We start from the raw sequence: 71,658 nt of genomic DNA on the forward strand, positions 1-71,658 counted from the left end.
ATATTTTAGTACTGCAGCTTCTGGAGTTGATGCCAACACAGTCATCGTGGCTGAGTGTGTTTCAGTGGAAAACATTCCGGATTAAGTGTTGGGCGTGGCTATTTCAATAGAGAAATATTTAAAGGAAAGTGTATTGTCGTGGTAAAAATAAGGTGGGGCATGGGAAAAAAAAAAAAAAAGGCAGGAGTTACATATTAATGGGAAAAGGTAAAAGTCACGTTTTGTAAATCTTGATTCCACTGTATTTTTCACGTAAGGCACTGCTTTGTCCAATGCTGCTCACACAGAACAGACAAAGTGGCTCAAAGCTGAGTCTGTGCTGACTTCCCCAGAGACCGTCTGGGATGATATTTGAGAGAATTCCCTGGTGTTTGTAATGGGGGTACTTATTTAAGAGAATTCCCTGGTGTTATGAACTGAGCCAGGCCATGAGTACTCTACCCTAGAGACACCAAGAGGTAATGGGAACACAGGGCTTCCACAGAGGATGGTGCTGACCTGCTGCATCAGTCCCAAGCTGAGGGCAAATCTTGGTGGGGAGCATCTCTGAAGTGTTTTTTGGAAAGACGTGGAGAAAATTCTAAGGAGGTAATTCCACATGTTTCTGTTCTCAGTTGAGAAGTCTTCCTGTTGATGGCAGAGGTTGTACAGCTATTGGACCTTCACACAGAGCCAGCGTGAGGCTGCAGATCCCTCAGATTTCTTCCATAAATTGGGGTCTCAAATCCCTTTGTAAACAGGCTTCATCCAGTGTAAAATGTGATTTCCTGGCTCAGTGAGAGCTCCTTCACATGCAGAACAAGTTATTCTGGAAGAAAGGTCACTATAAAATGGACAAAGGGCTCTGTTCACATGAGCTGTGAGTCCACAACGATTTATTTGGTGATGATACTGGCTTAAGTAATCCTGGCTTTTTTCTTCCCATTTCCCTTTCTTCTCACTTACGGTATGATGGAGTGCCATTCCCTGCACTGTGCCAGCAGAATTCTTTGTGTAGCAACATGGTCAACAAACAAGCAAACTGATCAACTACATCTAGGCAGAACAGAGAAATACTGTTTGTTTTCTTCACCCAGAATGTTGGCCTGTGTGATTCACTACACAACTACCCAGATTGCTCAGCAGCACAGAACAGGAAGGCAGGTGGAAGTAGAAATTAGCTGGATGGGCAGAGATAGGACTGTCTGAGCACCACTGTTATCTACTGTGGAACAACAGACGTGCACTTTGGCTTTCTTGTTGCTAACTCACATTGTTGCTGCTCTGTCATCATGGAAGCAGAGATGTTAAAGTAGTACAAATAGTCCTATACCTTGGGTCAAACTCTTTTACCTTTGAAGATAAAGCCACAAACTAGGGCACGTGGTGGGATTTCAGGAGACTGCTGATCTGTAGCTCATCACCAACATCAGGAGGTGATCTTGTGGTCATCAGAAAGTTTGCAGAAGTATGATCCTCATTAGCCAAGGAGATAATACCAAGTTGCTTTGTGCTTCATCAAATTTCTTTTGGGTTTGTGAGCTGAACTGGATCATCGATAGCCTTTGAAAAGCAGAGCCCAGGAAAGAGGAGTGGTGGAAAACCAGAAGTAGGAGAGAGATATCTTTCTTTTACCAGTGTTGAGCTGTTAGATCAATATAGCTGTCTCATCTTCTGATTCACATACACCTTCCACTTTCATGAAGGGTTTTAGCTGTAGCAGAGGAATAAAATATAGACTTTTATCCATGTCATCCTAAACTTCTGCAGGAAGATTTAAACGTGTGATCTCTTCCCTGCTTTCAGAGAATGAGTCAGCAAAATGTTTGACCCAGTAATCTTTCAAAAGCAAGAGGGGGAAAAACACTGCAGCCTTTTTTGGTTGTTGTGTTTCCATTATGCAGAAGTGATGCTATGGGTTTCTGTATCACTGGTTTTTCATTGGTTTCTACATATGCTGTTTTCAGAAGTCAAAACCTGGTATTAGCTGTCAGACTTAAAAACGCAACTGGTGTTTGAAAGTCCAGCTGTGTTTTCAGATTCTTAACAAAAAATACCATTAAAATGGCCCCTATAATCGGAGCTTAACTGACGGGGTTCTTGACAATATACGAAGTAGAACAGAATCCACCTCAGTTGCCATGGCTATATTTTTCCAGTGAGCTAATGAGATTAAAAATTTACCTTTGCCAGTTAATTCAGCAATTCTTACCGATATGCCCATGGAAAACAGTTAATATTAATAAGAAAGAACTCTTTATACAGCCGACGCTGTTATTGGGTAATTTAGAAGCAGAGCTCTCTCTGTACATATGTAAAACATCTTTTAACCAAGACAGAGTAAAAACAGTGGCAGCACAAGGCCAGGGTCCAATGTAAATAGCAGAGCAATTCACATCCACAGTGCAGCCCCTTCATCTTTGTGATAGCAAAATTCAGTATTAACTGTAGATAGCAGAGAAACTTTGAGATAGCTCTGCTCAGAAGGCTTGTCTTCTTAAAGCACAACAATTTCTTAGATATTCTCTTAAGTATCTTGCACAGCCTTCTCTTGGAGAAAATACTCGGCAACCTGGACCAAATAATTGTCAAAATTACCACGAAAAGGATTCAAGAGGTTGGAGATCCTTCTGTTTTATGTAGAGGATCTGAAGCATATCAAGGAAGAAAGATGCCAGGGGAAATGTCTTGCTGGACCCGTTACAAACAAGAACTGGTAAAAGATGTGAAGGCGCAGTCTTGGCTGCAGCAAACACAAAACTGTAAAGCTCAAAATCTTGAGAGAAATGATCAAGGCAATTAGTAGAAACACAACCATGGATTTCATGATAGCAGATACTGGGTTAGTTAGAAATCTTCTTGGCAGGATCCAAAGAGGGACTAATCTAGAAGATAAGGGGACCAGGGCAGCTGGTTGATCTTCAAAGACAACCTCTTCTAAGAAAAAGAACTGTCCACTCTGATGCACAGAGAATCAAGGAAGTGTGGAAGAAGGCCAGCATGGATGTATGAAAAAATTCCCAGCTGAGCTCCAGCATGAAAAAAAAAAAAACCACAGAAAGTGGAAGCACAGATGGAGAGCTCAGGAGGAATACGCAGACTTCGCTTGAGCTTGCAGGACTCACGTTAGCAAGCAAAAACTCAGCTTAAAAGTTGGAGCCAGACAGGAGGTGAAGGTGAACAAGAAAGGCTTCTGTAAGTATGCTGTTACCAAAGGGAAATATGGGCCAGTTTCTCAATAGAGATGATGATAAAGAATATGGAAAAGGCTGAAATACTCAATGTTTTTCTACCATGGTTTTCAGGTACATTCTGTGCTTATGCATTCCAGTTCCCCAAGCCAACTAGCAGAGTGTGTGGGAGTGAAGAGGTATCAAGCAAAAGGAAAACCAAAGCCAACTGATCATAAATAAATCAATGGCTTCTGGAGGAGTTGGTCGATGTCATTGCAAGGCCACTCTCTTACCATGCTTGAAAGGTTACCTTGATCTTGGGAGGTTCACAATGGGTGATGATGGTTACAGATCACATCTTTGCGTACAGCAAGAAGAAAGATCTGCAAAGCAAGAGGACAGTCTGAATGAGCAATCAAGCAGTACAAAGTTCAATTGGCAGCAGGCTACTAGTGGCATCTCTCAGGCACAAATACTGGGGACAGTATTGTTCAGTGTCTTTTACCAATGACCCGAATGACTGTTAGCTTCACCCCTAGAGAAGATCATGGAACAGATCCTCTTGGAAGCTATGTCAAAGCACATGAAAGAGAGGGATATGGGATATACAGCATGGCTTCACCAAGGTCAAGTTCTGCTTGACCAACTTTGTGGCTTTTTATGATGGTATAACTGTCAGTGGACAACAGAAGAGCCATTGATCTTCAGCAGGGCATTAGCTGTGGTCCCTAATAACATCCTTCTCTCCAAATTGGAAAGATATGGATTTGATGGGTGGGCTGTTCAATGGAGGGGAAGTAGTTATGAGATTGTACCCAGAGAGTGGTGATCAATACCTCAGTGTCCAGACAGAGATGGGTAACAAGGGTTTCCCTCAGGGATCAGTAATGAGACCAGTGCTCTTAACGTCTTCATCAGTGTCATCAACAATGGAATCAAGTGTACCCTCAACCACTTGCTACTGATACTGAGCTGAGTACTGTGGTCAACATACCTGAGGGACAGGATACAAACATACTTGTATTCAAGCAACCTTACCTAGCTGCAGATGGTCCTGTACATTGCAGGAGTTGGACTAAATGACCTTTATGCGTCCCTTCCAACTCAAATGATTCTGTGATTCTATGGGATGGAGAGCAATCACAGCAAATTTGCAAACAATATTAAAATGAGATGAAAAATTGATTAACTCGAGAACAGGACTTCAGTGCAGAGGATCCTGAACAAGGTGGAGAAATGGATTCACAAGAATCTCATATAGTTTTACAAAGATATACTGGTAAATTTCTGCATTGGGGATCAATAGTCTTATGCAACAATAAAGGTAGCAACAATAAAGGATCGTAGCAGGAAAAGACTTGGAGGTCATGATGGTCAGTAAGTGGCACATGGATTAGTAGAGCATTCTTGAAGTAAAGATTAGCTAAAAGTTGTTAATGACAGAAGTGTAGGCAGCAAGTTGAGGGAAGTGTTTCTTCCCCTCTTTGTGAGAAGACATCTCACATGTGTTCAGTTTTGAACTCCTCAGTATGAGAAAGATACTGACGTACTAAACTCACTCTGGAGAGTCACCAAGCTGTTTAGGGACTGGTGATCATGATGTATGAAGAGAACCTGTAAGAACTGGGCCTGTTAAGTCTGTGAAGAAACACACCTTGAAGAGAATGAATTCAAGGAGTGAGTCTCATTTACTTTCACCCACATATAAAAACATATTTCAGTGTCACCGTATGATCCAGAAATATTTTGCTATGTTGAAAAAAACAAAACAACCCATTCCATCTGCTGAAGATTTGATGGCTATATATATATATATATATATGTATATGTGTATATATGTATATATATATATATGTATGTATATATGTATATATATATATATTTAATATTTACTTTTGGAATTCTATGAGAACTCACATTTGGCTAAACACTCCTGTATATATCAAATCTAGTCCTTCAAAGTACATACTGTATGCTCATAAAATACCACCAAATCATCAGTAATTGAAACAATGTATATTTCTTTTTAATAGTATTGTTCTTCCATTTTCCTCTATATGCTCTGTAACTTCATAGCTTATGTATATTCATATAATGGTACCATACTAATTGAACAAATCAAAAACCATGTTATTCATATTTTCGTAATCATCTTCCCTGCCAGTATGCAGGAGACACTACTTTCACAACATTGCTGAGAAACTTTTGTACAGAAAATATCATAGGATTTTCAAATAGAACTTCATCAGAGTACAAACTGAAGCCAACCCTCTGAGCTTTCAAGCCAGCATTTAACCACAAACCAATTCTTTAAATAGAAGCTGGATGAAGTGTACTATGACTGTTGGAAACTCATCTTCCCTGGTGTACTGGCTCTTCATATCTTCTGAAATAGCAGGAAAGGCAAGTGGTTTGGACTAAGAACTAGACAGAGGGAGCATGAGGTCTGTCATGTTGTGAAAGAAGTCCTCCAGAAACAAGGGAAGGCAAAGACGAGTTTGGCCCAGCAAGTTGATGATGGAGACTGAAGGGTTTTACTGACTGATTCTGGTGTGGGTGGGAAGCCTTCCTGTGTGCAGGCCAAGAAGTACAGGCTGGCTGGGGCTCTCATTTTTGGGATGAGCTAGTGAAACGTGGCGGAGCTGAGTGTGTAGCTGGCCATCTGGAGGATGTCAGGTGACAGCTGCAAAATGAAGGGGAGCTGTCTTCTCTCCATTAGCTCAAGGTCACCCGTGATGAGAAGTTAAGAACACTCACTGCTGGAAAGTCCATGCCCGCCCTTCATTTCTAAATCACAGTCATGATTTAGTCTTAATTAAGATGCCAATCTAAAAATATCCCGTCATATTTTAAGAACAAGTCAGTTCATTCTTCGTGTATGTCCTCACAAAGGTGGAAAACACTTTTATCACAGCCTTGATCTTAGTGCACGAATCTGGGCAGCTGTGAGTTCCCAGAGCTATTATTAATTGTGATCTACAGCCTTTTGGTCTGTATTATACACTCCACCAGCGTAGCCTACAGTTCTGCAGCAGAGACTATTGCTAAAAACACTACAGTACACACACCAGCTTAAGCACCTCTCCTCCCCCTTATCTCTGAAGTTCACACCAGATTAAATTTTAGATACAAGGGCAAGGTTCACCTCTGTCACTGCCCTCCTAGAAATCACTTTGCAAGACTGGAATGCCTCCTCCAGGGAGGAAAGCCTTGGTTTCTCCTCTCAAAGAGAAGCAGATAAGGCACCGTGCCTGCGGGCAGATTACTTCCCTTATTTATCAGATAGATAGATATATATAGGTTTTTTTTTTTTTTTTTTTTTTTTTTTTTTTTTTTTTTTTTTTTTTTTTTCCACTGTTCATTATTGTTATGACTCTGGGACATGTGATTTTAGGAAAAATAAATAAATAAATAAATCATCATCTGGCAACTGCAGTATTTAATTTACAATCTGCAAGCGGTAGGAACTTGCCATGGGGCACTGAAACAGGCCATTTTTCTACTCTGCCAACAGCATTTTTTAGATGAAAGTAGTTTTTTTTTTTCCACTCTCATTCCAGCCCTGCCTGGGTGACAGGGCAGGGAACAGATGCCTCATTTCTCTGTAGAGCTCTTTGGAGACCAAGAGAACCAAAAACGACTTCACGGACGAGGAACTTTGTGGTCCTCACAGGACTCAGGCGCTGTGGTGACCAGGGCCGAGGGCTACTTTCTATCCTACGAACGTGCTCGAGAGTGCTGGTCCAGGCCACAGATAACAGTATATAGTGCCATTACGCTTTATTATTCTCATACATTCTATTATAAATAATAATAAGACTTATTAATGGTTGAGTCCACACCGATGGGCGTCATCGCCCCCTCAGCCTCCCAGCCCTCCTCCCGCCGCTGAGGGGCCGCGCGGCGCGGGAAGGCGGATTTTTCAGCAGTGTGGCAGCTGAGGGGCCGCGGGGCTCGGTGCTGCTTTACGGCAGAGCATTGCGACGCCCCCCGGCCGCGCTTTACGGCTGCGTGGCGGGGGCGGGGGGCGGGGAAGATGTCTGAGCGGGGAGAAACCCCGGCGGCGGCATCGGCGGGAGTAGGGGGTGAGATGCCGGCTAAGAAGCAAAAGCTGAGCAGCGATGAGAACAGCAACCCCGGGGACCTGTCTGGAGATGAGAACGTGAGGCTGAGTGGGGGGAAAGCGGGAAGGTGGGGGAGGCGGTGGCGAGCATGCGGCAGCTCTGTAGGAGAGGGGCCGCGCTTTCCCCGCGTGCGTGAGGGAGGATTGAAGGCCCTGAGGTGTGAGCGGTCCGCTCTGTCACTTCTTCAATGCTTTAGCGAAAAAACATCCGCGTTTCGTGTATCTCTGTGTCACTTTTCATCGCTGCCACGGTGCAGAGTATTAACGCGTTGCTCGGTATTAATTTGTGCATGCAACGCTTTGGGGATTGAAGGAATAGGGGGATAATCACAGAGTTGTAGGGGTTGGATGGGTCCTCTGGAAATCATCCAGTCCGACCCCTCTGCTAAAGCGGGTTCCTTGCAGTTGGTTGTGTGCTCGTAAGCTGCTGTCAGCGGGAATCGGCTGCAAGGGATGAGGGCTGTTAGTTCTCAACTGTACTGAATTAGAGTATTTAAACCGAAGGTCGTGAGATTGATCCCAAGTAACTTAACAGTTGAAAAGATCGTCTGAGCAATCTGGTAGTCGGTTTATGCAGCTGGTGAATTGGGGGAGTTAATGACATGGAGTTCTGCATGGTGGCTTTCTTGGTTAGAGCACTCAGTATGAAAGTGTGGCAGCTGGATCACATTGCCCATAACCTGTGCAAGTGCTGCTATTGAGGTGCTGTGTGCCACTGTTTCTGGGCCTTATTCACTGAGTATCAGTGCCAGGCAGCTGGACATGCAGACCACACGTTGGTCATTCAGCTTCTGCAGAATATTAAGCTCTTTAGAACGGATAGACAAGGAAGGAGGGGCTGTGTGGTAACTCTCTGTGTTAGGGATTGTTTCAGTGTTTGGCACAGGCTGCCCAGGGAGGTTGTGGAGTCACCGTCCCTCAAGGTTTACAAGAAGAGTAAATGTGGCACCAAGGGACGTGGTTAGTGGGCATGGTGGTGATGGGTCGATAGTTGAACTAGGTGATCTTAGATGATTTTTCTGACCTTAATGATTTGTGAATCTGGGTGTGATGTGGCGACAGACACTCTCAGGTTTGCTTTGGTGTCTGTTATAGGCTGCCTCAAAGGTGGAAAGTCTCTTTCCAAAACTTTTTTATGAGCTTTGCTGCTCCTGAAAGGCCTAGATTCTTCTTAAAGGTTGGTGTAACAGTGTTGATTTGCAGAAAGCCTGTTTTTTCATGGAATCATAGAGTGGCCTAGGTAGGAAGGGACCTCAAAATCATCTTGTTCCAACCCTTCTGCCATGGTCAGGTTTGCCAACCACTAAATCATGCTCTAGATCAGGCTGCCCAGGGCCCCATCCAGCCTTGCCTTGATCACCTCCAGGGGTGGGGCATCCACAGCTTCTCTGGGTAGCAGTGCCAACACCTCACCAGGTACTCCACAGGTATCCTGAAGGTGTGCTTGTTGGTCATGTTTTAGTTGTAGTTATGTGGTTGTATTTTATTATACCAAGTACTTGGTGTTCTTGTATTGACTGCATCTGATTAGTCCAGAGGAAGCTTCGGTTCTGTGAAGTATTATGACTCTTGACAGCAAGTGCTCTTAGGAGACCAGCATTTGGCAGGCTCTGAAATTGCTTAGGGTAAAGGAAAAGAAATAGCTAAATGTAAAGATTGCAAAACCTGGTTATGCTTATTAGGGGGAAGTTAGCTCCGCTAGGATGCGGTGTGAAGGAAATGACTGACCTTATTCCATATTCCTAGTGGAGTTTGTGATGCAGCTTCCTGTTATACTTGATGTCTTGCAATGACAGGCTGTTTTTTGTCTGCCTCTGTCTCCCCAAATTTGGGTCTTGTCATCGTGTGGCTGTGAAATGAGTTTGTCGGGAAAAAAATGAAGTCAGTTAATTTAATAAGCTGAACTTTCTCTTGTGAGTTTACTTCCCATAGCCCTCCTAATAGTTTTGTGTCCTTCTTATACTGTGGCGCCCAAACCTGGCTTGCACTGCTGGAGATGAGAATCTGTTAGAAAGAGTAGGATGGAGGGGTGAAAGTTCCTTATCCAGTGGCACTGCTGGCTTATTGCAGAACTGTGCTATTCCTGATGCTGCTGAGGGCCTACAGAGGACTTCAAGAGCAGTTAGATTCCTGACATGGGTAAATATGTTTTTAAACAAACACTGTCTTGATTCATTAGTTCAGAAGTATTCATTTCATGTACGTCAAAGATACTTTCTAGGAAGGCAATGACTTTGTATTCAGGTATTTCTTAAGAACAGCTTCCTGTATTCCAAAGAAATTTCACTGTATCGCAGTTCGCATATGACCCTTTTGGGTTAGTCCTTGTGTGACTCATGTTGTTTCCAATAGAAATGCTATTATGTTAGTAACAGGTTTAAGTATGTGAATCTAAATAAAAATCAAGTCCTGGGGGATCTTTTGTTCTTGTGGAGGAGGAAGAGGAAAGTGAAAGGGCTAAGTGCTGCAGTTAGCTGATGATTTTATCCGTCAGTTAATGACGTCTTCATTTCAATCTGTGTAATTCGAATGTTTTCAGGATGATGCTGTTAGTATTGAAAGCGGTACTAACACGGAACGCCCCGATACCCCGACAAACACTCCTAATGCACCGGGAAGAAAAAGCTGGGGAAAAGGAAAGTGGAAGTCAAAGAAGTGCAAATATTCCTTCAAATGTGTAAATAGCCTGAAGGTGGGTATATGTAAACTTCAGCATGGGAATGTGGGATACTGTTTGCTGTCGGTAATGTAAATGTAGACTGTGAGACAGTCAGGACAATTATATACATATCACAGAATATTTAAAAATACCTGTGTTTGGTGCTCATTTGAAGAAAGTGTTTTTCTCATTGGGGATTGTCCGAGTTTTGAAGAAGAAAAATGCTTATGCCAATTCTTATTTCTTAGTATTGCTGCAATTAGTCCAGTTGTTTTACAAAGTTATGTTTGCTATTTTATGATTATGTCGTTTATCAAAGCTGTAGTTATTGATGTGGCGGATTAACAAAATAGAACTGAATGTGTGACAGCTTGCTGCAAAACACAGATTCCATACAGATTTTTTCTTCCTGACGAAATGTATTAGAAAAGAAAACCACAAACCAATCACAATATTGGGAATGGTTTTCTCCTCACACTTTCCTTGTCACATTTTTTTTTTATGTTGTCACCATCGTCATTAATCAATTGTCACAAATCCCATCATGTGGTTTGATTAATTAGTCGGGAGGGTTGTGTGTGTACCTGATGTGGGTCGTGTTTATGTTTACACAGAATACCTGCTGCTAGGAAGGGATATGGGTTTGTGATTTTGACTTGCTGTCCTTGTGTTTATTGTATTGTTGTCTTCTGCACTAAGCACAGGGCTGTGAGGAACTGAATGAGTTGTTTTCACTTTGATGCTTGCACTGTGTCAAGATGTTCTTTCATTCCCCAGCCTCGTGTGGGATATTTATGTGTTAAAAGCTGTAAATATGCCAGTGGATATGACTTTTTTTTTATGAGATTTCTAAAAAAAAAAAAAAGGAAGGCTCGGATCCTGAAAACGATAGTTGTGTTAAACTTCCTGTCTATCTAACAAGAGGTTATGTGCAGCTCCATAGTGGGTGTTTTTCTCAGAATTTCTTTAACAGATTTGTGTCATTCTCCCACACTTCACTGCTGGGTTTTGCTGATGTTGCTGTTTCTGAATTTAGGCTTCAGACTGCCTCGCTGAAATGTTAGGGTAGCTAAGTAGGAGGGGATGAGAGATTTGGATCATGGAAACCTCTTGAATGAGCTTTGCCGCGGAAGAAATTGTGATATGAAGTTATTCTGACACAAGTGTCTGGGAAAGCAGTTGATCTTAATGTGCTTTTTGAGGTGTAAAATAATCTCCGGTTCTTTCAGAGTGGAGCAGTTCTTTCATTTTCACCCAGGTAGGCAGCAGTTCTGTGGTTCACATGAATCGCCCCCACAGACGGTGCTTTCTATGGCTTCAAGTCTTGCTTCAAATAGGGCTGTGGGCCTTTCAGCACCCAAACGTTTAGCAGTATCTGAGTAATGCTGAGCATATTTGTGTTCTTTCCACAGACATCCCAAACTGGTTAGTACTTTTCAAGGGTACTGTGGAATAACAGGACATCCCTCCTACCTACTCTGGGGTGACCCTAAAGATCACCCTTTGTGGTTAATCCCCAGCTTCAAGGACTTGGATCAGGCTCTGGAAACAGGTTGCTGTGCAGGCAGAGTCAAACAGCTGAAATGCTACATTTACTCTCTAAGTGAGATTATTATTTCTAAGTCTTCCAGTTTCTCTTTGAACTGGCTTAAAGACCAAATAGTGGCCAGGTTAGGTAATTCTTTTTACTTCATTTTTGAGGAAGCCTCACTTCTTTTTTTTCTTATCCTTAATATTACAGATGCTATTTAGATAAACTGTAACAATTGAATATTGTGTGTTGGTCCAGAGAGACATTAAACTCATTGGATCTCACATAATGCATCTTATTGTGCTGTAAGATGGGCATACTGATATTAATGAAAAGTCAACATGATTTAGACATAGAAATTCATTTTAATTTTCTTTAGAGATGTATGGATTTTTTTTTTTTCAATTTCCTATTCTTAGTTTTCCCTTATTCCTTTGTTTTTACTTCTTTCCTCCTGAAGACAAAGAAACATGGCCATTGCTGACTGCTTTGAATGTCAGATGGTTATGATTCAGACTGAAAAACACAGTGCTTGCTAAATATGCCTTTTAAACACTAGTGTGGAAGCTATTTTGGCTGAAATTTAAGCATCAGGCAAACAAATATATGACTTGGAAAATGACAGGAAAGCAAAAAGTGCTTTATTTTATTGCTTTTTACAGCACTAGATTACTGGAAGGTATACTGAAAAAATCTTTGCTGTCTGTGGGCTGAATGGCGACAAGGTTTATAAATGAGCACATACAACTAACAGAAGTACATGCTCACTTCTGCATATAATTTTTCTTCTAGATCTTCCAGCGAAGAGGAATTCTGCTTTGATGTGCTCCCTTCAGAACAATGCAGTTTGCCCTACCCTTCCCTCTTGTTCAGGGTGTGGTTGAGTAGCTGTTAGCTGTTGAATGGAGTATCTCAGCTTTTACTTGCTGTCCCTGGATCTGGGAATTGGATTCTAGTTTGTTGTTGGGTAAGGGAGAAGTAGCTAAAACCACTGCCAGTGGCAGTTTGCTTCCCCTTTAGGAAACCAGGAATGTATGTGTGGTCAGTTTGTGCCTCACTAGCAGTGTGGGTGATGGCATTTTAAAATGGGCTCATGATTATTTTGTGTGTGTGTTGGCTTAGTGTTTATTTCACTGCCTTCTGTCTAAAAACAGGTCTAACCTTATTTTGTCTGGCTGAAGTTGAGCTGCTATTTAGTGAGTGAGGGCAGAACCAACTGCTGATTATCTGTTTACCTTTATAGCAACTGTAGGATCCGTTTCTTTGCCTTCTTTCTGGTGCATGAAGAACCCAAGTACCTTGGGTCTGTGCCCTTCTATTTATACCAGGGTCAAGGTGGCTTTTCACCATTCTACTGTTGAACCAATATCTGGGTCAAACTGTCTATAAAGCCAGGAGTCAGGTTGTTGTGACAGATCCAGCCTCTCAGGATAACTGTAATGTGCAGCACCTAACAGTGTAATGTTTTGAAAACCTGGTAAGCAGCAGGTACAAAGATGAAAACAGGTGAGTGTTATCAAAATAGCACGTGCTCTTTCTCACCAGTGAGGATGATGGTAGTTCAAATGAGGTAAGCATAACTTCAGGCAGATACCCTGGTGTTTTCCTAATTCTGTGCCTCTTCATTTAATTTTAACGCTGTACTGGTGCTGAATTCCTTCTTGTTTTTCTTCTGTACTGGGGTTACTAATAACCTTGCTACTTTTCCCACGCTCCCCATCAAACAGCTACCCTGTTCTTTAATGTTACAATGGCTAATGCTTAGAGTTCAACTTCAAACATGCTTTCTTAATCTGTATTCAGCTTTGAAAATTGTACCCCTCCTTACGAGATGCAGGAGGGCCTTCACTCAAAGATTTCTTTTTCACCTGGCTTTTCTAGCTGTCCCCATTGAGGTAACAACAGATACTGCATTTCCCAGTAAATATGGCCTACTTTAAATTCTTCCAGACTTCCTTTTTAGCAAGCTTTTTTGTTTTCTTTTTGAGTAGAATTGAATTCCTCGCCCATACCCCCTCCTCAAATTTGTTCTGTGGTTCCTGTATGGGTCAGAGCTGCCAGGGCTAATATTTCTCATGTTGTCTCTGAAGCACTGCCATTTGAAGGCTGCTTAACAGCCATCATGAGACACTTCCTTCCTGCCTGTACTGTCCCAGACAGTCCCCTGTGGGGAGGCACTTTAATGAACATTATTCTTGCTGAAAACATCCTGTCAGGACAGGCCAAAATACTGTTATCAATTAATAACAAGCACCACCATATTCATTGTGATTTGTAAACATATCTGCTTCTTTCTTTTTTTTTTTCTTTTTTTTTTTTTTCCCTTCTTAAACTGATGTAAAATGCTTTAAAAATAATACTTGATATTCCTTCCGATAACTGTTTGTGAAGGAGATCTGAAAACGCTTTGTAGACATGAACTTTGCAGCAGCTTTGTGATATGCTGGAGTTAATTCATTGTGCTTGTGACAGAGTTGCAAGACCTAATTGTGCTGTAATAGTGAAATGTAACCCTTCTCCACCCTTGCACCAGTATAATTCTTCTCAATCCTAACAGGTCTCCTTTGTGATGTTGTAAATCTTTGTGTGAAAGTAACTACAGCAATATAAAGTGCTTATAGACCTGACCTTAGGAGGTTTCCTTGTTGAAAGATGCAAAGCAGAGTAAGCAGTAGTTGGGCCAACTTCTGGTCTCAGCTGTGAGGCAACAGTTCTTCGCTTTGAATTTAAAACTTTGTTGAGAGGAAAGAAATATTGCTTTATCCTCTGTGAAGACAGCCAAATTAAAATGCGATGTTACAAAACTGTTCTTCCTAACTGTTCGCTATCTGAAATTATATTGGGTGTGAACCTAGTAGTTCAGGGGGAAAACATAACAATTTAACCATTTCCCATTACAGCTGAATTTCACAGAAATAATGTGTTTGTGGGCTTTATTATTTTTTTTCTAACTTTGCTTTACATCTGCAGGAGGACCATGGTCAGCCTTTGTTCGGAGTCCAGTTTAACTGGCACAGTAAAGAAGGCGATCCTCTTGTTTTTGCCACTGTAGGCAGCAACAGAGTGAGTAACCTGTTTTCAACCATAAGCCCTCCTGTGTGGTTTTCTTTGCATTCATTGTTTTTCAATGAAACCCCTTACCTGTCTATAGTACTAACATATGGTGACTTGCATAGAAAGCCATATTTATGAGGTATGTAGTGTCTGTTATCTTAGAGATGTACTGCCTCTGAATTACAGTATGATGCTATGCCTTAGCAGCTTGGGAATTAGCCTCTGTGGTAATGGAAAATTTTGCTAGTAACATGAGCATATAGTAAAGAAGACAGGTGGGTAAATGTATCTTCTCACTGAAATTATTCTTCTTAGATGTTACTTTTTCTAGAAGGCAAAATTAATAGCCTGACTTTATAGGCTTTTTCTGAACAAGACTCTACATTGTTTTAGTCTTCAAGTTCCTTCTATGGAAGTGTTGTAAATAAACAAGAAGTCTTTCATTTCCAGGTTTGTCCAACCTGGAAAAAGTGCTAAACTAAAATTAACTAAAATCATCAAATGCTGATGTAAAGATAAGGTCTGGTTAGAGGTTATGGAAGTAACTGGTTATAAGTATATTCAAATATTATCTTTTAATATCTGGGAAGGGCTGCTAGGAAGTCCTGGAATGCTGCTCTACTAAAACTGCTGTGCATGTTGTTTTATTAAACCCACTGTTAGAAACAAACAAGTGAGGTGAGAGCTAAACCATAGAAGCATACTGCCATTCCACAAACAACTCAGTGCACAGGTGTATTTGGTTTTCTCTTGAGCTATCACAAGTAAGTAACAATTCCTCTCACTTCTTTCTTTCCCCAGGTTACTTTATATGAATGCCACTCCCAAGGAGAAATCCGTCTGTTACAGTCCTATGTGGATGCTGATGTATCCTTTTAAGTAAAAACACACTTGCTTGATTGCTCTTTATCATAATAGTGGAGGCTTTGTAGGAAAAAGAACACAGAGGCTTTTCTGTGATTTAATACCCTGCTCATGTGGCACATTCCTCCTGTTAGGTCTTAGCCTTCTTTCATCTTTCCCACATCCTCAAGTCTTTCATATTGAAATAATATCGGAAATGCAGACTCATGGAACATGCTGCATTAAAGTATTTGAAAGCTGATTCTCTGTCAGTTCAGTCTTCCCAACACCAATATTTGCACAGTGTTTCACATTCCATGTTCTACAGTGGTCTCAGCTCTCTGAATTGGAACTGGATTTCAAGCCTAAGAATTGTGTTTCATGCTCTGAAGTGGTAATAACTTCTGTTGATCAGTTGCAGTTCACAAGTTACTGATTTCTGACTGGGTCTTGATTCATCCTTGTTTATACTCCCAGTCTTTGGATATTTTGGAGAAAGATTGAAAAGCAATGCCAAGAGAAAGGCATTCTTTGTGTTTTATGAAACAGAAGTGAGGAAATCTCTAGGAAAGTCAGTGCTGATTATTATTTGCAGATGTATGATCAAATACTCATTTTTTTTATTGTTGGATCCATTCGTGGACACATGGACAACAAGTTTGCTTGGAAAAGCACTTTAAAAAAATATATTTAAAAGTTAATTTTGCTCAAAACCCAAACTTCAGTGTCTTCTGTGTTCCTTAATGTAAGATGTAGGCAGATGAAAACTTCTATACCTGTGCATGGACATATGATAGCAATACAAGCCATCCTCTTCTTGCTGTGGCAGGATCCAGGGGTATTATTAGGATAATTAATCCTATTACAATGCAGTGCATAAAGGTAAGTGCTCAGAACTTTGAAATGAAGCTTATGTTTCAGTACGGCATGAAACATGTCTTCTAAGTACATGTAAACATGAGGGGAGATTATAACTTGGTCTCTGAATTCTATCCCAGCACTACGTGGGTCATGGAAATGCAATCAATGAACTGAAATTCCATCCAAGAGATCCAAATCTTCTTTTATCTGTAAGCAAAGGTGAGGAAAAAAAACACTTATGTTGTTGTATAAATCAGAATACTTTGGATTGGATTTTTGATCTTGAAAATGGCCAAAATCTCTCAAGTCTTTGAAAATTTTATTAGTGGGATTGAACAAGTTTACCTTGGAAGTCTAGAGCAAGTGTTGCTCTTCTTGGGTATGTATTAGATACATATCAAATCCATGGCCTACAATAAAAATAAATGCCTGTGGTGCAAAGGGATTGTGTACACCATTGTTTTTTCAGGAAAGAAATGTGAGCTCTGGAGTTGCTTTTTCCTATCTTTATTACTTAGTTTCAATTTCTTTCAATTGTTGAAGCGTGGTGCCATCTAGTGGGCGTATTTTAATGTTGCAGATGGCATTCACCACTGTCAGCAAAGGGAAAACATTCTTAGGACTTTGAGTGAAAAGGGCATTAGCGAAAGAAGAAGCAAGTTTATGCTGTGATGTCTCATGGGCTTGTTCAGTCTAAACAGTCACAGCATCCTAATCTAGACTGTTTTGTTATGTAAGGGGGTATTTGATTTGCCTCAGGAGCAAGCCTTCAGGAATACTGGAGCTGGTAACCTAAGGGGACTTCTGACTTAAGTGTAATCAGTGTCACTGATTGTTTCCATAAGAATTAGAGTTGGGAACTTGTCTGATTGTGCTGTGGGCCTACTTTTGAATTTCAAGACTTCTGTGTATTTTGTCCTTTTGATACCATTTTGACATCAGCCATTAGATTTATGAGATTTAATCTGGATAATGTATATAACTAGGCATGAAGCAGGAGAGTAGTGGAGTTTCAGAACTGCTTGATTGAGAGATGAGTAGAAATAGTAGAAAATATTTGGGATTGAAAGGCCCTCCAGTTGGTATTACCATCATTCAGTGTAGTGTGTATTTGTAGAATCCAAATGGGAAATTCAGTAGAGGTTCCTATTTCTACATGGGAAATACAGTAGAAGTCCTTAATTAGAAGCTGTCAGAATTGTCTTTAAATGAGCAGGCTCATCTGACTGACATTGGAATACCTATTGTTTATTGAAACAGTTCCTCCCATCCCTCCAGTCTGTGTCTCATAAAGAATAGTAGTTAAAAGAAAAAAAAAGAAAATTAAAATAAAAAAAACCAAACCTTATTGAATGCTGTTGTAAGAATGTCTGAAAGGAATTTTAATGCTTTATTTGGAATACAAATTGCTTTTGAGATAAAGCTGAACAAAGGCAGACTTGTTCAAGATCTACTTTCAGATGATCTGAAGACCTAAGTATGTTTTGGTAGGGACTATCACTAGGGGAGGGGGATGGGCACACTATCTTAATTACAATTATTCTGACAGCAGTTTAGTTGTAATGGCAATTTAGTTAATGCAGTTCCATTGTTTCTAACAACTGAAGAAAAATGAAGTGCCTTTTAAATGTTTACATCAACACTTGTTATTGAAAGTGGTGAAGCTGAAATATATTATTCATATGTACATATAAAAAGCAGCATGTAATTTTATTTGTTCTTTATAGATCATGCATTGAGACTGTGGAACATCCAGACAGACACGCTGGTTGCAATATTTGGAGGAGTAGAAGGGCACAGGGATGAGGTGTTAAGTGCAGTAAGTGGAAGACTGTGGGGCAGTGATTTAGATTTACAAAGGGTAGCAAGCCTATAACATGCAACTTTTTATCCTCCTGTGCACTGTTTTTGATATTTTACCTGCTTTAAAAGAGAAGTGCATAAATAAAGTTTAGATGTAGTGGTTTCATTGATCTGGCCACCTCTCCATAGTCAGGGCATGTGTTCGCTTTCTGTATCTGTTTCAGTTGCTGGTTTTCTTACAACACAGCCTAGAACTAAATAAAATAGAGCTTTGTGGGGCTAGAAGGAGTTTATTATAGTCCCACTTGTGAAGTTCTCATGGTCTTATCAAACCAAAGCAACAGATCTTTTAGAGGCATAGTAGTGGAGGAAAGAAGCTCTTTCAGGTAAGTTATGTTGCTTTTCAGTGGCTACAAACAGATGCTGGTACCCAGTAAATACTGACTAGAGTAGCTGACTTTTAGCATACTCTTCATAACAGTTGTTTCCTTTTCTGTTGTGGGATTTGAAAGGTGAGATATACATCTATTCAAGACCTGATGCTGTGTTCTCTTGTAGTCATATCCATGCAGTAGCTCTGGAGTTGTGTCAGGATTCCTCTATAAAATGAAACCTAGGGAACTGACTGAGAGGGAGCACTAGCAGTAGATTTGTTGTTTGTCAGTGCTGCCTCTCTTGACAGGGAGTAACTGTGGTTATTAAGAGATCGTGTTTCTTTGTAGTTAGTAAGATTAAGTTATATGCAGTTTTTAGTGCATTCTTTACACAGAAAAAGCTGTTTTGATGGAAATGTTTGAATAAAATCTGAGTTGATATAATGCAGCTTAGGCTGGGGGTGCTCAAAATCATTTCATACACATAGGATTATGATCTTCTTGGTGAAAAAATCATGTCTTGTGGAATGGATCACTCTCTCAAACTCTGGAGGATTAATTCCAAGAGAATGATCAATGCCATCAAAGAGTCTTATGAGTACAACCCAAATAAAACAAACAGGTATGTAGTCTTCATCTTCTTGGCTTTGTGGGGTTCTTTTTAAAGATTTTTAAATAAAAACTTTCATCAATGGCCCAGATTCATTAGTGTAGACATTGGAAGTTCTTGGAGATAGTGACCCGGGGATTGTGCTGGACATTGAATCTCTTTTGAATATCTCTCTTCTTGTTGTTTACTTCAGTAGAACTTCATTAAATTTCATTAAAATTCCTACCACTTTTATTTTTGAATATCTTAATTACTTCTTAATTATTTACTTGACTAGGGAAAGTCTGGGATTATCATCTTTATCAGTCTTAAAGCTTGTATTACATCATGTTTTAAGATGCGTCAGTGCCTTTTTTTTTCCTCCTACTTCCAAATTTCTAGGAGGGAATCCAATTGTTAAACGTAGTAAGCAATTGAGTTTTATATTGTGTAGTTATCTCTAATTATTGTATTTGTTATCTGACTCCGGGGCTGGAAAAAAGCAACTCCTTATGTAGTATTAACTTCAGTTTTCATCATTGTCTTATCTCACTTCAGATGCACATAAATTGTCAGTTAAATACAGTAATTAGTTATATGATAGATAAATCTCTCCTGATGAAGTTCATCATCTCTTTAATCTTAACTTCCAGTTAAACCATTGAGAGAATTGAAGAGTCAAAAAACATTGAACATGTTCAGCAATGAGACTAACTGTGAAAATGCTCTCGCTTTTTTTGGTAATGTTACCAAATATTAAATGATGCTTAAAAAAAAAAAAAAGTAAAAATATTTTATTCTTTTTTTTAGTGTGCTTTTCTATTTAACAGTCTAGATGTTGCAAAATAAGCATCTGGAAAATGGAGCTTTAATTAGTTCTTGAGGTACTTAGCAATGGGAGCTGTGTGCAGCTTCTGAAGGAGTGTTATTGCTTTGGTACAGTTTTTTATAGTCAAGCATTTTGGAAAGTAAGTTATTTCAGTAGGAATGAGATGAAAATGGACAGTTCCCATTTTAGGGGACAAAATCTGCTTTGCAGCAAAACTGTTAAAAGAACAAAAAAGACAGACCTGTCCTTTTATCATTGAGGTATATTAAAACTGGCCATTGAAAATTAGGCTTGTATTTCAGTGTTTCCCTGAATCTCACGTGGCTGTTTTTTTTCCATAGGCCTTTTATTTCCCAGAAAATCCACTTTCCTGACTTTTCTACAAGAGACATACATAGGAACTATGTTGACTGTGTACGATGGTTGGGTGACCTAATTCTTTCCAAGGTAAAGGGCAAGCTTTTTCAGCTACCTTGCTTTTACTTGCTTTTTTAGGCTCTTAAACAGTAGTAGTTTCACTAGAATACAAATTGTAGGTTAACTTACTATGCTGCATGAAAGGATTTTATGTTACAGATTTTGGTGTCTGTTTGCACATGTAGATAAGCAACTTTTACTTCAAAAGTAAAATGATTACAACGGTCAGAACTGTGCTAGAAGTAGCAACATGTCAACTACCCGAGTTCTGCATGAGGAGTACAGAAAGAGAATGAATATATAGTTACTCATGTGGGGTCCTGCAGCTGAAAGGAGAAATGAGGATTTACACAATGGAGTTCCTTGGATTTGTGTGATAACACTAGCAGTGTTTGCTTGGAGACATTAAACTGCATGGTGGCATTGCACCTTTGGCAGAAATTGGTGCATGTGTGTTCTACAGCTGAATGTTGCACACTTTTTGTTGTTGTTCACTTTTTCCCTCTAGTCTTGTGAAAATGCCATTGTGTGCTGGAAACCCGGCAAAATGGAAGATGATATAGATAAAATCAAGCCAAGTGAGTCAAATGTGACCATACTTGGAAGATTCGATTACAGCCAGTGTGATATATGGTACATGAGGTTTTCAATGGATTTCTGGCAAAAGGTATGTGTGAGCTTGGACCTTGCTGTACCTGAAGGTGTGTAGCCCTTCATTTATCCATATTTCCGTGTATGGGAAGAATTTTGGTACCTGTGATAAGGTGTCTGAGAAGCAAAATGGTCTGCTGCAAGGGGCATTATGGGAAACTGTTATGTTTATTGGTATCTTCCTCCTCTATCTGCAGAGATAGATAACAAGTTATCTAACTTATCTAGCAATATCTAACTTATCTAACAATAAGATAGATAACAATGTGGGAGAAAGGAAGCAAATTATTTAGGATTTCCAGCCACTTCATCGAGCTTGTTAAGCAATTAATGTTCAAACATTTAAACATAACTGTAGAGTCTTCATTAAAGTTTGAGTTTTATGGGTTTCATATCTTTTGAATAATACTGTAAGACTTCTCTATCCTCTGCTTTCTTTTTAAGATGCTTGCTCTTGGCAATCAGGTTGGCAAACTTTACGTGTGGGATTTAGAAATAGAGGATCCTCATAAAGCCAAGTGAGTACTTAATGCTCAATTTTCTTGTTGTTGAGATAGGAATTTGGGGAACTTTCTTTTACTGACAATTACTGATATTCTTAAAGTGCAGTAGCCACTCTAACTACTAGGTAAATAAATGTTCTGAGCTCCTGGAGGTTATTTATTTACTTTTCCGTTCTATTATTCACATTACAGTAGTTCCAAAAGGTACCAATCAAATTGTGTTGAGCAGTGTATGAAGATAAAGTGAAAGAATGCATCTTGCTCCAGTTGCTTGCACACTGATTAGGTAGATTTATAGAGCAATTAGAAGGAATAGATGGAAGGACTAGAGTAATGAGGGTACAAAGGTTAGCTATGAGCACAATCTGAAGGAAACAATATGGCTTTTCAGTTTCTTGCCTGTGTGGCCAGGTGATTTTATTGCATGTTTGAACACATGTACAATATATTTGTGTACATCCAGTAATGTCTGTGTGCGCATATGTAAAAATACAGACACGCATATACAGAATTGCTGAAAAATGCTGCAGTCTTGAATTGTCCAGTGGCCGTATTTTACTCCTAACAACTAGAAAAGAACATTGATTACAAAGTCCTAAATAACACAATTCAATGAGATTTTAATCAATGCTTCTGTGGAAATTGGGTGGATGAGAATTGGCAGTGGGTGAACCAGACATCAGTGCTTTCCCAAGTCCAAATTTGGAATACAGAATACACTGTGGTATAATCCTGCTACCTTCTGAATTCCTCCTAGGTCACATAAGTAAGAATTTGGTGAAACAGCACTCCATAATGTAGTAGCAGCAAGTGCAGGTTTAACATTGCAGCTGAATAATTTTCTTTTATTTATAGGTGTACGACTCTTACTCATCCTAAATGTGTTGCTGCCATTCGACAAACCAGTTTTAGCAGGGATAGTAGTATCCTTATAGCTGTGTGTGATGATGCCAGTATCTGGCGCTGGGACAGACTACGATAAGTTACTTTTTCTTAATTCAAAGTAGAAAATATATATTTTCAGATTATAATATAGTCTGTTAACTTGCTAGTACGGTAGATGCGTTTAGCGTAGACTTTTCTCAAAGGTTCAGCAGGCTGGAGCTGAACTTAGTGATGTTTACATTCTCTGTATTGTTCTGCTTGAACTTTTGCTGCTTTCAATAAAAAGAAGTATTTTTGTAAAGTTTTCTGAATTGTCCATTTTAATTATTTACCTCAATGAGCTTTTGGTTATGATCCATGGAGTTGCTCTATGTACAGCTAGTGCGTCAATACGTAGTAACTTGCTTGATGCTTGTGTGCTTGAAGCTGTATTCATCCTTTTCTATGCTGACTAGAAACTTAATGAAGCTATTGAATATTATCCAGGGATAAAACATTTGTGTGTGCATAATTGAAATGTTAATGCTTGTATGCTGTGTAAGTGGTCTAAGATGTTGCAGAATAATTGTGTGAACAGTGGGACTCCTTATTAATTGTATTTACTAAAGATTAACTATTTAGGGCTCTTTTTTCCTACTGTTCTCTTTTCCTTTTCCCTAACATTTTAATGGAAAAGAGTACGTTAGGGTATTGCATACGTACAAGCACAGTCTTTGGCAACATATTAGTGCTCTTTTTGATTGAATTAAGGAGATAGATAGTCCTGTCTCCTACTGACTTTTCAAGTATATACTGATCTGGCTTTTATCTTTCAGGATATTGCATTTGCCTCTTCGTTCCAGTTTGGGAAGCTCATACATTCTCTGTGTAGGTGGCCTACCTGTTCAGCTAGAAATGGTATTGACTAAGCCAGTTCTATTAGCTTGTATTTAGAAATTGGCAGAAAAATGAGATCTGGAGCTGGCAAGTAGTTTGCAAGTGTTAGTCTGTTTTATATATATATATATATATATATATATATATATGTGTGTGTGTGTGTGTGTATATGTATATATAAAACAGGCTATATATATATATATATGTATAGAGAGAGAGAGAGAGTTCACATTATTCCTGGAGAACAGCTGTAATAGCTTTGTAGCAAAATAAGCTGATGAGGGGAAAGATGACAAGTGAGGCTGGAGATTTTAACCTCTAGTTCATCTGAACTGCTAGCACAGCATGAACTAGCACTTAGGTGGCAGCAGTAGTGTGGGCCTGTGTACCTCACGTGTGTGGGGCTGGTAGTGTGAAAAGCAGTAGGAGTGGAGAAGTGACTTGGAGAGGACTCCAAAAAGGCTGTGGGAATGCTCAGGCTTTTTCCAGATGAGCTAAACCCTATTCAGAACACAATGTTGGAAACTGGTAGCACCGAGTGTTTGCAAATGTTGAAAGTAAAAAAGGACACAAAAGCAGTCGTGACTTTTCAACTGTGGTTGTTTGTTATATTTTAAGCTAAGTTGTATGTTCTTACCAATTAGCTGTTCTGTTTTTGAGAGGAAGGAAAGGCGGTACTTAAATAAAGGCCTAAATACAATTAGGGGTGGCTTCAGCTTTATCAACTCATAATATTCTGACAACTATTCTCTTTAAAATGCAGGAAAATGTTCCAAGAGGTTTCCTTTGGAATGTGATTTAGGGTTGGGTCCCGTTTGGTGGGGGCTCTCTGTTCTTTGAAGTGCACTGTCAGTACTATTGCTGTGTTTACCATTTCTTCCCTGTAGTGGGACTGGACTCAGTTTCTTTCAGAGTCATAGAGCTGCTCGCTCTTGGGACACAGCAAACAAATGTCAGAGCTAATAAAAACTTTGTAAACCTCGCCTCTAAAGTACAGGTGGTTACGGTATACAGCATCTGCCTCTGATTTAGGCTTCCGCTATGAGCAGCATTGGTCAGATTGATCTCCTTGTCACACAGAAGTACTACAGACTTAAAGTATCTCTCACCCAACTGGAGATATCCACTGTATGGGGACAGTATATATCAGTCAGAACAGGAGGGGTACTTCTGAATGAGGGTACCAGCTTCTGTCTGTATTTGTAGCTTGGGAGTAACGAGGTGTAGATGCTAGCAGCATAAATGACTGCAGTTCGTCTCAAGCATCTTTAGTGTCGTTTAAAGAGCTTGTCTAACTTCAGAGTTAGGTTGCACAGGACTATGAGCACCTAGAATTGTTTTATATTTCCTGTTTCCCTAAGCATCCCACAGACCATATTTTCAAATCTTGTGCAGCCAGTGAAATTCAGTAACACACCATAACCAGTATTCCTTACAGGAGAGCAAGAAAAAGCAGCATGGTAGTTGAAGTGAGCAATCCACAGTTGTTTTGAAAGATATTTATGTGATACAATGTGAAGGGAGATGGAGTCTTTTTTCTGCAAGTTTCTGTTCTGCAAGCTCAGCCACAGTAGGTTGGAAAGAAGAGGAAAGTAGTTTACGGTGATGTTCTGAAGCACATGCCATAATGACTAAGCTTAGAGAGAGACAAGATCTGGCTTATAACTACAGGGGCTAGTGCACTAGGAGACACTTTTAATGCACACTGCTGAATTAAAACACATGATTACATATGTTCAGTTGCAGCCTGCAAGACTGGAGCCAAGGCAACTTGGGGAGACTTAACAATCCCACCTGCTTGATCTAGTCTGGCTTCCTAAAACCCCAACAATAAAAAGCTCAGGGTTGTGGAATAACATGAAGGCAGTACTGACCTCGTCAGAACAGAAGCAGCTTGTTACTATAGCTGTAGAAGGTAAGGCAGAGCAGCAGAGTGACTTCCTCTGCTGGTACAAATTGCCAAAATGAGGCCATTGCAGTTTTATCTATCTGCCGTCTCAGTTGTCACTAAGTCACATAGCAAGACTACAGAAAAATGCAAGAAGGAGCAAGGATTACAGTGTACAGGAAGGCTCCAGACAATCAGACAAGGGAACTCTACATAATAACCTCCCCCTTGTTTTTTCCCCCCTATTCTTTCATTTTTAATTAAAAATACCCTTGGCTCTTTTATTAATTGACTGACTCAGAGAGGCCATTAGGTCATGCTGACATGCAGTTCTTAATTAGTTGAGGCCTCCAGAGGCCTGTGAGGTGTTAATTATTTTACTTCCACAGCAGGCAGGCACTTGCACAGTAGTGTGAAAACCTGAGCAATCACCACCACCCGGCTTTCAGTACCGTGTCACAACTTTTACTCCAGTCTCCATTTGTCTCCTCCATCTTCTTCCACTACCACCTGTGATGTTGTCAGCTATATGTGGTATCTGCCATCTGCATAACAAAATCTGCCACATCCTACAGGAGGATTTGATGGGTCATGCAGAATGATTGCTATGTTCCATTACAGCAGTTCAGCCTTAGCCTTGGTAGCTGCCTTCATTGCTGCTTCTCCACAAATGGACATCTAAAGAAAACCAAGCAAGAGTTTGGGTCTCCCTTGAGGCTTCTGGAAAACAACTCAGGGCTGTGCCAGGTAAGTTCCCAAAAGATACAACTGAATTCAACAGTGAAGACAACTGAATTTGTTAAGGATCAATATCATCTTACTAAGTGTTTCTACAGTTGAAGTTGTCGTTATAAATGCAGAACTCCATAGAGTTTACTGCTGTTGCTCTGATATAGTGGTCAGGACCATGGGGCTCAGTTGTGGGTTCTTCTTGAAGCATTGTTTACCATCCAGTTCCTTACAGAATCTTCCCTCATCTTCATCCAGCCTCCTAAAGATCCATACCAGGAACATTTTGAGTGAAGCCAGGACAAGTTCGCTTATAGCTCATATTCACAGCAGAGGACCTGCTTCAGGTACACAGGGGGGATCTGTAGAACTGTGTTGTCTTTTGCCTTGCGCCAACAAAAAGTGAAGGCAAAAGCCCTGAGCTGTGTAATGCCCTGGTTCCAGGCTCCAAGGTCAGGAAGCCTTACTGGTATTGATGTGCTGTGGTTCTGGGGAGCATGGGCTGACTTGAATTATGTTTTTCAACTATAGCAAGCGTGCTCCTTCATGGTTAGTTACCTCTGCACTCTGTGGGTGCTTGGGAAGAGTTGGAAGTGTTGAACAAAGCTGAGACATGCTCAAGGAGTGGTTCAGAGGGCACAGAGACCCATCCTCCCTCTCACAAAGTGTTGTTAGATTGAACATTACTCTCAGAAAACAAAAGGGGCAGGCTCATTCAAATAAACGAATAGGAAAATAATCCTCAACTTCTGGAACAATTCTCCCCGCTCAGTTACTAAACGGAATACACTGGAAGACAACTCAAGTAAAATGAAGTAGCTCCAAAAGGTCTGAAAGAAGTTTGCTACTCACATCCTGCTGCTCTCCTTTTGAGCCATAGTCTTTCAGATTTCACACATACATGCAAAGAAAACCTCTTGCTCTCATACATACAAAGGCACAGCTTTACCCTCCACCATTTCCTCCACAGACTCACCTAACGAGGGATTCACTTCTCTTGATTTTCTCCCTTGGCCGATCCTTCAAGTCGACAGCCCTGACTTTCACACTATGAGGACTACTATGAGGAAAAGCTGAAAGAATCCCTGTGGGTGTGAAACAACATCACCATCAGAACAGCATCTTGGTGAGGATTTGCATGAGAAGGACACACGGACACTCTTAGGTCATAAATACCACTGAGACTGTTAATTTCCCCATCTCCCCCAGTCTTAGGGGGTTTTGGTCACAGGGACTTTGTCCAACTCTTTTCCTGCAGAACAGTATTCCTCCTGGCAACATATTTTTCCCCATTGCTTTGTTTCCCTTTTGTGAAAGGTTGGTTGGGAGATGCGAGAGACCTAAGAGTCTCTCTTGGAGAAGCAGCGTTACTTCACAGTTGTGCTGTGTTACACGGGGCCTTTTAGCATTCACATGAAGCACCTGAAATCAGAACAAAAGGAGAATATACCAAATTCTACCAGGAATCTTGCTCTGACATTACCTTTTCCATTAATCTTTTCCTTAAAGACATCCTTTGTTGTCTTCTTCTGCAAGGTTTTGGTAGGTCTTTCACGGAAGGATTTAAGGAGGAATTTTCCATGTTCGGTCTTAAACTGCAGGCTGCAAACAAGAAGGCAACAGCTGTACATGCATGAAGGGCACCACATCCCCTCTGCAGCTCTCATGAGTGACCTCATCCTGCTGTAGAGATACCTTACAAGTACTTTGCAGTCTACCACTTAGAATGAAATGCCCTCGAATGCTTTGTAGGAAATGAAGTTACGTGGGAAGGGACTCCAGTGCGTGCAGAAGGAAAGGCTTTGTCCATGCATTCTAAAGGTCTCACTAGACTCAGCTTGCTAACAGTGAAGATTAATGCAAAACCTAATCGCTCCATCTGGTGACCTGTCCCACTATAAACATTCCTATTGGCTTTCCTTTTGCAGTCTCATCAAAAGGAAAGAAGAAAAAAAGCAGGTGAAACTTGAAGAAGTTGCCAGTATTTGCCTGTCGTCTTCTCTGTGCTCCACAGATTCTGTCTAAAGAAAAAACATTTATTTTACATGATTTATGGCTACGTTTGAGAAATCACTTCTCTGTATTACTTCAAGTGAAGACATACATCATTCAACCCAAGGAACATTAAGCATGGAGTGTACTGTGAATAAAGTTTTCTCAATAAATGCATGGGCAACTGAAAAACCCCAGTAATGTGCTGCCCATTGTGAGGCGAGAGGCTTCTCATATCATCAGTGAATGGTAACAGAAACAGCCTCACCTGGGGAACAGGATATCAGGTTCAGCACAGACATCAGAAACTCCAGTTTCTCCCTGGAAAATGACCCAGTTCATTGTCCCTTTCTTCCTCTGCAAAAGGGACAGAGATAAGATGATTCCAAGGTAATTAACATGTTACTAACCAAGGTAGCAAACTTTTCAGCTGATAAAAGCAGCAGCTGCCTCCAGCAGTGCTCTCCAGCAAGTCCTTTTGCATTAACTTTAGCCTCTCCTGACATCCACCAGAGATACAACTTCAGACAGTTGATTCGAGGTACTTCAACTGCCAGGCTTTCTGTGAGAGCGACACTCAATGGATTCACCCAGAAAACAAATCTCTTGACTACTGGAGAAGTCAGCGGAGGTGAGCACAGGCTGCTTCTTCCCTCAGCCTTCAGAGACAGATCAGTATTTAACAGCCACCAGGACATAGTCCTCTGCAACTTGGTCTGAGCAGCCTTGCTTGAGCAAAGGACTTGGACAAGATGATACCCAGAGATCCATTCCAATCTCAGCTGCTCTGTGAGCCTTGGTTTGGTCCAATACAGCTGTGTTTCACATCTTACATTTCAGCGAGACAACCAACTATATAAGAAGAAATCCAAAGAGCAATTCCTCTGTTGTGATTTACATCTAAGCCAAGTGGCTGGATAAGTCATGGCACACCAGGAGGCACCAGTGCAACAGGCCCTTGAGATTCAGTTGGAAATCCTGTAAGTTGCACTGTGTAAGACTTACATTGATAATAATTTCCTTCAAGTTCCCTGCTGTGTCCAGGCTGAGAAGAAAATGTTCATAAAACCTCATTTTGACTTTCTTTTGCCTGATAAGAAGGACACCCACGTCCCTGAGAACAAAGTCGATATTCAGTCCGTTTGAGATACAGCGAGAGAGATACATCACGGTCTCTTTTATACAGTTCTCCACAACATCCAGGGAATGAGATGTCTCCAGGGCAATTGTGGCATAGTCCAATGGGACAGCTAGCATAGAACCTATTAACACAAGAGGAGCACAGGGACATATAACTAAGACTTTAATTGCCATCAGCTTTCTGCAGTCTTCAGGCCCTTGGACAATTACATGTTACAGAATGGGCTTCTTGAGGTGCCGTAATAAGGCCATTGTAACTACCCCCACTCAGTGTGCAGGCACAGAGGGGTTGAGTGATGCAGCACTGCTCTGTCAAACACGTACAGTTAAGGAAAACAGAAAAGCTGCTCAGACCCTCTGAGAAATGTTCAGACTAATCAAAAAGTAGCACAGATTTATGGGCTGATGTGGCAACGTTTAGGCCCAGCAACCACTGCTAGACACCAGTCAGACACGCCAAGTGTTTCTGAGGAACATCCTGGTTTTCAGCTGTGATGATACGATGCTGTGTTTTTATTCTAGGAAGAAAACAATGTTGTGGTTTAACCCTGCAGGTGTTATCAACAGGAAATACAGTTTTACTCCATCTTCTCACCAGGCACGATTCTTTTAGCGTAGCTAAGATCTAAAATGCTCCTGATGATGTTGGACATTCGAAATACAGGTCTGTGAATGAGCACGCAATCATTCCTTCCTACGCGTAGCTCTTGTCTATGAACAGCAAAAGTCCCCAGTCCAACTATTTCAACGCTCTAGAAAGAAGAAGAGGAGAAAGGAAAACAGGTGAGGATTTCAAGTCAAATTAATGCAAGCACCCTTCAATTAGAGGGTTTCTGAGATCTCTAATGCACCCTGAAAGGATCAGGTGAGCTGGGTGATCTCCTCTGGCAGTGTGGAATGGAAACTGAAAGCAACAATCATTAGGGTATACTAGACCTTATCTTTTTCTGTGTATATTCAAAAACATCTACTTTGTGGTGCACATGTAAACTGCATTTTAAAGCAGGAAAAGAAAATAGCAAAGGAAGAGAAGCGCAGTTGGATATGTTAATGGTTTTTAATGACTATGGCAGGGTCAGGCTACCAAACTACCCGAGTATGAGAGGAAACACAAGGCACGAAGATCACCTTGCTCAGTGCCAACTGCCGCTGAACGTCAAGAGACACCTGATCCCAAATCTGCACGATGTCTGCAGAGCAAACAAAAGAACATCATGCTTGGTGTCACCAAGCTTACCACCACGCAGCACATTCCTAAACTAATTATTGTACTTTGAATCACAGAATATCCCAAATTGGAAGGGAACCACAAGGATCACTGAGTCCAACTCCAAGGCCCATTGCCATGGGCAGCCTGTTCCATGCCCGCTGCCCTCTGGGGCAGTAACCCCCTCACCCTTCCCCTGACACAGCTCCATGCCATCCCTCAGGTCCTGTTGCTTCCCAGACATCTTTCCCCTCCAAGCCCTTCCCCACCTCTGTAGCCCTCTTTTCAGTGCTTTCTAATAGTTTGATCACAGAATGGATTTGTTTGGAAGGGACCTCAAGGATCATCAGAGCTCCAACCCCCCTGCATATCTAATACTAGATGTCCCTTATTGCTTTTATTATTACTAGATGCCCCAGATTGTACACAGTACTTCACAGTGTACAAGAACTTCACAGAACTGAGCAGGACAATCCTTTCCTACCACTGAATAGGCATTGAGAGTATCATGAAAACATTCCAGATGCTCTTACCTTTGGTTGTGAGAGACATCAGCGTCGGAAACAAGGCTCTTTCAGATGCCTTCCAGTCACCTCTCCGTGGCCAGAAAAATGAAGACATGTCTGTCATACTCGCCCTCTAGGTTAACACCTGGACCTGAAAATTCAAAGATGTTTCTTCCTTGACCTATTCTGAACACCCTGAGGAGTCATCCAGTGCTCTCCTACTGCCTCTCTTCTTCATGTAGCATAGCAGTGCAAGAGAAAAGCATGCAGGAGAGCAGCAGGCACCACCAAGCAGTCAGGGGGAACAGGGCTGGGCAGTACCAACCCTTAGGTCACAACTGTCCCCACTGTCACTTGTGGTCAGAAGACGGATGCTCCCTTTCCCTGCCAGGAGCTTTGGTAGGCTTTGCCTTGAACTGACTATTTTGGGGAGCTGCCTCATCATCCCCAAAGTCCCCTTGGGCTACAGGCTGAAATGAACCACAACCTGCTGAGATTCAGCCCATGTGGTGCTCAGTGATGTTCCCAGGACTGTGCCAAACTTGGCTACAACATCTGGTAGTGAAGGAGCATGTTTTATCTTTCTCCCAAGTAAAAGAACAAATGAGAAGGTTGTTTGTATGATGCAGGAAATGAGTGCTGTTTGGTATTCCCTTCTTCTGTAGGATACAAAACTCATCATGCCCGGAACAAGGTTGTGAGCTCCAGCCCAACAATGCTGCCTATTTCCCCAGAGAGAGCTTTAGAGTGGCTTCTTCTTGAGGAAATGGAACATGACAGCAGCACAGAATGGGATGATAGACAGAAAGCTAACACCTGGAACCCCTCCTAAGGAATCAGGACTATCCCCAGCCACCACCATTTGAACCCGAGCATTTTGAATGCATTCAAACACCAGCATCTCCCTCACACATTGACGTAGGGGTGGAGGAATTACCAGAAAGTTGTTCTGCTTTGTCACCAATTCCTTCTTATATGGCTTCACCAACATTATATGTAGGAGAATAGGGTGTAGCGATGGCAGGCCTAATTGAAACAAACTTCTACAACAGACCAGGGTGCTTGGAAACAAACCTTCTTCTTCACTGCAGTAGCACTAGGGACATCGTGCTGTCTGGAACATTAAATATTATACTGAAGAGAAGATGCTCTCTCATACTAAACAAAGGACAGCAGCTTCACCCAACACAACTCCCCCCCCCACCCCCAGCATCACTCAGAAACAACATTCCTTGTTTTGATGGAGACGCTCTGTTCTAAGTTCCGAGAACAGACAAGTTCTATGGAGAGGCTCATAGGATCAAGACAAGCTTCAGTTCACATCAATCAGCTTCTCTACGTAGGCACCAATAAATTCCCCTCAAACACTGCAAAGGTACCTCACAGATCCCTGAAATGACTTAAAACATCTTGATGTAACCCATTATTCTCACATGAAAAAAAACCCTCTACATACCAAGAAGCATTTTTCTCCCTCTTTGTGCCACGAATAGAGAAAGCTGGATGGGGACGAAATTCACCAAGTACCTGCCCTGTCAATGACCAGTCACCTCACAGCTCTAGGCTGCAAAGTACAAACCTATAAGTCCAAGTATGCCCCCAACAGCTGTTTCAAGTTCCCAGGGACTACTCTAAGCTACACTTCCACATAGGGAAAGTTCAAGTCAGATACCTGAGATTAAGCTCCATAGCACCTTCCAGACAAAGGGACGGAGGTGTACTAATCCATACGAGCTGGGGACAGGAATCTGAGCTGTCCGTGAATTAAAAGCATTTAAAGCACAAGGACCAGCAAGAAAAACACCACCGTATTCTGTTTCCCCATCATCCACCGCAGCAAGACTAAGAGAGAAGAGGCATCAATTTTACTTACAGTCAAACACCACCTCTAAACTTCACACAAGTATGAAACTACTTCGTCATTTTTCATCTTGTAGTTCCTTCCATTTTAAACACAGCTTCAGGGGAGTCTTTCTACGCACGCATCACTGACTTTTGCTGTAGTCAAGTATTTCCATTAAAAGAAACCCCACATAAGCAAGTAGGTTTCACAGATTTTAATTTTAAATAATTTGAGTAATATAAAAGTTACAGGTTGGTCTATTCAGACTAATCGTTTTCTTCTGCCTCAAGGTTCGTCCGCCAAGTTATTCGCTATATATTCCAGATCAAGGAGCACTTCAAGTGACGTGATTCAAGCTTATGTTTTCCAGAAGAGAGGATTCTGTGTCAGGCGTCTCTGGAAGTTCTCATACCTACAGAAAAATAAGTAAATACATAAACTCCAATAGGAATCCTGAGAAATTAGTCCACATTATTTTTTCATCTCCCCAAATAATTCTAACTTCCACACTCATTATCCATAGTCACATTTTAGCAAAATCTAATTAAGTAATTAACAGTGTAGAATGAAGCGTGCCAACGCATCATCCTAATTTCACTTTCCTAACCAGCAAAGGAGTGCAAACAATGTTGGAATCCATTACAGATCCAGAACAGCAGGGGAAAAAAAAAAAAAGCAAAACCAGAACCAGAGGAAGTACAGTTTGCATGGCTTTCTCAACTTGCAGACTCTGAGCCTGGAAAGCCCTTCAGATCAGCATAAACACGAGCTGTAAGGTAACACAAGCTACTACTGCTGAAACAAAGACAACAAAAAACCGCTACATCTGGAAATTTCTAGGCTAATTCCAATTAAAGGAGAGATTTTGAAAGGCTTTATTATGATCCTACTCATATTAAAAGGAAAAAGAAAGGCTTATTAATTAATGTCATTCTAAACCAAGTGCATTTCCACTGCAGCCAGCCCAATGCAGAGACCTCAGATACTGTCGTAGAAGCTATAACAAAATACATTATAGTGACTCACAAACAGATGAAATGAAACATTTTTCTTTTTGGCTGTAATCAGTTTAACAAATTTACATGCAGAAATGTGTTTGCTTTATTAGAGTGACACCTCACTTCACTTTACTGTTTAGAACAAAAGCAAATTCAGCATTACTCAGGGAGCAGCCAGACATTACCCTGCTTTTTCAGCCTGCCTTCCCTTTGGTTTCCTACTGGAGACCCCCCACCTGTGGGATTCTTACAGTTACCTTCTATTTAGAAGAAATCTGCATCAAATTACATTTCCAGAGGAAACATGTTGCTTATGTTAACTGCTCACCTACTCATGCTGACCTCAACTATCCAGACAGCCCAAAATACTGTTTTAAGACGGGCTTACGTCAATAAATATTGAAGTAAAAGCTTACAAACTGTAGGAAAGAATTTTAAAGACATTCTGAAGCACTGCCCACAGTTCATCTCCAGACTAGAACCATCCTGGATAGGAATTCTCTTTTCAGCCAGCTGCTGGAAAACAACTCTCAGGAAGACTGTTTTGTGCTGATGGCAAAACCACATAAACCTGGAACATTACTTCTCCATCCCTCCCACCTCCCTAAGCAACATAACCCTGATGGCACTACGTCTATGAAGGCTACAAGCATAAAAACAACTCGTAACAACAAACTGACAGGCATCACGGTTCCATTTTCCCTTTACTCAAAAACCTGCAGTCAGCAACGCACTGCAAACCAACATGTATGAAGGGTGACATTTCCAAAAGGCAAAGGCTATAAAATTTACATGAAAACGGTGACAAGTTTAAAAGCAGTAGACAGAGCATCTTAGATCCAGAACAGCATTTTTACATCATCTCACTGGAAGAGCTTAACACTTGATACTTAGAAAACAGCTGTTTTTGGTGCCTAGGAAAAATACACACTAGTTACTAAAGATCATTTCCATTACCATTTCAGAACGACATTTGCAGGAATAAAAGCTTCAGAGGGGTTTGGTGTCATCTGTGCCTGAGTAACAGCAAACGAGGATGCAAAGTTATAGAAGTTATCCAACATTTTCTGGGTGAACTGAAACAAAAGAAAGATACTCAGTAAGTACTTTGTTAAATATGGTTTGTTGTGCAATATTTCAGCAGATATACAACTCCTATGTGAAATAAAAATAGCACTGCCATCTAGAATCCAGTGGGAAAGTACAAGCATTAGAGCAAGGGGAGATCATACGATCCTAACTCTTAGTTTTGCCCTCAGATCCACCTGCTGTTTAGAAGACATTTTCATATCTTCACTTGTGTCCCTTCCCCTGAAGGGAAATTTCCTTCAGCTATGTAGTCTATGATACTTTCCTCTTTCTCCTACTTGCTGTAGGAGAAAAATATGTTGTTTTTGTGGGGGAACAAATTATGACCAGAGACAGTAAAATGACAGAGTAAAACAGAATCTGGAGCAATAAGAGAATCATACAATAGTTTGGGTTGGAAGGAACCTCTGAAGATCACCTAGTTCAATGCCTGTGCCATGGGCACGGATGTCTTTCATGAGTTCTAGTTGCTCCAAGTCCTGTCCAACCCAACTTGGAACACTTTCAATAATAGGCTGCTCACAGAAGCTGTGGATGTATCTCACCACTCCTATTGGGAAGAAGTTCTTCCCAATTTCTGATCTAAACCTACCCTCTTTCAGTTTAAAACCATTTTCAGTACAGGCAAAAAGACTCTTAAAAATTCATTTTATATACTGAAAGGCCACAATAAGGCCCTATGCAAAGCCTTCTGTTCTCCAGGCTGAACAAACCCAGCTGTCTTCACAGAGGAGGTGCTCCAGCTCTCTATCATTTTCATGGCCCTCCTCTGGACTTCTCATGCTGAGGCCCCAAAACTGTTTGCAATTGCTCCAAAGCTCCCCTCCACCTGCTCTGACACAAACGGATTGGAAGAGCTGATGTCTGAGAATCAAGTAGCCCACTCTCATCCTCACCTCTCTAACACAGAAGCGTGCTACTGTCTCACTTCTTCCCATTTTCTTTATTGATATGATAATTTTCTCTAGGTACAAAGTCACATATAAATATAACATAAAGCTTCATAAACCTTTGTAAAGATGTGGTGGAAGAACGATGCCACAGTTTATCTTAAAACTACAGTTACCATCCTACTCCTTTTTAAAAAGGAAAACCCACCTAGTTAGAATAACATTTAATACAAATGTTATGCAGTAACGAGCTGATTTTTCTTATTTAAATATTGTTGCCAGAAAAATACAACACTTGAAATGCAACAAACCTCAAATGCACCTTATCATCCTATGACTTAACTATTATAGGAACCAAAGGAGTCAGAAATACTACTTCGATGTCATTAACCTCTAAATTCCCCAGCCTCAAAAATCTCATTTAGTTCTTATATAGAAGAATAGCTTTAGTCAACTACTAACTTCCTCCAAAGGAGACATTTACCTATGTGAAGATATTATCTATATAAACTGTCAGAAGACATCAGCTTCATGATCAGGTTTACTGTTCAATTACCAGTCTACCTCAGCAAATATCTGTAGGAAAAGTGAGCAAGAAGAAAAAGTCTCAAGAAAAGCCTCTTCAGCTCCTGAAATCTTAAAAGATAACGTAAGAGCCATCAGTTTTAGAGAAATTAAGACTCACTTTTCAGATCTAGTTTGCCTTGAGCTGCTGTTACATGTGAACTAACTGCCGGGGTGAGACTAACAGACACGTTAGGTAAAAAGTGGCCAATACTGCAGGTTGTGTTCCTGTTTCATACAAACAGAAAAAACCTGTTCCTCAGGATCAAACAACAACAAAACAAAACACATTTCTGTGGGAGAAGGCATGATTTTATCATGCTGCAGAACTACATCAGAAGGATTTCTTATGAGGCAGTGGTATACCTAGATATTTATGTTAATCCAGCCCATGTATACCTTAACTTTTGTGTAATTTTTGACCATTCTTGCAGAATTCTGTGTAGTTAAATTCCAGCATCTAGAAATCAGCAAAGATTCGCTGTCTTACGTGCATTTCACTGTAGCTGCTTCTATATGGAAGACTCACCTACTTTTTGTACCAGTGACATGGGTATGACAGAATACATTGGCTGAATACAATACAAAATCTGATCACTTTCAGAAGACAGCCTTATAGCGTAAGGAAAAGTCATTTCAAGTTTTCAAACTATACATCCAAATGATCTAATGACAACTTGGTTACAACCCTAAAACATGCCCCATACAGCTTTGTTTTGTATTCTGAATTAGTTCTTCAGAGCCTGTACTTTTAAAACTTCAGAACTACAGAGGATTTCTGAGAAAAGGATATTTGAAATGAAATACCTCTGTGAATGAATCTACCGATGACACAGCAGCATTTGCCACAGGAGTCTGCTGTGCCAGGTTCTCCAGCAGCTCCACCGAGATGCCGATCTGGGCCACCGTTGGTGTCTGTGGGAGGTTCATGGCACCAAAGGGGTGCTGGCTTCCCTTCCCTGAAAGCACCACAAACAGCACATGTTAGACCTGATATATGTTTGAAGATAGTGCTAGTGAGATTCCAGTGTTCCTTCTATATGAGGTAGGAGGTGTGGAACACATCTCCCTATCACTGAAATCAGACAGTACAGTCCAAACACTGGTACATGTACACACAAGCACATACATTACAGAAAATCGGGAAACACACAGCAGCACAACAGCTTGACTCACTCATTCTAACGTGGTGCTTATGAATCTGTGCATGAAAAAACAGACCACGTTCCTTCAAGATAACTCTGATTTGAAGCTACCCTTGAGCAAGTCTGCACAGCCCCAATATCAGCAGAACAGCTGGAAACCATCAAGGGTGAAAGAAATAACCATGGAGCAGAAAGGCCTCTGGTTTTGCAAAAGCCACAGAAAGAACAATACATTAAGCAGAAAACACACCCCCACATTACATATTGCTCTTTAGGCATCATCACAGCCCCTGTCATCACTTCTGACTCAGTATTAACCAGCAATTCCTGCCTAAGCTTCAGCTAGAATCTCTGCGCACAGTGACAAACATCTAGGGACAAGTGGCTTTAATCATACAACCCTCTACAGGGGGCTGTGGTGCTACTAAGGTGATTTACTTTTTTCCTAAATAAAATCAAATAAATGCAATGAAAGAAGTCCTGATGCTTCAGTAGCCCTCTCTGGTGTCTTACCAGTAGCAGAGAACAAAGCTATCCTGCAGATCTGTAAATGCTATCTTGAGATAACTCAATAAGATAACTGAAATCTGAAGTACCTTCTGACTCAGTTCCACTACATTTACAAGCACTGTTCTATCAAAACTTTAACATGGCTTTTTAAAAGTACTAAAAGTTAGGAGGAAGAAGAACAGAGAAGTCTGCTTTTAGACTTAACAAGTTACTACCAAGACTACTAAGAAGCACAGCCTGACCAGCTTCTTACAGCTATAGAGGAACCCTACAGGAATCTTCTAGATGATACCATGGCATTTTTCTGAGACACCTTCAGAACCTGATCAGGAAACCTCTTATTCAAGAAAGATTACCTGAGTAATAACACCTGTTATTACTCAAGAAAAAGAGTCCAAGTTAATGATTTAGTTCCCACTCGATACATGAATTTTTCATATTGAAGTGCACTTCCCAAAAGCAATTTCCCCTTTAGTTCAGTCCTGACAAACTACTGGTACCAAACTTGGAAACACTTATGTTCACCAGCACTGGCCTTAATAAGTGAGCAGGGGACAGAAAAAAGAAGCAAACTAAAAACCCTGGGGCAACACCATTTTCCTTGACCCTCACTGTTCAGAGTGCCTAACACTCCTAGCAGCTCAACCACTCCTTAAAACATGCAACACAGGCAACTTACATTGCAAAACCAGCATTCCAGACACTAAATACACTTAGGAGCTACAAACTGTGCAATTAAACTTTCCCAAAGCTGGTGTGTTCAAATCTGATGCCACTTCAGCTGACTACTTACATCCACAGAAGTAACGCATGCTGGCCTTTATCACATAGTAGGAAAGAAACTCTGCTACCATCACTGCTTCACAAGGGAACTGACAAACAATAAGGAACAGAAATTTGTTCCACATTCAACAACGGAACAAGCTGAAGACAACCCAGCACACCACAGAGCAGCAGGTGTTAATACTGCTCAACAGCAGGCTCCAAAAGTTACTCTGAGAAAGTCAAACAGATTTCAGAAGACAGTGATGCCTGATTCCTTTCTCTATAATCACTCGCTTTTGTTTCCCCTTTTCAGTCTCAGCCTTCCTCACTGAACATGGCTCCTTATCACAGCATCAGCTCGTTCTGACTCCTACAGTCTGAAATACGCGGTAGACAACAACAGAACAGCTGATCAGAGCAAGTACAGCACCGCCACCTGGCATGGATAACACATTCACCCATGCCACAAAGCTCACCCTCAAGAACAGTCCCTTGCACACTGATGCGACTGAACTGTTGAGACAGAAGCAAAAATGTAATTCAGAAGAAAGTAAAGATTTCTTCCTTGAAAGATACGGTTAAAAGTACTGCTCTGCAAAAGCATCTGAAACTACCTTTACCTACAAAGCTCTCTGAAAATACATACAGATTAGGAAATCCTTGGAGCATGATGAGCATGCTGCAAAAACTGACAGAGAAAAACCTTCATTCTTTATTAGTGAAATGCTTTAAAGCTGCTTGATGGATGCACATTGCCTTAGTTGCTGTGTCTTGGGGGGTGGTTTGTTTTTACAATGTATGCAACAAAAAATGCCCAAGTCGTTATGTATTAACAGAAAATATACACACGCAGTTCAGGTAGCATCAGCCTTCTCTGAGTCAGCTCAAAACCACTACAACATTTGGAAGACTGATTTCCACTCCTTACTGGCCCATTATGTAGTGCACACTACCAGAGGCAGCGAGCTCTCTGAAGTCACTGTGCTACACTTTGCTTACTGCAAAACCTTTCTCTGTGATGCAAAAACTACAACAGCCAGACAGCTGGAGCAAGAAGAAATACTGCAGCATTGTCTAGCTGAACACATGAAAACAGCACCAAGGAAAATATAGACTCAATCAGATTCTGTGGAAGCAGTGGAAAACATGTCAAACCCGTTGAACTGAATTTCCAGATTGACACTGTATATGAGATAAGAAGGGTGAGAAAGTTGATTAAGGACATATAAGGTACAAGCAGACTTTTCACAAAAGGGACTGAATGCTTCTAGTTACTCATCTGCTATGAATTACCTGAATACAGAGAATCACCTTTATAAAAGAAAAACACCTTCTGACATTTACTCCCTCATACACACACACAGTAACATGCTCATTTTGCTGACTGCTACTTTGTGCTGTACTTACCAGATTTCAAACCAGAAATTTTAAAGATTGCACTTGGCTTCTCGTTAGTAACAAACCCCAGCAGCTGCCAAACTGCCATCCCACTCTGGTCTGGGTAACAGAAGTAGACGGATCCTCCCATTCCTTCAGGAAATGGTACAGTTCCCAGCATGAAGACCACTACATGGTTGATGTTTTCATAGTCCGGTAAGTCAAAGACAAATTTGTCTTCAGCCACTTGCTGGGGAGCTGCTTGTACCTACAGAGAATAAAGCCTTTGTTAACGCGTTCCATTTATGGCCAACTATAAATAGCCCTTTACAGAAACATACCTATGGTCAGACATAACAATAAGTGAGGTACGTACTAACCTAAACAGCAAACAGCCCAGGTGAAAGTCAAACAAAGCAGAACAGCTGCAATAAATATCACTGGAAAGGCACAACAGTTTTCTACCTACTCTGGAAGTATCTCCTACCCAGCACTATAAGAGGAGAATACCTTCACTCCCCACGTGCGTAGGAGGTTAATGGGGTGCAGAAGAGGTTGCCAAGTCTATAAGCAGTGGCTGTTGACCACCTGGCTGGTACAACCCCAGGAGCACGGCAACCTGTTCACACAGGAAACACAATAAACCTTCAGACAGGCGGCACGGGGACGCCAGAGACAGATAACCTCCTCCTCTTCACCCCCAGATACAACACCCTGCAGCCAAGGCAAGCTGTAGCATTAAAATGGCTCTTTAAAGCAGCCAGCTTTTCTCTGAGGAGCCCGAGCTCCGAGTTAGCAGAAAGGACAGGATCCACAACGGAACTGTCCGTGAGGACAAGGAGGCGCGGCCCCTCGGGAAACCCCCCCTCCCCGAGCGGGCTGAGGGCCCCGCTCACCAGCCTGCCCGCCACCAGGCAGCCGAACATGGCGGCAGCGGCCACCACAGAACCCCCCTCAACCGCTCCGCTGCTGCCGAGCCTCCTCCATGAGCGACGGCTGCCGGAAGTAGCCGCGCCACCGTCACCCCCGAGTGCCCCCATCACTTCCGGTGCGCGCGCAGACTACAACTCCCATGGCGCACCGCGCGTCTCATGTGAATCCAGTCAGTCCAAGCAGCGTCGATGTGGCCGCGAAGGTGGATGGTGTCGTGTGTTACGTTAACATTGTGCTTCTGCTCTGGTAGATTTCTGCTGGCCAGAGATGAGGCGTTAGGATTTCATCAAGGCAGCCATTCCTTGCTCTGAGTTAAGGTACGGCTGATGAGCTGAGCGTAGTGAGGTGCAGAGGGAATTTTGTATCTTGTTTCTGTACCTAGAAATGGAAGTTGGTGTTGCTGTGAAAGCGAAAGATGAAATCCAGGGTGTTTAAATTCAGATAAAACCGGCCAAAGAAATTAGAAGCAAATAAAACCTGCATTGAGAAAACTACGAAATTGAAAAGCAATGCTTAATTAAAAGAAAACAAAAACAGTCTGATTAAACATGCTGACGTGCTCTAAAATTACACTGAGAGAATACTGACCTCATAGTATATGGTAGAGCATTAACATGAAACAGAATTTGTCTTCGTAGCTATAGCGCAGAAGCTGGCAGCTTCTACTGGTGAGATTTCTGAGCCTGCATCAAACCTTCCGCCATCGAATGCATTGGTTAACATTGTTCATCAGCTCGGTGGAACTGATAGGAGCAATTCCTGTTCTCTGTGGGCATGCTCTTTTGCTATGCCATCACCCCTTGCTTGCTGCCAGTGCCTCTCAATGTCTTCCAGCTTTCTGTAAAAATAGGGAAGGATTGTGACAGCAATAGGGTTAACTTCAATACAGAAGAAGGTCAGCAGAAGGGAATAGGGAACCTGTTGCTTGCATTTCACAGACATTTATACATCTCAGAGAAGATAAGGAGCAGATCTGGAGCCCTGTGCCACATTAAGAGGAAGAACCTTCTGGTGGCTGAAAATGTTTGCACTTCCTCCTTGGGCTATGGGTTGAAATTAGCATGTGGTAATTCGCTGCCTTTCTCTAACATACATAAAAAATACCTAACATTTAACACCTTTCTTAAGTCCTCGGTGCTCAGGGGAAGATCTGCCTATAGAGCAATGGCAAAATGGCATAGCTATGGCAAGTGATGTAAATTACAAATGAATAAGACTAAAGAAAAGAATATAGTGAACCGGCAGATACACCTTTAGGTCCTGAACATCACCTCGTATATCCTTCCTTGTAAGGAATTAGCTCATTTGAATTTGTAACACTGTACTAATGCGATCAGTAATATGCCTTATTACTATTTATCATTGTTGACTGATTATGCAATTTTTGTCTAGGCATATTTTCTTTAGGATTAACGTGATAATTATGTTTAAATAAAACACATTTCAAGACACATTTCGACAGAAAATGAAATATGGAATGAAGAGAGTGTAAGCTTTGGAGGGGTGAGAAGGGACAGCTCACAGAGGCTGAGATTAAGTCTCTGTTTATAGGGAATTCCTCTGCCAATTGAATGCAATAATTGTTAATCTGCAACTGTGTTCTTTGTGATGCGGGGAAGCAGTATAGGGCCATGCCCACTGCCCTGGGGAGCCTGTTCCTTGCCCACCACCCTTTCCATAATCCCAACCCAGCCTTCCCCTGATATGGCTCAAACTCTGGACAAGTTCTGCTCTTAGGCTGGTCTTCAGCTGTCCGCCAGAACCACCCTCTGTGAAGCTCCTAGTGCTGCACACATCGCTGCCAACTTTGCAGCAGTCGAGTTCTTAGCAAAGGGTGGTGCTGCCTTTCAGACTTCTGAGAGCATAAAGCATGCAACGTATAAAAATCCCTGGTGCCTGCTACCAGATGGAGTGACCAACCTGTGCATTGCAGTGTGGTTTTGCATAGGAATTATGAAAGCAAGATTATTAAAAATCATGGTGCTGGCCCAATGTTTTTGTTTTTTATTGTAAATGGGTGGGGGAGGGGGGAACATAATGGAAGAAATATTTGCCTAATTCACCTCTTAGATTTAGCAAGAAGCCAGGTGTGAGAATTGTTAAGGCACTGGTGCAGAACTGCCCCAGTCCCAGGTCTCATTTTGGATCTGAACTTTTGCAAGTGAATTCTTCCACTTGGCAGGTGCTCTTCCAGCTGGCCCTGCTGATCTGGAAAGAAAAAAGGAAAGCTTGAGATGTTGCAAATTAGTGGAAGTTGGCCAAACTCTCTCTGGTGTACATACACTGAGGCACAAGGAGAAATCTGCTAATTAGGCAAGAGCTCGTCTCACATTGCCAATTTACTATAGACCTCTGAGAGTAAACCATGTCTGAAAGGCACAGGGCAACCCTATCTTGCATCTTGTAAGCTTGAGCTCAGTTGGACTCTCACGTGCTTTTGCTGAGTCAGGAGTTTTCTTCTTTTTTTGTTTTTTATCGCCACCTGAATTGTGTGGAGTTTATTCTGCTCCCTATCCCAGAGTTCCAGGCCAGGGGGTAAAGTACCCTGAGGACAGTCAATCTGACTTTTAAGGACAGATGTAAAGAAGACACTGAGAACCTCAGCCTTTTCCTTATCCTTCCTATCCTTTCCTTCCTCAGTAGTCACATTCCCTGCTGCATCCAGTAAAGGATGGAGATTCTCCTTAGTCCTCCTTTTACTCTTAATATATATGTAAAAAAGTTGTTTGTTCTCTTTTACTCAGTAGCCAAGTTGAGTTCAAGCTGGGCTTTTGTCGTTCTTATTTTCTCCCCTCATATCCTAACAACTTCTTTGTACTCTTCCTGAGTTACCCACCCCTTTTTCTATAGGAGGCAGATAGTCTGTTTCTTCAAGAGCCTCAGGAAAAGTTCCCTGTTCATCCACACTGATCCTCTTCCCCACCAGCTCACCTTGCAGCACAGGGGACATCCTGCTCCTGCACCTTTAAGACTTCCTTCTTGAGGAGCGACCAGCCTTCCTGGACCCCCTCCAGGAGCAAATCCAAAAGGACCCTCCCTATCAGGGTCCTGAACAGTTCAGTCTGCCCTTCAGAAGTCCAAGAAGGCAGTTTTGCTGCCCCCCTCCTGACTTCATCAGTAATCTAGACCTCTGCCCTTTTGGGTTGCTCTGCCCAGGAGGCTGAGGGGAGACCTTATTGCTCTTTTCCAGTATCTGAAAGATGCTTACAGTGAGAGCGGGGCAGGTCTCTTCTCATTGGTGACAGGTGACAGGACGAGGGGAAATGGCCTCAAGTTGTGCTGGGGTAAGTTTAGGTTGGACATTAGGAAACACTTTCTTACAGAAAGGGTAGTTAAACACTGAAATAAGCTCCCCAAGGCGGTACTTGAGTCGTCGTCCCTGGATGTGTTTAAGAGCCATGTAGATGTGGTGCTCAGAGATAAGATTTAGCAGAGGGTTGTTAGAGTTAGGGTACTACAGTTAGGCTGCAGTTGGACTTGATGATCTTTAACGACTTTTCTAACCTGAGTAATTCTATGATTCTATGAATCCTTATAGACAGCTACGTAATCTTTTGTCCGTGAAGTCAAAAGTCTTAAAGCTGAAATTAAATTCATATTTTTAAGTGAATGGCATTTCATCTCCAGCAGATGGTGATAAAATACCAGGATTTGGCTTATTGGATACCACATGACAAAAGCTGAGACTGGCTCTTATTGTGTCTCAGGGAGAAACTGCTCAGTTCAAATAGTTTGAACCACAATTGCGATGCAGTAGTTCATAAATGTATTAATGAGATGTAATTAATTGGCAACTAATCAACTATGTTCTCAAGATCAAACTGGTAATACAACAGAGATAAATGGCAGTGCCAGACCCTCACAGAATGTTATCTGTGCTCCATCTGCCTTACTGCAACTAATCCCAGGAACTTTGAGTCCCACTCATGCCACACACGCATACAGGCACAGTTACGAGCGTTCTGAAGTTGCACTGATTCACTCCCATATAAATGAATAAAAAGATACTGGCATACATCTGTGTAAGGAAAAACATTGAATTCATTTATAGTGTAAGCAAGATATTCATTGTCTAAACTTGTTTGATGGATAACAACCAAAACTATTGTATAAACTTAATTTTTGAGGTCCATCTGTGCTGAGTCTTGGTTGTTCACCACTCCCTCAAAGCTTTTTTGCTTCTTCAGATTGTCTTCCATGTGTTTCCCTAGCAGTTTGGGGTAAAATAAACTGGGTTAGTTCGAACAGATTGAATATTACGTGCCTGTTAAGTGGTCACATTGTGAATGAAACATATCAGTTGATAACAGGAACACTGGACAACATGTCATGGCAGCTTAAGTTACTGTTCTCCTGCTAATTGTCCGTCCACAGCCTATCCCAACACTCCTCACCCTTAGCTTTGGTTTGCTCTGTCATGTATAGCTCCTTACACACCATTACTTAACTAGTTATGGCGAGTTAACAGGAGTATTCCCAAAAGCCAGCACATCTTGGATATCTGAGAACTGCAGATAAATGAGAGATGGGCACAGCATGGCCCTTTCGGAGTAGGTGAAACTGCTTCCCTAGGAGCTGTATTTTTCTTATTTATGTGCTGTTGGTGTTGCTTTTCACTGGGCAGAATTGCCCCACTTTTCTTGATGGTCAGAAATGTCTGAATAGAAAATTCTACACCAAGATGTCTGCATTTAGTGTTGGAATGTACAACTTCTTGAGGGTGAGGTGTGAAATGTTCTCAAGGGTTGGTTCACAGTATGGCAAGAGGTTGAGCTAGTCTGTCTTGAGATGATGACATCACAGCTAACCACTTCTGAACTCATTCTATCCCAACTGAGATGCCAAACTACATGTTTCTCACTTTACAGCATTCAGTTGCATCAACTCTGATAGTCACATCTCTGATGACACTTGCCAGCTCTTTGGCTTGCTCTGTATGGAATGGTATATGTGCATTTAATACTTAACCTCATTGGGTCTTAATTCCTGCTCTTAGAAACCATAGCTTGCTGTTTATGTATGTAGGAATACCTCCTTGAAGTGCAGACACTAAAAGCAATAAATGTACTCTCATTATCATTCTAATAAATTGTTACACAGTGCATGCACTACTCCTTTTGCAAACAGAAATGCAGTATAAGGAACTGAATCCAAGGTCCTCATGTACGAGAAGTTGGTGAGAAGCAAATGGTGCTTTTAAGAACTGTCAGTGGGATTCTCCATGTAGTAGAATTAATATCTGATATGGATGAGACTGTAGGCCATGGATGTCCAAAACATGGATGTTTTGGCTTGCCTAGGCCACATTGGGACAACAGGAATTGTTTTTGGCAGCATGCACAAAGGTCACTCCAAAAGTAATGCCTTCTATGTCTCCAAGGAACTACAACTGATACAAAGAGCACAAGTAACACTTATTTGATCGAGCAAAATCTCAGCTAGAAAATGCTATTTTCAACACAGTCACTACCATTAACTGTGTATTTTCACCAGTGATGAACAAGAGCCTGGATGCTTCACTCATTAAATTCTGCACCAGCAGACCCACTAGTGCTCTCTGCTGAAATGCAGCACCCATTGCCTCACTGTGCTCACATCCACTGTTTGGTTTTCTGATACATCCAGCAAATATCAGTGAATGTCAGTGGGTGCCATGTTTTCTTCTTTTCACATGGAGGAATTCAATTCTACACCTTTGCTTCTATACACTTCCATGTCAGAAGTTTGTCACCATCCCTGGAGGTCTTCAAGAACAGGGCAGATGTCAACCTGGGTGACATGGTTTAGTGGTCATGGTGTTGGTGAGTTGATGGTTGGACTAAGTGATCTTAGAGGTGTTTTACAACCTTAACAGTTCTATGATTCTGTAATTCTTTGATTCCATAATTTTATGATTCTATGAACTAGCCTTTGCATATCTGCCAAATAAGAATACGTATGAAGAATGTAGTCAGCATTGACTTCCAGGATTTGGATTGAGATATGGGGCCAATCCTGAGATGTGCTGAATCTCTTCAATTCCTGGTCAAAGATCAAAGGCTGTTGTGAAGGCTCCTCTCAACTTGTCTATAAAAATAAGTAAAAAAAGAAATCCTTTCTTTGGGGAACCTTATGTCCATTCAAGACAGGCCAAAATATAAGTGGCTGTGAGAAAACAGCAGCTCACCAAGTAGATGGTGTATTAACAACTTGAACAGAGTAATGCTTCCTACCCAGTGCTGAAGAAAGGACAGAAGGCTGAGGGATGGGTTAGGAAGTGTTAGAAGTCTCTAGACATTTAATTCAGTGAAGTTTACCAGTTTCCATCAGAGGAGGTTATTATTGTCCACGTGTTCCCAAATTTACTTCAGAAAATCAGCACTTGTGCTTTCAGGGAGCTTTATTATTTACAGTCTCTACTGTTAGAGTGCTTGTAAAATGATTGTGGCTGGTGTTTGTGTACCAGAAAAGCAGCAGTCCAAGTTCAGAATTGCTTTCTGTTTTGCAGCCAAATTGTGTATCTCTCCCATGAAGGCACTTTCAGCTTCTTTTTTCTTGTACTCCAGTCGATCCTGCTGAGCAGTCCCTCAGAGAGCTCGCTGTAACTTAGCCCTGTTTTAAACTCCTTTTAAACTCTGTGTCTTTATTTCAGATGCAACTAATATTATTCAAGCATTCGCATGCATGGAAGGATGGACACAACCACCCAGCATTTATAAGCTCCCTTAGGGAGAAGTGATGATTTTTCCTCCTCATCTGACAAATCCCTGTCATGTTAGAGATGTTGTAATTGATCTTTGTCATTAAATTCAATAATGTCCAAATTTACAGATCTACCTCATTTCAGGCTAATGTAGATAAATGAGGTTCACGGTAAAATATTGACTTTTACTTGGCACCTATGCACCTCAGCACTTTATGCGTTTGATTAACATACAAGCAAGGCAGTAAAATCAAATAAATGAATACAAGGAGCAATGTTTTATTCTCCTTAAATGATATATGAGGTTTAGCTATTTATAGCAAGGAGTTGGGAGAGAAATGTAAAGCTAAGCCAATTCTAAGAATGCTGATACAGGAGATTCAGTGAAAAATTGATATTCGTATGAGGAAACTTCTGTAGGGAGAGTCAGAATACCACGCAGTGGTGTAAAGCTCATTTGTTTGTGCCTTGATTGTGGTCTCTACCAAATGCAGTAGAGAGTATTTTCTTGCATAAGAAAAGTTTTGGGGAAATAAGGCATGTGTTTTTAATTATTAGCTGCTGGAATACCACACTAGGGGCTGTATTAGGTCATCTGTATGTCTTTAAAGCAAGATCTTATTTATCTCTGCAGGCATTGCAAACTTAATGGCTTCTTCAGGAGATGATCATTATGCAGGAGCCCAGGCTGGGAGATCTGTGCATGGATGTGACACATCTGAATCAGAGAAGATTTATGCTAATGCAATGATGTGGTGAGCTATTAAAAATGAACAGAAAAATATAAAGGAAGGATCCACTCAAAGACTTTCAAGATTCCCTTGAATGAGTGTTTATCCATTGCAGGAAGAATTGCTCATATCTCATGGGTCCACAGCCAAGGGAGTTTTCAATGTATCTCACATGAGTGCAGGAAAAATCCTGACTCATTTCAGACTTGTGGGGATACCCCTCTTTCAGACTGAAATGATTTCATTTCAGACACTTAATTTTCTTCCAAAACAGGTTCAGCTTTTAGAAACAGAGATTCTTACTTTGGAGTAGCAAGTTCTACTAGATATTTGCTGTATACCACAAAGTCCCTGTTTCTTTCCACTACCACAAAAGGAACAGAGGGTGAATTAGGCTGAAACATTGATGACATTAAATATCTTTTAAAAATGGAACCTATACCTTTTAATTGTACAAATAAAATAAAAGGGTATGGAAAAAGATCACATCTTTTCCCCTGGATGGGATCACGTATTGTTCCCATATTGTTTCAAGGTCATCAGGAATTAATTTTGGTGATCCATGGACTCAGTTGTCTATGTCCAATAAATTAAGGCAGGTAATTAAGCTATTCAACTTCACTGCTCCTCTCCAATGTCCTTGTAGGTCCGCTACTTTGAGTGTTTTCTTTGCAATAAAAGATTTGGATAGGTAGTTCTCCTGTGTTTTGGTAAGAGTGTTGGTGGTGGAATGGTAAGGCTCATCAGGGCTACGATACCAAGACATTCATTCATTTCAGCTGGTGCATTATTGCTTGTGTCCCTAGCTGCTGTAACACCCACAAACAGGACAGCACTCTAGCTTCAAAGGGAGATGTGGCAGAACAGAAATCTGCCTAAGACTGGCTTTGTAGATTATAGGCTCCTACTGCTGGAACTGTTTGTTCCCTCTTTCTTCTATTCCCACACACTTGCTTCACTCTGATCTACCTTTTCCTCTTGCTTTCCCCACCTTTCATTTCTCCTGCAAACATCCCATAATAAGTTGTATACCTTTCAGAGTCCTTTTAAAATGATTTTCTCTATTCCAGTCTCAAGCCTCCCATAATAAGTCCAGCCCCAATTTGGGCAACATCTGCTTTCAGTTTGCTCACAGAAGCAGGTGATTCAGTGCTTCAAGCTACTGGGACTCTTCCAAGTCCCATTTTTCCTCCCCAGATCTTTTTCTAATACAATTAACTGTTAGTCAGATAACCTAACAGATACTTTAGCTACCTTGATTACATTTTCCTGAAAGTATGTGATGTATTTCTGTGCTCATTTCTTTACAGTACTAAATATTCTTTTCCTATTGAGTATATCTTTTCTTTCTCATGCTGTGAAGTTCAAATCTAGACCTACATGATTTGGAGGATTTTGGTGGTAGGTTCACAGTTGGATTTAACTCTAGAAAGATCTCAGATATTGCAGTAACCCACTAACAAGTGTTTTGGTGTGATTACCTCTGAAATAATGAAGCTAATGTCCTTTCAGGAAGCCTCTTAGTCCCTTTCCTCATGGAAGTAATTCCTAGAGTGTGTGTAGAGGTGCCACTGGTCTATAACAGTGCACTGCTGAGTCCCTGTCCTTACTCCAGCACCCAAATAATCTATTAGGTTGGAAGGGACTTCTGGAGGCTATTTAGTCCAAACCTCTTCTCAGCTTGTCAGGTTGCTCAGGGCTTTATCCATTTTGAAGCTTGAACATCTCTAAGGATGGGAATTTGGCAATCTCTTTGGCCTTCTCTTCCAGTTCTTGCAATTCTTTTCCTAGTATTTAACTGAATTTTTTAATGTTCTGATTGGATCCATTCCCTCTTGTTTTACCATTGCGTACCTTTGAGAAAAGTCTGGCTCTCTGGCACCAGCATCTCTCTGTTCTTCCATTAGGTAGCAGTAGACAGTGGTATCATCTCCTTTTTGCCTTCTCTGCTTCACACTGAATAAACTAAGTTCTGTCGGAGTCCCATTTCTCATTCATTTTCTTTGGGACTTGGAAAAGATTATTTAGCGTCATTCTACACTTCTCTCTTGAGAAAATTGGGGGTAATGCTCTTTCTGTACCTCAGAAGGAGTTGTGAGGATAAATGCATGGTAGGTTGTTCCGTTATTGTGACAATAGAGTAATATGGAAATATCATTGCTAGGCAGGAAGGTGGAAGGCAGGAAGTGAGCAACTGCTATTCTATTGTGTCTACTATTACCTGAACTGAAAATCTTTGTCAGTCTTAGCACATGGTAGTTTTCCTTAATATGCAGAATGTTGGCTTTGTATTACAGCAGGTAGAGATTAAGATATACTGGAACACTAGAAGACATAAATTCCACCATTGTATTCCTGGAAAAGAACAGTTAGTTCCTTGGAGGTCTGATTTTGCATAGTGGGATAAAACAAGCACTTGTCATTCGAACCTGGTTATAGCTTAGGCAAAAGCCAGTAAGAACCTTTTATTCTCACAGCCCAAGCTAAAGTCCTTGTTTGTCCAGTTTCTCCTTGCGGAGAATCTATACCATCTACACCGCAGTTCTCATTGTCTCTATGCATTTCCTAGTTTGTCTCTAATCTAGCTGAGAAGGGGTGAAGGTGCAGTACTGACAATGAAATTTTAGCATTGTTCAAATAAAAGAGAGTAAAAGGCATTACAGTTCCCAGGATGGAACTTTGGCTATCCTAGTTTGATCGGAATTAGTTCACTTTAAACTAAAACAAAAAAAAAAAATAGAGATGAAAAAAGGATGAAAAGATCCAAGTGAATAACATCATCTTCATCATGACCCCATTAAGGTTAATAAAATGTTAAAATGAGACAGTGCTCACCCACTGTTTTATCTTTACTTCATTGCTTTTTCCTACTAGCAGTGCATCAATAACCTGCAGTATATTCTAATTGATTGAATAAAAAGTTATATTTAATTGAGAAATCAATGAGCAGGAATAGGGCACTGAGGTCGTATAGATTGTATCATCCTGACCAATCTAACTCACTTGCCCTTTGAGCTGGTCTTTCATCATTATATTTCACTTGCCAATTCCTCAACGGTCTTAATTATGGGCACAGCAATTTGCCTTCAAATATCACACTACAGTGAAATCTATGCATCAATAAATACAGCTCAAAAGCTGTTTTCCACACTGCTGGAGAGTTAATTGCTTCTATGGTTAAAGCAAATGCTATAATTCTTTACGATTCCAGTGCTTTTCAACATCTTCTAGTGACTGGAGGCCATTCAGAAAGGCTAAATTAAAGGCAAATATGTCTTTGAATATGAAGATTGGTTCTGAGCAATTTTGACACTTTATCTGTAGAGAACATTCTGTCCTTGCCCTGCAGTCCAAGGACAGCTAAGAAATAGCAGAGAATACGTTAAAAAGCAGGACTACTTTAGTTGGAAGGATCTGTAGGATCTGCTGGCTGTTCATTTTTTTTTTCTACTTTTTTAAACACCAGTTCTATGTAAAGGAAGTGATGAATGCCATATTTCCAAATTTTGCCCAACCTAGGAATAACAACTTTTTCTGTTTAGGAAAATGCAGTTCTACTGTGATCCTTGAGTTGGTCCTGTCTGAAGCAGGAATGTTCTCCAGTGTGTTAGTGCTACTTGAGAAGCACAGAATGCACATGAGCCTTGAAAAATCAGACTGAACAAGGCTAGTGAGGTCCACAGTTGTAGAAGATATTGGTTGGGCTGATGACATCCTTGAAGACTTTGGTTGTTACCACAGCAACACTGGCAGCCTACCTCAACTTGACTTCCAAGTGGCTGTCAATTTTTTCATAGAACCATAGAATTCTTAAGGCTGGAAAGATCACTTAGACCACTTTGTCCAACTGTCAATTCATCACCACCACCACTATCACTAAACCATGTCACTCAGTGAAACATCTACCCTGTTCTTAAAGACCTCCAGGAACTGTGACTCCACCATCTTCCCTGGGCAGCCTGTTCCAATACCCCACCACTCAGTCTGAGAATAAATTTTTCCTGTTATCCCTCTGGACACACTCCAAGACCTTGATGTCCTTCTTGTAGTGAGGGGCCCAAAACTGAAGACAGCACTCAAGATGCAGCCTCACAAGGGCTGAGTACAGGGGATGATCACCTCCCTGCTCTTGCTGGCTGCACTACTGCTGATATAAGCCAGGTGGCCATTGGCCTTCTCGGCCACCTGGGCACACTGCTGGTTCATGTTCAGTTGCCTGTCAACTAACATCTCCAGTCCCTTTTCTGTCCTTGTAATCAGCGACTCAAGGATCACCAAGGAAAGTTTTTGGTGTATCTGAAAGGAAAACTTTCATTTCTGCCTGACTCCGTCTTTGAAAGGGTGGATGAGACAGCAGCAGGCCTGGGACCTCCAATGCCATGTTGCAAATGTGCTCCAGGCAGTGGGCTCTCCTGAGTTTCCCTACCAGGAATATCTGCTGAATACTTTGAAAAAAACATTGTGTGGGAGCATAAATTAAACTGCATCAGTGAGAGATTCCAGGCTACATTGTACTGTGGATACAAGGAAGGAAACAATTTCGAGGCAAATAACTCCACAGTGTCCTTAAGGGTGAAGAATAGGACCTAGGCATTCTTACTGCTCAAGTTTGTAGGCAAAGTAAGTAATTTTTCCTTCTTTGAATCTTTGAGGAATCCATTTTAGGAACAGACAATAAATGATCGTTTTAATGTGTGGATTTCTCAACTCCCATTCTCCAGTATCCAGCTGCTTAATTGTATGTGAAGATCAAAACTGGCATTGTCCAGTTAAACATATTTGACATTTAAGTGAGCCAAGGTCAAACTCCAAGTCTGAATTATGTTGCAAAGAAAGAAGCTCAATCCTAAATCTTCACTACACTACCAAAGCTATCAGCCCACACATGGAAATTGACAAGACAAGTGTGCTTTAATAAAAGAACCACAGTCTTTACCCCTCCAAGTTTACTAGCCCACAAAACTTGTCACAAAATGTGACAGCCTCAGGAGAGGTTTGGGCTTCTGCTTTTATTGCATTTTTGACCTTGGAAATCCTCCACAAGGAATTTTTGTACATAAAAACCTTGTGCTGGATGTACTCCACATTATGATCATGAGCATCCCTAGGAAAAAAATTGAAAGAGACTTCTTGCTACAGGGGCATTAATAGTGTTGTATTTCTTTCCTGATGTATTCACAGTGTTTTGTTAAGGATCCTGGCACCAATATCTTTGAAAGCTCTGAGGTCTAAGCATTGCCTCCAAAAAAAAACCCACCCAAAACAAATGTGAAGCCTATCACAGAATACATACATATGGTTTAGGTACTGTGCTGGCAGATCGGCCCGATGGAACTTGTCTTGAAAAGTGATGGAGTCCACAGAAAATTAGGCAGCTGCAGCACTGACACTTACAGAATATTAAACATGGACTTTCATCTAGAATTTTAAGTCCCTGCCAAAGGTTTGGTTGTTTTTTATTTTTTTTTCTTTTCCATTTTCTGAGTATTTATGCCAGTGGTTCCTAAATTGCTGTTCAAAAAGCAGGTCCATCCCCAACATCTACAGTTTTGGCTGATACACAGAAAATCAAGTGTTCCTTTGGGAATAAATCCCTGTGGTTGGCCCCTTGCCGCTGCAATTACTTACTGAAATGCTAAAATGCTGCATCAGCAGATATTATTCTTGATTTTCTCTGCCAAAGGGAAATACACACCCTCCTGTTCTTTCTTTACCCACAAAATCTTGTTTTATCTGTTTATGGAGCTTCGAGATCCACTCAGGTTTGTAGGTTTTGTGCAGAGTTATTATCTGGTTGTTCTTTGTTTTGCCAACAGGGATTTGGCCAGATTACCTGCCCTCAGCACAGAAACCCTAACTGTACGATTTCTATGCACGACCAATGTGATGTTGATGTATCATCCTACAAAAGCTGGAAAGACTGTCTTGTGACTTTGCCTGGAGCAAACTGACCTTCCTAAAAATGAAGCTTCACTTTTGTGAATGCTGCTTTAGTATTTCCTTTGTAAGATAATTCTTTTCATGGGCGACAAGCTGTATAGCTGTGCATTGCAACACTTTCTGCCCACAGAGAATTCAATCTTCTTAAGGAAATAGCAATGGTTAAATGTTCATTTCTTTTACCCAGTGCAGGATTCTCCAGGAAATTCACTGTTTTTCTTGAGGTCTTCTCTGCTAGTCTCAGGTAGTGAAATAGATAAAAGGTAAAAAAAAATATCACTGTAGACAGCAACTGGAGAAATGATTTTTGGAAGAGGTCACCTATTGCTAAGACACTATTCAGATGTAGTAAGGATTATTTGGATTTCTATGGAACAGTCCATGCAATTAATGATACTGCTAAAATATAATGAGTACACATACAAACAAATGGAGGTCACTTTCTTTCCTTTTACAAAGCACAGATGAAATGGCATTTCTGCTTTGCTGGGATATTTTTCAAGACCATTTTCCAATCGTGCAATTCACTTGTGTCCAGTTTGGTTGTCCTTTGTTCACACCAAGACAGATGCACTCATTAAGTGGGTCTAGCTAGTCAATAATTTGGCAAAACTTGCCATCAGTAAAGAGAAACCAGAATAGCACAAAAGGGGTATGGCAGGAGAAAGAGAGTCTTCAAATAATATTAAATAGATGATGGATAGTATGTAAACAGAGGCCACTTTCTCTTTTAAGGAGGTACATCCTTTTCACGCAACTGAATGGAAGGGGAGTTAAGTTTGAGTATTCTTCCATGCAGCTGAATCCAAGTCTAGGCAGCACCATTCTTCATCTTAAGAAAGTGAACTGAGCAGAAGATAAAGTCCACTCACCAAACTGATAAGAGATTTAACACATGGCAGTGAGGAGGCTTATGTTCTTCTTCCTGGAATGGTCTTGTGAAAATAAAAAGGGGTAGCATGACTTTAAATCATCAGAAGTGTTCATAGAAAATAATCAGCTAGGAAACTGAGAGAGGTGGTCATGGTGAAAAACAATAAACATTTTTTGAGAAGCTGTCATCAACGAAGAGAGCAGTTATATTATAAGCAAAAGATGTCTGTTCTTGATTGGCCAGATTATACTCAAATCTTTCTCCAGTCTCACACGTCCATAGTAGGGCAAGTGAGTTAGATTGGTCAGGATGATACATAGTAGGATGTGTGAGACTGGAGTCCTTCTTCACTTACAGTTAAAGTGAGTTAGTGTGTTAGTAGATGACATTCATAACGGTCATAACAGTAATGCCATTTGGAGCAGCTTTAGGTCACTTACGTGTCTTGATTACACAAAACATTTCCTCCATTAGCCAAATTCGTGCCAACAAACATCCTTGTGCCATTAGGAATTGCTGTTATTAAAAGGATCAGTGAAGGAAAAGTTCATGTTCAGCATCAGTCTTGTCCTAAAGGTATTGAAAGATATTACTACTGCTGAAATACTTTCACCAGTGTTTAATTTCTACTTCATTCTCTGGTCTCATAGTCCAAATCACTAGACTTAGAGACATTAGATAGAAAAATGTTTGTGCAACAGTATATGGTATGTCATTCTAAACTTGAGCAATGACTTGTGGAGCTGCTCTGCTCCTTGATGTCTGAGGTTATATACTTTCATTTCTCAGAAGTCCCATAGATGTAGCAATTGAATTCAGGTCAGACCTTTGTTTGGGCTATTAAAGGAAATAGATTTTTGCAAGGAAGCAGCTGGTGAGGACGTGGCGTTCTTCATGCTGTACTCAAGCAGGCACAGAACTAGGAGAATAATAGTAAATATATTACTTTCTAATGGTGTGGCTTATAATGATTTGAGGCCAAAAGAGTGGTTTGGAAAAAGAACTGTGGCCTGGTGCCTGTGTCCTTTTGCTTCCAGAGGAAGCTGCAGCTCTTCCTAAAGTATCAGCTCTTGGTGCATACATCATCAGAAGCTGGTGGAGATCAGGCAGGATTAAGGCTCTGCTGCTCTTCTTCCTCTGTGGCCGATATGTGAGCGTGTGTGGTTGTATCTGTGCATATGTATGTCCAAAATGGAGGTCAGAGACTTACCTGAGCCCCTACCATTTTCTTTACTGGACAGAAAAATCAAAACTTTCTGGGAAAATTGGGTGTCTTTCGACAGTCATTGTTCTAAGGAGACTATAGAAAACCTGAGAAAGGCATGAGTCTGTATACCTGGGCAAGTCTCAGCTCATTACTGACTCCTCTTCAGTGCTGGGATGTCTCACCTGATCTGGGACTAAGCTCTCAGGACTGAAGAATGGGGAGAGTCTACAGACTTCTCAATGGCCATGAGAGTCTGTTGCAATCATCTGCTGAAACAATATGATTCTTGAACACAGGAAGTTCTGTACTAGCATGTGGAAGACCTTTACTGTAGGGGTGATGGAGCACTGTTTGCGCAGAGAAGCTGTGGAGTCTCCTTCTAAGGAGATATTCAATACCAGTCTGGACACGTGCCCATGCAGCATATTGTAGCATACCTGCTTTAGCAGGGGGAGTTGGACTCGATGATCTCTTGAGGTCCCCTCCAATGCCTACAATTTTGTGATTCTCTGAAAATGAAAAACAGGGGTTAAAGAAAAAAGGGCATTCTGGAGCTGTTTGACTTTATGTTGCCTCAAAGAATGGAAGAAATTCAGATGCTGTCAGGATACATTTTGAGCTTGGAAAACTGCTGTCTTGCTTGTGTGCTAGAAAATAGGAAGAAAGGACACCCAATACTGTATCAGGGAACTGATCTGCTCCTCAGCTCTATATGAAGGCTTTAAGATGTTTTGTGTTAAATTTACAGGCCCCTTTTTTTATCCCCACAAAGGTGATCTCTCCCCTGTGAAGCAATTAGCTATTAAGAGTCAGTTTCATCATTGTCCTCATGATTCATGTCACTCATTTGCGTTCAGTACAGAAGGCAAGTTAAGTCCCTTATGGAGAGAAGCCTATATAATTTTATATATATAATTTTATAGTCATCTGTGGAAAGAGCATAACTCAGTATAATTTGTGTGGCACAGCTCACCTATTTGTATAGCACTGGGTACACTTATCAAGCTATGCATTAGGAAAGCTGTCATGATGGTTGTTCAGGAGGATGAGCTGAATGCCTGCTTTTGAGAGGCAATCTTGTGAAACTTTGTTGTATTTAGTGAATGAGAATGCTTGGAGATGACTCCAGAGGCAGACAGTTATTCTGCAGTTGGATACTCTTGCAACATATTTTCAAAATAAATTGCGTGTAATGTTAATATTTTTAACCACCAGGAGCACTGTAGGAGAGACAGAGATTTTAGTGGGCACAGAAGTCAGACAGGACATTTAACAACAATGCCTGACAGTGCTTTTTCACACAGTACATAACTGAAATGTGGAGGATATTTCCCCAAGTTATTTTAGATGCCAAAAAAAGTAAAGAATTTAAAAAGGATAAAAGGAGTAAAAGGAGGTATGGTAGTAAAGGAACAGTGCCCTGTTTTTAGTCTTCTAAGCATTCGCACTACTTTCTGTGAAAGATCACGAGTATGATCCTCCATTGCTATTCTGAGATTCTAAATAGCACTATGCATTTGAAACAGATCCTTCCTTTGATGCAACAATAACTACTGAGTCATTACAGTCATTGGATTTGATCCACTTTGTCAGACTCATTCTTTCTAACTCTCAGTAAGAATAGGGAAGCACACGCTATGGGTTATTCTTATTCATCACATCTCATTCATTAAATCACGTTGTTATCTTCAGGATGAAATCACTTGAATAGTTAAGAAATGCAAAGTGACTCTCAACTCTGAGAAGCTTTAATAAGTAAACTTTAGGTTTTCATTTTCAGTAGGTAACTGGCTGCAGTGATCAATTCCAGCGAGCAGAAACTGAAAGGGATACAAACCTGTATATAATCAGTATGAACAACTGATATCTGGAAGTTATATTTTTTGCCCCAAAGACTATACTCTCTGCTACATTTCACATTTTAGAAGGATGGTACGCTATCTGTTCTTTAAACAGGAAGCTCAGTATTTCTGTAATGTCTTCATATCTGTTTTGACTTTTCTTATGTATTCATTCTTATTTGTTCCTGTTGATGTCTCCCAGATAAGAAGAACTGCCATTTAAGTCCCAGGAGAACACCTCTTTACAGAAAGGGTAGTTAAAGACTGGAATAGGCTCCCTAGGAAGGTGGTTGAGTCATCATCCCTGGATGTGTTTAAGAGCCATTTGGATGTGGTGCTCAGAGATATGATTTAGCAGAGGGTTGTTAGGGTACTATGGTTAGGCTGCGGCTGGACTTGATGATCTTTGAGGTCTTTTCCAACCTGAGTAATTCTATGATTCGATGATTCAATGATCTTATTAATTTGGTTCCTTAAGATGACTTTTATTTTAGCCAAGTAGCACTACATGTACTACTTGGCTGATACTTCCTAAATAGGGAATGAACTGCAAAGTCCTTCCTAGTGTCCTATTTTTTTAAATCCTAGTAAGTTGTTTTCTTCTTTCTGTGTATTTGCTGTACTCAGACTACTATTTAGGATACTGATAGCAGCTGCACTGAAAAAGGGGAGTTTTTTGTGTGGTGCCATAGCTGGACGTGTACTTTCTAGTTTGTAGCAGAGAAAATATAGCTCTGTTGACAAACATAATTCTGCAAAATCTGTAGTTACAAGTGGCTCTTCTTGAACTATTGTTCTAAATAACTTGGGATGAGATTCCTCTCAGCTAATATCTACTAAGGACCTACACCCAAGCTAATCATGCTGGATTCCCTGTGTAGCCTACAAGTTTATTTGTACTGCATGCTTCTCAGGAACAAGTATGTGCCTTCTGCACAAGTTGAACTGAATTTACCTGTTTTTATTAGAAAAGGAATCTGAAATGTGCTTGCACTGTAATGCCTGTGTTTGATCAGGTAAATCCTACCCTAGGTTTTCTGTAGCTTGCTTAGAATTGAAAACGCAACAGAATGAGAGGGACAGAAAACAGCAAATCCCAGAAAGTTGGATCCGGACTGGGAGAGGATTAGAAATTGAGATGCGGATCACCCTCATTTTTTTTTTCAGGCTAAATGCCCTCTGTCTTTTTCATCTTATTTTTGAGCTTAGGCTCTTTCCTTTCCTATGCTCTGTACTTTCTTCCAAAGCTCATATATTTCCTGAAGTGCAAATTGAAAATCTGAAGATAACAAACTAGCCAAAGCCGTCTATCTCTGTGGCACTTGTCATCAGAGATGGTATTCCTGCTTATGTCTCCTGCTACTGTTTGCCTTGCTCATGCCATTGCTGATATTTTCAGATCACGATCCACTGCAATGCAGATTGTTTCTGCAGAACAACAGTGAAACTTGTTGGTCCACTTTAGTGTGGGCACTTTTGGTTGTGGGCATCATCTTTTCCCCTTCTAAATAGAGGATCCTATATCTCCCCCCCCCCCCCCCCCCCCTTCATTTTCCCATTTTTCAAGTTGATTTTCAATAATAATTCGGCCCTTGAATGGACTACCAATTCTTTCCAGCATAGCAACACATGTCATTAAATATCTGCCTTCCACCACCCAGGTCTTTAACAGTGGTGAATAATGCAAAACCTAAGAAAAACCTTTTTTTCATAATATGGCATATGTCCTCCTGTTTGTCTGTGATGGTGCCATGTCCAGTCAAAAGCTGGGGGCTGATTTTAAACAAAAGTGGTCCTGTAATAAAACATAAAATGAGGGTCAAGTAGACATTAAAGCTTTGAATGCTGGTTCCAGATCTGGACTGGGATATAAGCACAATGGATGAATTTCACTTTGAGTAATTCTATTCACAGAATCACAGAATCATTAAGGTTGGAAGAGACCTTTAAGATCATCTAGTTCAACCACTGATCCAATGCTACCATGCCCACTAACCATGTCCTTAACCCATGTCCACTGCAGCCTGGAAGAATCACAGGATCATAGGATGGCCTGGGCTGAAAAGGACCTCAAATATCATCATGTTTCAACCCTCCTGCTGTGGGAAGGGTTGTCAACTACCAGACCAGGCTGCCCAGAGCCGCATGTATGTGCGTAGCAAACAACATATGGTAAGAATATATGGTAAGAAGACAGGTTACAACTTGTTTCTAAATTCTCCTATTTTGCCTTAAGTCCATCTTTTAAAAGAAAATATATATTAGATAATGTTTTCAAGTAGAAAATAGTGCAGCACTGTTAGGACAAAGGAGGACTTGGAGAATGGGGTCTCTAAGGAACATGACAATTCCTCGCTTTGGAATATGTTTATTTTTTTCTTTACACAGCACTTTTAACACAAAGAGACTTAAGTCTAAATAACTTGCATTATTTTGTTGTGAATCAAACACTGATTTCTGATTAAATAACATTCCAATTCAATTATCCATAAGTTTTTTATGTAAGTCCATGACAAAAAGTGCCCTTGCCTGACTAAATTGAGTTAATTCAAAATGATGCATGTTGTCAATTCTAATAATAATTTAAATCAGTAAGTGAGGCTCCTTGATTTAAATAATCTATTATAATCTTCTTTGGAATTTATACTTATAATTGCTTTACCAAAGACAAGTTCTTCCTTACCGATGAATAGCCATTAAAGCATTTTGATTTAGGAATGAATTGATCTTTAGAATAAATTTGGTATTTTTCTGCTATCTAAGACAGTATCTTTGTGCGTATACCATATGTGTGTGAATACACAGAAATATCCATTTTTATGCCTAAAGTCTTATGTCTGTGTATGTGTATTATATGTATCTGTAAGTAATAACTTAGTTTAATGTATATGTATTTTGATCTTTGTCTCATATCTTTGCTGTGTAAGATGATGAAATACTTTTCCTTTCAACCAGTTGGTTAATGTTTTATGCGCATTATGTATCAAACTACTTTTAAATTGAATTAGAATTCAATTAAATGCACAGAAGCATTTTAATGATTAATTTATTAAAACTACATTTGGAGAGGGAGATATATCAGGAAAAAAGTTGATGAAAAAATGTTTCACTTTTAAAGCAAATTATTTAATAAACAAATGAAGTAGTAACATTAATTATTTAGCAAACATTATTATTTCTGGTCACTGTGCCCTTTAAGACTCTAAAACCACTGAATCTCATTTGTTCTGGTAATTTCTTTTGTGCTAAACCACAGGAAGAAAAGAAGCTATTCAACTATTTCTATCCATAGTTTGAAAGAAATAGTTCTTCCACTGATGTAATTGATTAAACATAAATTAGTATTCCCTTTGCACTTGGAAAAGAGAATCCAAATGTCAAAAAATAATTTCATAACCTGAATAAATTCGAGTTTCAGGTTAGCAGTCAGTAAATTCCACCAATTCAGCAGTCTTTGGAAATTTCATTGGTAAACATTTATTTTAATTTAAATGAATGTAATTATGTTAGTTTAAACTTCGGCACAGATCGCTGTAATTTTAAATCACTAATTTTAAGGCAAAACACATTTCTCTGAAGTAAAAACTGATTCAAATAATAATCAGCTTTTGTCTTCTTCATTAGCACACAGACTTAAAGTAATTGAAAATGACAATTAAAATGAAGGGCATTAATTTAATCTGAGGAAAGCAGTCCCACAGTTCATCAAAAAACACTTTTTCAAGGGGAAAAAAAAAAAGCATGTACAAAACAAAACAAACCCAGTGGTGAGTGACTGTAGACATCAAAGGTTCCAGGTTACTTAATGCAAGCCATTTGTTAGGAGCACTGGACATTGATTTGATTCTGAAAATAACTTTGTTGGATGAGTCATTTTTTCTCTAATCTTGCTGCAATAGAGGGGGATTATGATTGTTTTATTTATTAGTTTGTTTGTTTATTTATTTATTGTTAGCTTGAGGCTTCTCTTTGCATAGATATCTGAAAATTGGGGTGAGGTGGGTGTAGGATGGGGCACACAACCCTGCTGGCCTTTGCCCTGCTGCTCCAGTGCCAGGAGTGTGTCAACAAGCATGTGTTCACCAGCTGAGTGATTACCTGGATACAACAAGCACTACTATGATATATTTCTGAGGCTCTTGGGTCAGCTTGGTGGCAGCTTGCTGTAGTTGTACTGAACTGGAGCTGAGGCACTGAGTGTACATCTGTGCAAAAAACACGCACACTGTGTCTGTTGCACAATTGCACCTCGTATTCACTCAGATGTGATATGAGCAAATAGCAGGCATTTGCAGATGCCTGCAGGTCATGTCTGAAATCTTTCTGATGCCAAGTCAGTGCTCTTGGAGATGTTCAGCATGATGTTTTTACAATGTCCTTAGCCACTCAATGTACTTAGATCACTCCGAAAGTAATACCTCCTATTTATTTCCATGGAACCACACAGCTACAAAGAGCAAAATAACACTGTTTGATAGAGTAAACTCTCAGCTACACACCTCTATTTTTCAACAGTCACCACCATTAACTGTGCATTTTCACCTGCAAAAAGTAAGAGCTTGCATGCCATGCTCATAAAAATTGTCACCAGTGGAGGTGACCCACTGTCACCATTGTCACTGCTGAAATGCAGCACCCACTGTGCTCACATCCACTGTTTGGTCTCCATAAACATTCAGTAATTGTTGATGAATGCCAATGGATGAAGATTTTTCCACATGGAGGGATTCAGCTCCACACCCTTACTTCATACACACTTCAATGTCTCAGTGTTCTCCAAGCCAGAACAGGGGTGGAGAAGTAGTCATCAGGAGTAGAAAGAACTACTTGGAGGGATGTTTGTATGAGAAGTCAGGGTAATCTTTTTCTATGTAGTAAGGGAGGAAAGCATTGTCAAAATACAACTTTTATTAGAAGAGCTAGTTCAATTTCACGGTTTGAACTTCATTATAAGTTTATTTCAAGACCCAAAGGAACGAATTTCTGGCAGATATCAAAGCTATGGTACCTATACAGCTTCTTCAGAAAGGACACAAAGAACTGATTAACATGTAACAGTCTAGTAGTTTGTTTTACTCTAATGTCAGCAAAAGCAAACTGACTCTAAGTAAAAGGAAAAAGGAATGATCTCAATTTCTGGATGCTTGCTTTGCTCTTGTTATCAGGCAGTTGGAAATGATGCATGAGTGTATTTAAGAGTAAGTGTGAAAATCAAAGTTCTCATTGTGACTGCAAAAAATTAAAATCTGCTTTCTAGGTCTTCCCTGCAGCCTTGATTTAAGATTTGAGATCCTTTAGACTGTGATCCCTGTGGAAGGTATAGCACAGCTTTCTTATGTTTTTTAGATGCCTCATCCCTGGATGTGCTCAAGGCCAGGCTGGATGGAGACCTGGCCAGCTTGAGCTGTTGGGGCCAACCATGATCATGGAAGGGGGTTGGAACACGATGATCTTCAAGGTCCCTTCCAACCTAAGCTATTCTATGATTCTCTGATTCTGTGATTGGAGTCCATAGAAGTATAAGATCTGTCTGTGAGCTAGATTCTTACTGCTGATTCTGTGTAATATTTTATCATGCTCAAAGCCTAGCTTTGCTTCTGGGATTTTGGCACAGGAGAGATATAGCAGCTGACTGCTCATCCTCATGTCTCTGTTTACTTTAAAAATGGTGGCAAACGCAGCTCCTTACCGTAGCTCTGAATTTTGCAGTTGCAGTTTTCTTTGGTTTTCCTTTCTGCACCTTATTTTCTAATCTAATGGCTGGCTGAATGAAATATGGGAGCTTCCAGGTTTTAATCCTGCCTAGCAGATGGGAAAAAAGTCAGCGCATTTCAGTACTAATCTACTAAAGAAATCTATTGTAGATAAAACAATTATGTCTTTCATTTGTTCCTTTTTTTTTTTTTTTTTTTTTTTTTTTCCCTTCTTTTTTTTTTTCCCTTGAGCTGACACACAGTTCTTTCCAACTCTATAAAGGTGTTTTATTGTACTTACTAAAAATGTCAAGGGTACTAAACAGCAATGCATAATTTACAACAGACTTCGAAGGCAATGGAGCCCTTACAGCCACAGCTTCCTGAGAATATATTTATTGCTGTTTTACTGCCTGCCTTGCTCTCTAAGCTCAACTTCCAGTGAGTTTGTCTGGTGGAAAAACAGAAGGAAGAGGAGAGATGTTGGATGGTTACTGGACACCTGCCAGTTTACATAAGGTAAATCTATATTGTTAACTTCATTGACCATCCTGTTAAACTTCAAATAGAAAGTTCCCTAATTAAAGTATTCAACTACTACTGCCATTCTGTAACAGCCAGTATTGCTACAGTTAGGGCAAGGTGATACAACTAGCTGTGCACTTCTGTGAAGAGTGAATGGCTTTGCTCCTTTTCTGCCTATCTTTCATTAATGAACCCACAATTCCTGAGTTGGGTGCAGGTGTAGGTGATGCACTTTCCTGGCCATCAGGTATAGACTTGAGCTGAATCCTCTGTCACATCTGGTCTAACAATGCATCTCTTCCTGAGCAAGACACTGTTCGACTGTTCTGTTCTACCTTCTACAACTGGGCTTCTCTTATTTGATCTAGTAGTGCTGCTTTGTGTTCTGCAGGAACTGGAAGCTGGTGATCGACCTCTGAAGGAAGGCCTGGTGGTGGTGGAGGACCAAGAGGTGGCAGAGAAGGAGGTGGAGGAGGTGGTGGTGGGGGGAATAGATGACCCACTGTCTGCTGGTGGCAGTGATGGAGGATAGCGCAGAGAATGAATGCACTGGTGGAAGAAGAGAATACTTCCTATTGGGAGGAGTTGTGGGCATTGCAGCACCTGGATGAGATGAAGGTGGGGGTGGAGGTGTTGCTGTTGGGTTCTTCAGAGAGGTGAAGGTGGTGCCCCTTGGCCCTAACAGGGAAAGGAGGAGGGCCAAATCTGTGGGGAGGTGGTGGTGGAGGCAGAAGGAGTCCTCCTCTGCATGGTGGAGGTGGTGGTCGAGCTTGTCTGTGCAATTCATTTTTAACTGCTTCCACATCTCCTGTTTTGTTCAATGAAATTATACACGGTCTTGGAAGTTTCCTTGTCTTTCAGTTAAGCCCCTGAAGTTCCACACTGATCAAATGAGTTTTTCAGTACTGGGTCCAAGTTGTTCACATCAAAACCTGTGTGTGGATCCCAACCAACATGTCCAATGTGTTGGAAGTTAGATCGTGTTCCAGTATGGTCAATCTTCTCTTTTTAGTTTTTCCTTCCTTCTTTTCTTTGGTATATGAAACATTGCTGAGTTGCAGCTTGGAAAGCAGATAGTATTCTGGTCCCCATCAGAATTGGGGTAGCAGCAGGGACAGAGAGGAGACTGTCCCTCTCTACTCTGCCCTTGTGAGGTCCCATGTGGAGTGCGGTGTCCAGGTTGGGAACCCTCAGTACAAGAAAGACAGGGAGCTGTTGGAAAGGGTCCAGAGGAGGGCCACAAAGATGATCAGAGGGCTGGAGCACCTCTCCTATGAAGACAGGCTGGGGAGCTGGGCTTGTTCAGCCTGGAGAAAAGAAGGCTGCAGGGTGACCTCATTGCAGCCTTTCAGTACCTGAAGGGAACCTATATCCAGGAGAGGAGTCAACTCTTATAGAGGGTAGATAATAGCAGGACAAGAGGAAATGGTTTTAAATTGAAGAAGGGAAGATTTAAGTTGGATATCAGGGGGAAATTCTTTACCACGAGAGTGGTGAGGTGCTGGAACAGCTGCCCAGAGAGTTTGTGGATGCCCCATCCCTAGAGGTGTTCAAGGCCAGGTTGGATGGGGCCCTGGGCAGCCTGGTCTAGTATTAGATATGGAGGTTGGCAGTCCTGCCTGTGTTGGTGGAGTTGGAGCTTGATGATCCTTGAGGTTCCTTCCAAACCAAGCCATCCTATGATTCTATGATGCTATGACCACGCTGAAGTATTTCAGTTATGCAGGCAGAAAAACACTGAATCAAAGAAATGTGCCCGAATTGCAGCATTGGATGGCTGAGAAAAAGAGCTCATTCCAAAAAAAAAAGTAACCTTGGTCAAATGAAGAGTAAGTTAAGTAAGTTATTTTTGTTTGGTTTTGGTGTTGGTTAGTAATGATGTACAAGAGTCAGCTGAACAATACATGATGACACTGTAATATATTGATGCCAGCTTGATGAAAGTGTTTTGTGTAGGCACTACTATTCCAATTTTAATGCAATAATAAAGGAGGTTAAGAACTCTCTAAGAAGAGAATACACAACTAAGTAAAACAGTTTGCAAGCTTTATGCATGGATGTTTTTAAGTACCTATTTCATATATCCTCTGCTAGGCTTTTCTGAAAGAAAGCTATTGCAGTGATTTCAGTCAGAAATAGAATTTTCTCTCTATCGATTTCTGCTTAAGTTGGATGTACAGGTTTGTCATAACTTTTGTGCATTTGTTCAGAAACGAAACTGGCTAAAGCAACAAGTGTTAATTGGGCCCCATTTAATTTTAATTTACTCTGACAGTCAATACCTCACACTCCGTGTAATAGCCCTTTATTTACCACAGGAAATGTCTTCAATCCTGAGAGGAGTCAGCCTGAGCAGATGAATATTGAGAAAATGTGTTCACATTTGAGTCTGCCTGGGTTTGTGGTAGCCCAGAGCAAGCCACCATTTGCCCCTATTTACCAGGGATCACAGTCCTGACTGAATCATTTAAATGTTTCTCAAACAGGATAACAAGATCTGTCAATCCATGGCCATGAAAATGGAGAAATTAAGAACTTCAACATTTTTTTTCCACTTTGTTTCCACTGTGGAGGCAAATGCTACAGAGAAGAAGATTTTTTTTTTTTTTTTTTTTTTTTTCCTTTGGTGTTGAGATTCAGGTGTGGAATTTGGAGCAGTCAATAAATGGTGGCACAGCACCTGGCTGTGGGGATCGCACTCCCAGCTGGTGTCATCTTTCAGTACAAACTGGGGATCAATCTGCCTTTGGGAATTAATTCCCTTATCTTACTATTTTAATTAACTTGGCTTGAAGGACTCATAACTACGACTGGGACCACCTGAATGTGTGGTAAAAATGCATTGGTAAGTGCTTGCTGTACTGAGGCCATTGGCTGGAAAATGGGACAGAAAAATGACTAGATGGTATTAATATCTTAGAGCCATTAACTCCTTCCATTAACTCCTTCACATCAAGTCTTCTTCTTCCATAAAAAATCCTGCTTGGTAATGTGCAAGGTAATCAAAGTAAGTTGTGCATTTTATTTCATTTGTATGTTACCTGATTCACTTTATAGATGTACATTTATATCTCCATGTAGAGAAAAAAGGTATGGCTATCAGCACTCAAAGCAGCCTGAACCCAATTAGACAGTGAATTTTTCCAAATTATTCATCTAGATGAGTCTAAATCTCCCCTCTTCCAGTTTAAAGCCATTTTCCCTCATCCTGTCACCATGTCCCCTTATAAAAAGTCCCTCCCCAGCTTTCCTGTAGGTCCCCTTCAGGTCCTGGAAGGCCACTATAAGGTCCCTCTGGAGCCTTCTCTTCTCCAAGCTGAAGAGCCCCAGCTCTCTCAGCCTGTCCCAGTAGAGGAGGTGCTCCAGCCCCCTGATATCTCTGTGGCCCTCCTCTGGACCAGCCAGCTCCAACAGCTCCATGTCTTTCTTGTGTTGGGGTCTCCAGAAGTGTATGCAATACTGCAGGTGGGGGTTTTCACGAGAACAGAGGGGCTGAATAACCTCCCTCAACCTGCTGGTCACGCTTCTGATGCAACCCAGGATACAGTAGGCCTTCTGGAATACAAGTACACACTGTCAGCTCATGTCTAATTTTTCATCAATTGAAACTCCCAGGTCCTTCTCTTCAGGGCTGCTCTCAAGCCATTCTCCACTCAACCTGTATCTGTGCTTGGGATTGCCCTGACTGAGGCACAAGACCTTGTGCTTGTCCTTGTTGAACTCCCATGAGGTTGGCATGGGCCCACCTCTCAGGCTTGTCCAGATCCCTCTGAATGGCATCCCTTCCCTCTAGCATGTCAACTGCACCACTCAGCTTGGTGTCATCTTCAGACTTGGTGAGGGTAAATGCCCCCATTCTTTGTCTCATGCAGCTGCTTGAGGAAAATGAATTTCTGTATGAAAGCGAACAGTCTATATTCTGGCTCAAATCTAAGTGCAAAACCCAGGCAGTTCTGTAGGCATGACAACACTAGGCCATCAAAATGTGAAGCTACAGTAGTTACTAACAACTTTGGGAGTCCTGTCAGGTGTCTAACTAATGCACTTGTCTTTCCACAAAATATATTATTATATATTTATATTATTCATATATTGATTTTCTAAGGAGCTGTTGTACATTTTTTCTTTTCCCCTCCAACTTTTTGGATTAATGAGTGAAAACATTCCTGTCTCTTCAAGGGAGGTAGTGTAGTTAGTATTATTGGTTTCACTTCAAGTTCAGCAATTAATCAGTCTCCACAGTGGGCTTTGGAAAAGGAAAACCTGACCAGCCCATGTTGTGCTGCCTTGACTACAATATCATCAGTCCTCTTCCCTCTTCTGCCTAATACAACAACAATCTGATGAAACTAGTGTCATACAGTTACTAACAAGTAATTGTAGGAAGAGTACAACTGAAAAAGCCAGAAAACCTGTAGGGATTGTTCTTTATTCTTTAAAAGAGCATTGTTCGTTTCAGGAAAAATCACCTTCAGCTTTGTGATGGAATGATAAAAAAATAATGATTTCCTGCTGTTGGGTTCCAAATGTGAACAAGTATGTGTTATCACTCTTGCTATGTGAACCTGGCGGTGTCAATAAATTCTCAGTCTGAAGCCTTCCTATTGAAGGGTATCATTCTGGATGTTTTACACTTTTCCCTCCTAAACCAAATGAGGCAGCTGTATTTTGAAACACTGTTAACTTTACTGGCAGTGCTTCCCCTCTGGAGAGATGTGCTTCCTAAGTATTCTTTCTCTTCAATTAAGCTGCTTAGATCATGCTGCATTGATCAAGCAATTAATTGATTGCTGAAAACTTAACTTGAAACAACAAGTCAGCTCTTTCCCTTCCCTACAAGATACTAATCCCTCATTTTTTAAAAACTCAATAAAATCTTAGAGATTTGACATTCGTATGTGGTTTAGTATAAGCTGGCATCCTTTGGCTTCTTGTTGCTTGTCTTTATTTCCCAACTGAAAGGAAAATGTGGCCTTACTTCTAACACCAGAGAAAGCTGAAGGATGGACAGTTGTAAATTGCTCTGTGTTTCTCTACTTCAAGTAATGCAAAAACCTAGTGGTCTGTAGGTAAGGGCTGGAGCTGTAAGCCTCATTAAATTGTGTTCTACTGTGGTACTGTGAAAACACATACTTCATCTTCTGTACTGTTATGGGATAAGAATGTCTTGCTTTTTCTGATGCTGTGGGAAGTTATTTTCCCCGTAGAATCATGGAATCATTAAAGGTGGAGAAGACCTGCAGGATCATCTAGTTCCATCATCCACCTACCACCATTATTGTCTGCTAACCCCTGTCTCTAAGTATCAACCACATCTGCACAGTTCTTGAACACCTCCAGGGATGGTGACTCCACCACCTCCCTGGGCAGCCTGTTCCAATAATCCACCACCCTGTCTCAGAAGGAATTTTTCCTAACATCCAACCTGAACCTCCCCTGGTGCATCTTGAGGTCATTCTCTTTCATCCTATCACTATTAACTATCAGAAGAGGCTGATTCCCTCCTCCTCTATACAACCTTCTTTAAGGGAGCAGTAGAGAGTCTCCCTTGAGCGTCCTTTTAGCCAGACTAAACAATCCCAGTTTCCTCATCCACTGCTCATTATATTTGTGTTCCAGACCCCTCACAGATTTGTTGCCCTTCTCTGAAAATGCTCCAGGACCTCGATATCTTCTTTATAGCATCTATTTGTTTAAAATGAATACCTGTTTTTAGGATAAAAGGATTAGTATAGAAAAAGACCTCAGCCTGCAAGCAATTAGAATAATTGCACATTGAACTTGTGTGCTCTAAGTCACAACAAATGCAAAAGTTAGTGTCTGTCAGACACCAGGCTGGGAGAGCAGATATCTGGGGGTGAGGATTCTGGTGGCCAACCAGCTTAGCACATTGTACTTGCTGTTCTCTAGAGGTTCAAAGCAAATTAAAACTAGAAGGTACTTGAAGATAATGTTTGCAGTAATAAAAACCCAAAGGTAAATATATGAAAACTAGGCAGCTTTCTTGGAGTATGCTGCAGCCATTGGGAATCCTTTAATAATCTTTAGAGGTTTTTTGGTTTGGGCTGCCTGTGAGCTGAAGAAAGGGTAATATAAACAGTGATATTCAGATCTATGGTGAAGGATGCTTAGGTACACAAAGAGAGTGAATTAATTCCACAGAGAAATCAGATCAAAGTTTAATTTCTGTTAGATCTGTCATGAGAAGGAGCTGAATGTTAAAGCCCAGGAAAATGTCCATAGCTCAGCACGTGCCTGTGCTGATATTGTCAGAAGCCTGTAGCTGTAGATGGAGCCAAAAATAGGATTTGACCCTTTTTTGATGATAAGTTTTGAACTGGAAAAGTAATTAGCAAGTGAACACTACCTGTTTGGACAATACAGATCATGGAAGGAGAGGTTGGCCACTTGGAAGAAGTATAAGACTGTTGTCAGCAGATATAGCGAGGCAAATACAAATGCTCAGGCCTCCTTAGATTTAAACCTTGCAAGAGGGGTCAAGGACAACAGATAGGGCTTCTTCAAATACACTGCAGATAAAACTATTAGTAGAGGCAATGTAGGCCCACTGATGAATGAGGTGGGTGCCCTGGTGACAGAGGATGCAAAGAAGGCGGAGTTACTAAGTGCCTCCTTTGTCTATACTGCTGGAGCCTGCCCTGAGGAGCTCCAAACACCTGAGGCTCCAGAGGAAGTCAGGGTCAAGGAGGAGTTTGTCTTGATTGATGAGGACTGGGTTAAGGACCAGTTAAGCAATCTGGACATCCATAAATCCATGGGTACTGATGGGATGCACCTGCAGATGCTGAGGCAGCTGGCAGAAGTCATCTCTCCATTATCTTTGGAAAATCATGGAGAATGGGAGAGGTGCTTGAGGACTAGAGGATAGCAAATGTCACTCCAGTCTTCAAAAGGCTGTAAAATGTTAGTAAAGCATTTTACACTGTCTTCCACAGCATCCTTGCATCTACACTGAGAAAGTGTGGTCTGGATGATTGGGTAGTGAGGTGGACTGTGAACTGGCTGAAGGAAAGAAGCTGGGGAGTTGTGGTCAATAGGTCAGAATCTAGTTGGAGGACTGTATCTAGTGGAATTCCTCAAGGGCTGGTACTGGGTCCATTCAGTATATTCATCAAAGACTTGGATGAGGGAGTAGAGCACTGTCAGTAAGTTTGCTGGTGACACAAAACTGGGAGAAGTGTCTGAAACTCCAGAAGGTTGTGCTGCAATCCAGCAAGACCTAGACAGGCTGGAGAGTTGGGTGGGGAGAAATGTAATGAAATAAAACAAGGGTAAGTGTAGAGTCTTGCATCTGCGTGAACATAGAGTCTTGCATCTGGGCAGGAACAACTCCGGGTGCCAGTATAGGTTGAGGACTGACCTGTTGGAGAGAAGCAAAGGGGAAAGGGACCTGGGGGTCCTGATGGGGATGACACATG

At 40.9% G+C, this 71,658-nt stretch overlaps 2 protein-coding genes and 1 pseudogene across 4 annotated transcripts; 1 reads left to right on the forward strand and 2 right to left on the reverse strand.

Annotated features, from left to right (window-relative positions):
* Positions 1–7,151: 7,151 nt before the first annotated feature.
* EED (embryonic ectoderm development) lies at positions 7,152–22,581 on the forward strand. 2 transcript variants are annotated; one of them, XM_072326938.1, is made up of 12 exons: positions 7,152–7,314; positions 9,815–9,967; positions 14,436–14,528; positions 15,321–15,386; positions 16,119–16,244; positions 16,361–16,442; positions 17,951–18,084; positions 18,889–19,022; positions 20,160–20,265; positions 20,744–20,902; positions 21,331–21,404; positions 22,245–22,581. In XM_072326938.1, the coding sequence occupies exons 1-12, from the start codon at positions 7,189–7,191 to the stop codon at positions 22,369–22,371; spliced, it is 1,380 nt and encodes a 459-aa protein (XP_072183039.1). In that variant the 5' UTR covers positions 7,152–7,188; the 3' UTR covers positions 22,372–22,581. The 2 variants fall into 2 exon arrangements, with proteins under 2 accessions (XP_072183039.1, XP_072183038.1); XM_072326937.1 differs by having other exon boundaries at positions 17,951–18,042; positions 22,245–22,579.
* A 10,073-nt stretch (positions 22,582–32,654) lies between these two features.
* On the reverse strand, positions 32,655–40,824 carry HIKESHI (heat shock protein nuclear import factor hikeshi). Of its 2 annotated transcripts, XM_072344634.1 has the most exons (6): positions 40,690–40,824; positions 40,304–40,412; positions 39,824–40,061; positions 36,804–36,955; positions 34,411–34,529; positions 32,655–32,867 (listed from the first exon to the last, which is right to left on the reverse strand). In XM_072344634.1, exons 3-6 carry the CDS (start codon positions 39,972–39,974, stop codon positions 32,813–32,815), a joined length of 477 nt encoding a protein of 158 aa, XP_072200735.1. In that variant the 5' UTR covers positions 39,975–40,061; positions 40,304–40,412; positions 40,690–40,824; the 3' UTR covers positions 32,655–32,812. The 2 variants fall into 2 exon arrangements, with proteins under 2 accessions (XP_072200735.1, XP_072200729.1); XM_072344628.1 differs by lacking the exon at positions 40,304–40,412 and having other exon boundaries at positions 40,690–40,822.
* A 23,502-nt stretch (positions 40,825–64,326) lies between these two features.
* On the reverse strand, positions 64,327–67,284 carry LOC140256130 (actin nucleation-promoting factor WASL pseudogene; annotated as a pseudogene).
* Positions 67,285–71,658: the final 4,374 nt, after the last annotated feature.

Source organism: Excalfactoria chinensis, chromosome 1 (genome assembly GCF_039878825.1).
Source record: "Excalfactoria chinensis isolate bCotChi1 chromosome 1, bCotChi1.hap2, whole genome shotgun sequence".
Classification (NCBI taxonomy): Eukaryota; Metazoa; Chordata; class Aves; order Galliformes; family Phasianidae; genus Excalfactoria; species Excalfactoria chinensis.

What these genes read in the sequence shown, in the direction of transcription:
- HIKESHI (XM_072344628.1), bottom strand. Translation starts at nt 40,719, where the DNA reads ATGTTCGGCTGCCTGGTGGCGGGCAGGCTG. An exon ending in GCCTGGTGGCGGGCAGGCTG is followed by an intron (nt 40,062 to 40,689) that starts GTGAGCGGGGCC and finishes TATTCTCTGTAG; the next exon opens with GTACAAGCAGCTCCCCAGCA. An exon ending in GCAAATGTCGTTCTGAAATG is followed by an intron (nt 32,868 to 34,410) that starts GTAATGGAAATG and finishes ATTTTTCTGTAG; the next exon opens with GTATGAGAACTTCCAGAGAC.
- EED (XM_072326938.1), top strand. Translation starts at nt 7,189, where the DNA reads ATGTCTGAGCGGGGAGAAACCCCGGCGGCGGCATCGGCGGGAGTAGGG. An exon ending in ACCTGTCTGGAGATGAGAAC is followed by an intron (nt 7,315 to 9,814) that starts GTGAGGCTGAGT and finishes GAATGTTTTCAG; the next exon opens with GATGATGCTGTTAGTATTGA. An exon ending in CCACTGTAGGCAGCAACAGA is followed by an intron (nt 14,529 to 15,320) that starts GTGAGTAACCTG and finishes TTCTTTCCCCAG; the next exon opens with GTTACTTTATATGAATGCCA.